The sequence below is a fragment of the Beta vulgaris genome, chromosome 9, assembly GCF_026745355.1.
Source record: "Beta vulgaris subsp. vulgaris cultivar EL10 chromosome 9, EL10.2, whole genome shotgun sequence".
Classification (NCBI taxonomy): domain Eukaryota; kingdom Viridiplantae; phylum Streptophyta; class Magnoliopsida; order Caryophyllales; family Amaranthaceae; genus Beta; species Beta vulgaris.
The window spans coordinates 1,498,961-1,567,202 of NC_079210.1; the positions used below are offsets into that span (position 1 = coordinate 1,498,961).

The following is a 68,242-nucleotide window of genomic DNA, read 5'->3' on the forward strand; positions in this document are numbered from 1 at the left end:
CAATCAAATCGCGTCAAAACGGTTTATAATGCAATTTTCGCGGTCCAATCCAATCATTATTTTTAATTACTAAATATTATTATATTATTAAATCTAATTATTAAAATAGTAATATTAATTTACTTCTTAGATATTATTGTTATTATATAATCATCATCAAGTATTAATATTGTTGTATAATATGAGCACTATAAGAGGGGGGGGGTGAATTATAGTGAGAGAATAAGCACTACTTTTTGCGGAATTAAAAGTAAACTTGGGAACAAACAATGGGAACACGAGAGATTTTACGAGGAAAAACTTCCTAGGCCTAGTAGGAAGAAACAACCTCGACCACAAGGGATTTTAAACAACTTTCCACTATAATAGGCCAAAACAACTCTGATTACAACCTATTACTTTTCTCTCGATTCTCAACTTAAGTCACTCAACTCAAGTTCCCAACGACAGTTCCCAACAACTGACGTTTTCTCTCAAACTTCACTCGAAGTTCCTTTCTCTTTCTCTTTCTCTTTCTCTTGCTTCACTCAAAGCTTTCTCACACTTACAAGAGTTCACTCAAACCCTTTTTCTCAAAAATACACTTTGTAAAACAATGGAAGAGTAATAAACTCGATTAATGTAAGTATGAATTCTCTAAAGGAAAGGCACTGACACTTTAGATAACTTAAGACAAATTAACTAAGTCAGACACACTTTGTTGACTAATAAAGTCAGACACAATTTTTCTCAATGAATTAGGCGCCTATTTATAGACCTTTAAGACAAGACATGATTTCCACTAACTTAGACCATTATCACATGTTCTCCATGATTTCAATTAATTAATTAAATTAAATTATTTATTCCAGTCATGTACATCATCCACTAATCCATTACTTCATTCATAGAAGCAGTAACAAAGTACGTGGTTTTGCAAACTTGGAGAATAATTAATCTTATTTAATTTAATTAAATACTTGGAGGATAATTAACTTAGCCCACTAAATCCACTAACTCTATAAACATGTAGCAGTAAATCATTTAGGCGTGTAAGCTAGAATTTAGGAAATAAATAAATAAAAATCTTTAGCTAGTTTTTAGGAAAAAATTTTTTCAAAATCTTTTATAAAAACCGGAAAACATTTTTTATTTCAAAAAATCCGAAACATTTTGAAAACCGGAAAATATATTTTCGAAAATTAAATCTTTTAAATAAAATATAAAAGATAAAATATATATTTAAAAAGATAAGATTTGAAAATCAGTTATTTTAAAATCAGAAAATCTATTTAAAATCTTTTCCTAACAAACTTAAACTAACTTCCTAAAATTATGGATCTTAGTCAAATTATCCCTAAAAACTCTAACAACTATATTGGGCACACAATTACTTAGGCGCACAATATTAGTCACTTAGAAGTTCCTAAATTAGTTTTAAAGTCTTGTTCCCTAATTATTAAGTCTTGTTCCTAAGCCTTGTTCCTATAGTGCCAGGTCTGTTCCTTTCATGGGAACAGAACCAAGTTCCTTTGAGAATTCACCACGAACTTAATAAAGCTATTACTCAACCTTAACAAGAAGATTAATAAATACCCTAATGTATTCTAATCTTCATTCCATGCTTGATTCTTCATTTCTCGAACATCTTTACTTCGATCTTGATTAATTCTCCGCTTTAATCTTCAATCAAGTATTCTCTTAGCTCGAGCATGAATTACCTTGCAACAACATAAATAAAATATACTATGTCTTTTGTGGTTAGGTCATCTTCAAAACTCAAGGGTCAACAATTTCCCCCTTTTTGAAGATGGCAACAAAAGGCATATACTAAAATATATACATATAAGTCATATAAAAATAATTTTAACAAAGTATGTAACCAAGTTAAATTAAATATTTAGATCTTTATTTATTTTGTAAAGTCGAAATATGAGAACATAATTCATGACAAAAAAAATTTACTCTGATTTGCCTTATCTTTCCCCCTTTGGCATCTTCAAAAACATAGTCCACGATTTCAAAAAGATGAATATTATTCACTAAACACATCACACCACCAAACTTGTAAGAAATAAGTTGGTTAGTATAAGCAAATAAAGCATTCAACTCTCAAAAACCGCAATCCAAGAATATTAGCCATTCATTTAGACGCACACATGCAAAAAGATCAAACTTAGAATTAAGCAAACCAATAAGTTCCATTGTAGCATGATTAAAGGAGAAGGATAGAAAAGACAAATATTAAACAAAGTTCATGTTCCCACACAAAATAAAACAAGCTAAATGAGAAAAGTTTATGATTTAGGAGAGGGAGGTTGTTCTACTTCTTCCACCACATCATGAAGCTTTGCCATCACTTCTTGATGATTTTCGGCCAATGTATCATTTCCCTTGAGCACAATGTCTTCCAACTTCAACAATCTGAGTTCATAGCTTGAATGAGGAAGAAAGTTCACCAAGCCGAGCCATAATTCTTGTTGTCCATCCAAGGCTTTGTCAACTTTGCTCATAACCCCTTTTACCAACCCATTTAAATCCTTAGCTTCCGTAGCAAACTCCATCATTGCTTCCGAATGACCCATAACCAAGGAAAACAAAGAATCCAACCTTCTAGCATGAGCTAGAGTATATGTAGAACCAATGGTAGGATTTTGAGAAGACGAGGGAGCTTGAGAAGGCTTGGGGTTTGCGGTTTGTTCCTTAGGTTTGGGAACAGCAGGTTGTTCCTCTAGAATGGGAACACCAACTGTTTCCTTAGCTTTAGGAACAGAACAGGAGGGTTTTGAGGTAGAGGGAGGGATAGAATCATCTTGTGGTGCTAGGGTAGAGGGTGAGGCAGATTTTTGTGGAGATGGAGGAAAAGGAGGATTGGTTTCCATGGGAACAGGAGTCGGTTCCCTAGAAGGAGGTAGGTTAGATTCATAATCTTCCCTATCAATCACCTTTACTTCATCTTCCTCACAACTTTCTTCGGCATCAAGATGGAAAATTAAGCACTTTCATATTTTGAACCCTTTGACTAGCTCTAGTGCTCTTCATAACCGGTTTCACCACCTCATCAACCACCTTCTTCCCTTTCTTCTTTATTTCTTCTTTTTCTTTTTCAATTTTCTTTTCTTTTTGATTTTTCTTTTTCTTTTTCATTTTTCTTCTCTTCAACTTCTTTTTCTTCTTCTTCTTCTTCTTCCACTTCATCATCCACATCATCATCATCCTCATCATCATCAAGATTAGCACGTCCCTTAATAACTTCTCCATTCACAACACAAACATTTAAGTTATTCAAGGCACGCACATTCAACATATTTCCCGTGAACCCAATGGACTGAGTTCCCGAAATTTTTACTTTAAACTTAAGTAGGATTTCGGTTACTAAGGCTCCATAGCCAACAACAAATCCATTTTCAATGCAATGACTCAAATGTTGAATCATTAAAAAGGAAAGTTTATGTGTTTGTGAGAAGCTAAGACAATGAATGTAAATTAAATCCAACATGCTAACTTGAGCACGTTTGGAAAGACGAGGCAATAAAGCTTTCTTGAGGATGTGAAACAAAATTTTGTGATAGGGGAAAGAAGATTGTGATCAAGAAAGTTTTTCCTTTTGACCACCATACTTAACAATCAATTGATCAAAGGAAATGTCCGAAAATGGATATGAACCACGTTGTTTCTTGAAATAAACATCTGTTCCTCTCACGGGAACACCAAGCAGTTTACCCAAATTTTGCATTAAAATCAATTTGAGTTCCTTTCACCAAGGTGGAACAATTTCCTTCTTCATCCATGGAAAAGTTTTCACAAAATTCGTCCATCAATTTGGAATCAAACTATTTCCATAACATTTCACAAAAAGATTTTCCCAACCTTGAAACTTAATCATATTAAATAATTGACGAAAGTTTACTCTTTTGCACCAAGAAACATCAATAAAAAGTCCATGCACATACCTAGTTGCCGTGGAATTTTTTCGAACAACCCGAGTTGTTCCTCTCTCGGGAACATCTGATTCCCCCTCACTAGTTGCATGAGCTTCTTCAACCTCCATTTCAACCGATTCTTCTTGTTTCTTCCTTTTCCTTAGAATTCTTGATGAAGAATTTGGAGAAATATCCATGGGTGTTGGTGATTCAATTTTAGAGGATGAAGGAGAGGGTTTTTCGGCTTTGTGGAGAGAGAGTGATGAATGTTTTTGGTAGTCATGTTTGTGGAGTAATTTTCGGTTTTATGAGAAGGAAGGAAAAAAATTTGTTTTGTTTAAGGAAAGAATAAATAAAACCGTGTATTTACACGTGTTTAAGAAAAAAAATCTTAAAAAAATATCTTCAACTAACTTGAGAGATATAAGGAAAAATCAGATTTTTTAGGAAATAAAATCTGAACAGAATATTTTTGGTTTTTCGAATTTTGAAAAGAAAAAAATCTAACTCTAATACGCTGGAATTGGGAACAGCGTTTGGGAACAGTGAATGGAACAATGAAATTTTGCTACTTTGGAACTCCATTAATTCTTTTAATCCTTTGTTATCACTTAAGGCATAGAATTGTCCTATGAACAATAAGGGGAATATTATTGGACATTGGTGAGCAGTTTTCAGACATTTTTACTTATACATATGAAATAATCATATAAGAATTGTGATGTATTTAAGCAAATAAAAACATCAAAATGCACATTAAGACATAATGCCAAAGAATTAACACAAAGGGGAATAATGTAGCAATCATTTCAATTTAATTAAGCCAAGTTCAAGTCTCAATTTCTCAAACCTATCTCTATTTAAGGGTTTTGTCAAGATATCTGCAATTTGACGTTCAGTCTCACAGAATTCCATTTTAATAAGACCCTTTTCAACATTATCTTTCAGAAAGTGATGCCTAATATGGATGTGTTTGACTCTTGAATGGTGTACGGGATCTTTAGAAATACTAATAGCACTAGTATTATCACAATAGATGGGAACACATTCAAAGTAGATTCCATAGTCACGTAGTTGTTGTTTTATCCATAGCATTTGGGAACAACATGCTGCTGCTGCAACATATTCAGCCTCTGCTGTAGATAAAGCAACTGTGTTTTGCTTCTTGGTGCTCCAAGAAACTAAACTATGACTAAGGAACTGAACCATACCTGATGTACTCTTTCTATTGACCAGATCTCCTGCATAGTCAGCATCCGCAAATCCTTTCAATTCAAAGGTATCACTCCTCGAATAGAATAGGCTTAAATCATCTGTTCCCTTGAGGTATCTTAGGATTCTCTTCACAGCTGTGAGATGAGATTCCTTTGGATTGGCTTGAAACCTTGCACATAATCCTACACTGAAAGCAATATCAGGACGACTTGCAGTTAGATATAGTAATGAGCCAATCATACCTCGATATTTGGTTTGATCCACACTTGTTCCTATAGAATCTTCATCCAATCTGGTTAGATTCCCATAGGTGTATGATTAACTTTGGATGCTTCCAAACCATACTTTTTCAATAGTTCCTTTATGTACTTTTGTTGATGGATGTAGATTCCTTCTTCTGTTTGCTTGATTTGCAACCCCAAGAAGAAGTTGAGCTCACCCATCATACTCATTTCAAATTCTTTACTCATGAGATTAGCAAAGTCCTTGCACAAAGATTCATTAGTGGCACCAAATATAATATCATCAACATATATTTGAACAACTAATAAATGTTTTCCTTTTGATTTTAAAAACAAGGTTCGATCCAATTTTCCTCTTTTAAACTCATTTTCAAGAAGGAACTTAGAAAGTCTTTCATACCATGCTCTTGGAGCTTGCTTTAACCCATAAAGAGCTTTGTCAAGCTTAAAGACATGATTAGGAAATTCTTTATTTTCAAAACCTGGAGGTTGTTCTACAAATACCTCCTCATTAAGATAACCATTTAGAAAAGCACATTTTACATCCATTTGATACAATTTGAAACCCATGAAGGCAGCAAAAGCTATGAAGATTCTAATTGCTTCCAATCTTGCAACTGGAGCAAAAGTTTCTTCATAATCAATGCCTTCCTGTTGATTGTATCCTTTCACAACTAACCTGGCCTTGTTTCTTATGATAGTTCCGAACTCATCTAATTTGTTTCGAAACACCCACTTTAAACCAATAACCTTGTTATGTTTAGGCTTAGGTTCAAGGTGCCAAACTTTGTTTCTTTCAAATTGATGAAGTTCATCCTGCATTGCTACGATCCAATCAGCATCAGTGAGAGCTTCTTCATGATTCCTAGGTTCCAACATAGAAAGAAAAGCATGAAAAGCACAAAAGTTTTTCAATTGAGATCTCGTTTGAGTTCCCTTATTTATGTCACTGATTATTAGTTCCACAGGATGGGAACGATGAGTTTTCCAAGGCTTTGGTTGGAAATCCTGGATGGAAACTTGGTTTCCTTGATCATCTTCATTTCCTGTACTTGGGAACCAGGTTCAACAATAGTGGATTCATTCACTAGTGCATCATCACTTAGTTCCTCTTCTTCCTCATTGGGAACAGGAACAGGATGTTGTTCCCTTGGCTTTGTTCCCATGACTTCGTCTTCCAAAGTCTCATCAATAAGACTTAGGTCTTTTGTCAATCCTATTTCGAAGTCATCTTCAACCTGTGTGCTTGCATCAAACTTTATCTGTTTCATCAAAAATAACATGCACACTTTCTTCTACACACATAGACCTTTTATTATACACTCTATAAGCCTTGCTACTAGAAGAATATCCTAAGAATACAGCTTCTTCACTCTTCTAGCAAAATTTTCCAATATTTTGTTTCCCATTATTATGAACAAAACATTTACATCCAAATGTTCTGAAATATGTAATATTGGGCTTTTTACCAAAATACAGCTCATAGGGCGTTTTATTTAATAAAGGTCTTACCATGGCTCGATTTATAATGTGACAAGCAGTATTCACAGCTTCTGCCCAAAAGTTTTTAGGAAGTCCACTAGCTATCAACATAGTCCTAGCCATCTCTTCTAGTGTTCTATTCTTCCTTTCAACAACACCATTTTGTTGAGGTGTTCTAGGGGCTGAGAAATTGTGATCTAATCCATTGTCTCTGCTAAAGTCATCGAACTTATAATTTTCAAACTCTTTACCATGGTCGGATCTAAGGTGAAGTAACTTATGACCACTCAAATTTTGTACTTTCTTTGCAAAGACAAGGAACTCATCATAAGTCTCGTCCTTGCTAGAAAGAAAAATAACCCAAGTAAATCTAGAGAAGTCATCTACAATTACTAACACATATTTCTTTCCACTCCTCTTGTATCCTCATAGGTCCACATAAATCCATATGTATTAACTCTAAAGGTCTTGTGGTATCACCACATTCTTGGACTTGAAAGAGGACCTAACATGCTTGCCTTTTGCGCATGCATCACACACATGATCTAAATGAAACTTAGTAGAGGGTAAACCTAAAACTAGTTCTTTAGAACGCAGTTTGTCAAGCAAGGAAAAGCTAGCATGACCTAGACGCTTGTGCCATAAGAATGAATCATCATCAATAACACTAAGGCATGTGAATTTGTTTTTGGGAACAAGGTTGAGATCCACAACATATGTGTTCCCTTTCCTTGTTCCTTCCAAAATGATATCCTTTGTGCTATTGTTGACTATCAAACATTTTTCACTATTAAACTTCACACAGTTCCCTCTATCACAGAATTGGGAAATACTTAACAAGTTATGCTTTAATCCATCAACTAGAAACACATTTTCTATGGAATGTGACGATGACTTACCAACTTTGCCCATGGCAACTATGTTACCTTTCTTGTTGTCACCAAAAGTCACACTTCCACCATTGTAGGCTGAGAGTGAGAGAAATCTTGATTTATCTCCAGTCATATGCTTAGAACAACCACTGTCTAGGTACCATGTGTTGTTCCCCCTCACTCCAACCTGCAAGAAAACTAATTGTTAGAGTTAGGAACCCAATCTTTCTTGGGTTCCTTTCCTTCAGGAACAATAGATTTCTTTTTCCAAATTACTTTACTTGTTTCCAAGTTCTCATTGATGCGACCAAGTCTTTTAGGACAAGAGTTCCTAAAATGACCAGTGTTCCCACAAAACATACAAACTTTATCACTTGGTAAATCAACTCTCTTTTTAGGTTTTTCAAATTCTTTTTGTGATTAAAACCAAGACCTTCAGTTCGTTTTGTTTGAGGGTTCTTAATCCAGTTTGGAATAGGTAGCATTTTCTTTTCATTTCTCATTTGGTAGGTTCCCCTTCAAGTTCCTTATTTTCAATTTCCAAAAATGAAACATGATTTTTCAATTCGTTTATTTCAGATTTGAAACTTTGCAAGGGAACTGACTTAATGTCAAATGAACTTACTTCAGGAACAAACTCTTTTAGTTGTGACAACTCAAGCTCAACAAGTAGTTCTCATTTTTAAGATTTTCGAAATCCTCTTTTAATTTAAGATTTTTGTCAAACAATTCGAAAAATCTTTTCTCAATATCAACACGAACACTTTTAAGCCAAGAGGTATGTTCCTTTGCTACACTTTTTGACATTGTTTTAGTTTAATGGTTTCATCTTTGCAATCATTTACAGCGTCAACAATAAACTCAAATAATTTTTCTTTACTTAAAGAATTAAGACGAGTTTTGATGGTGTCTAGACTTGCCTCAAGAGATTCAATCTCTTCATCAGATTCGGAATTGTCAAGAGCCATAAGACAGAAGTTTGCAGTCTCCTCATTTGGTTGAGGATCATCTTCTTCCTCAGAGTCAGAGTCTCCCCATGCAGCAACCATAGCTTTCTTCATGTCAGATCGAGTATAGGAGTTTTTGTATTCTTTGTTCCTATCTCTGCTCTGTTCCCTTCCTTTGCCTTTTTCTTGTTCCCATTGGGGACAATCCTTGATGAAGTGCTCAGAACTGCCACACTTATGACAAACAAGTTTGTTAGAATATTTCTTATTCTTACCTTTGTAATCACCTTTCTTCATGTTCCTAAACATTCTTTTGAATTTTCGGACCATGAGAGCAGATTCTTCTTCATCTGTTTCTGAGCCTTCACTTTCATCAGCTTTTAAGGCAATCGACTTTTGCTTGGACATATCTCCATTTCATTGTCCAATTGCAACTCATGAGTCATGAGGGAACCAGCAAGTTGTTCCAAATTGAACTTAGTAAAGTCCTTAGTTTCCTGCAAGGCAGTTACCTTAGCCATCCAACGATCCCTAGGAAGGCTCCTTAGGACCTTTCGTACCTGTTCCTCAGATGTAATCACTTTACCAAGAGATGTTAGCTCATTAATTATATTAGTAAAGCGTGTAAACATGTCTTGGATAGACTCTTTTGATTTCATTTGAAAAAGTTCATATTGGTTCATCAAAAGATCTATTTTTGATCTCTTAACTTCACTCGTACCTTCATGAGTGACTTCAAGAAGATCCCAAATTTGTTTTGCGGTTTTACATCCCATGACACGATTGTGTTCATGAGGACCAAGACCACAATGAAGCAATTTTATAGCAAGAGCATTAATTTCCATCTTTTCGAAATCAGCTTTATCAAAATCAGATATAGATTTAGGAATTACCTCATTTTGTCATTAGTGGTAGTGACTTCAAAATCACCTACCTCTATGACTCTCCATACCTGGTAATTGTCGGCTTTGATAAAGATCTCCATTCTGTTCTTCCAGTAAGTGTAAAACTTACCATTGAACATTGGTGGCCTCTGCGTAGAGTACCCTTCTTCCAGTTTCTCTCTAGTATTCATATTTTTCAAGATCTTGAACTCAACAGGGTTTCCTGAATATTAGAGTTCCCGCTCTGATACCAATTGTTGTATAATATGAGCACTATAAGAGGGGGGTGAATTATAGTGAGAGAATAAGCACTACTTTTTGCGGAATTAAAAGTAAACTTGGGAACAAACAATGGGAACACGAGAGATTTTACGAGGAAAAACTTCCTAGGCCTAGTAGGAAGAAACAACCTCGACCACAAGGGATTTTAAACAACTTTCCACTATAATAGGCCAAAACAACTCTGATTACAACCTATTACTTTTCTCTCGATTCTCAACTTAAGTCACTCAACTCAAGTTCCCAACGACAGTTCCCAACAACTGACGTTTTCTCTCAAACTTCACTCGAAGTTCCTTTCTCTTTCTCTTTCTCTTTCTCTTGCTTCACTCAAAGCTTTCTCACACTTACAAGAGTTCACTAAACCCTTTTCTCAACAATACACTTTGTAAAACAATGGAAGAGTAATAAAAACTCGATTAATGTAAGTATGAATTCTCTTAAGGAAAGACACGACACTTTGAATAACTTAAAGACAAATTAACTAAGTCAGACACACACTTTTGGTGTGACTAATAAAAGTCAGACACAATTTTTCTCAAGTAATTAGGCGCCTATTTATAGACCTTTAAGACAAGACATGATTTCCACTAACTTAGACATTAATCACATGTCTCCATGATTCCAATTAATTAATTAAATTAAATTATTTATTCCAAGTCATGTACATCACCACTACATTACTTCATTCCATAGATTCAGTAACAAAGTACGTGGTTTTGCAAACTTGGAGAATAATTAATCTTATTAATTTAATTAAATACTTGAGGATAATAACTTAGGCCACTAAATCCACTAACATCCATAAACATGTACAGTAAATCATTTAGGCGTGTAAGTTAGAATTTAGGAAATATAATAAATAAAATCCTTTAGCATAGTTTTTAGGAAAAAATCTTTTTCAAAAATCTTTATAAAAACCGGAAACATTTTTTGTATTTCAAAAAAATACGAAACATTTTGAAAAACCGAAAAAAATATTTTCGAAAACTAAATCTTTTAAATAAAATGTAAAAGATAAAATATATATTTCAAAAAGATAAAGATTTGAAAATCAGTTATTTTAAAATCAGAAATCTATTTAAAATCTTTTCCTAACAAACTTAAATTAACTTCCTAAAATTATGGATCTTAGTCAAATTATCCCTAAAAACTCTAGCAACAATATTGGGCACACAATTACCTTAGGCGCACAATATTAGTCACTTAGTAGTTCCTAAATAGTTTTAAAGTCTTGTTCTTAATTATTAAGTCTTGTTCCTAAGCCTTGTTCCTATAGTGGCAGGTCTGTTCCTTTCATGGGAACAGAACCAAGTTCCCTTTGAGAATTCACCAGAACTTAATAAAGCTATTACTACAACCTTAACAAGAAGATTAATAAATACCTAAGTATTCTAATCTTCATTCCATGATTGATTCTTCATTTCTCGAACATCTTTACTTCAATCTTGATTAATTCTCCGCTTTAATCTTCAATCAAGTATTCTCTTAGCTCGAGCATAATTACCTTGCAACACATAAATAATATACTATGTCTTTTGTGGTTAGGTCATCTCAAACTAAGGGTCAACAAATATATAATACAAATAATATAAAATAATTATTATTAATTATTATTAATTATTATTAATATTATTATTATTATTAATTTATGATTATTAGTACTATTTATTTATAACTATCATTTAAAAATATCCAAAATACTATTATGATTATTATTCATTATTATTACTTATCATCATAATTATCATTTAATATTCATATTATTATTGTTTAAATATTATTTATATATTTATTACATTCAATTTAATTCAATTCAATTCAATTCAATCCAGTTCAGTTCAGTTCGAGTTGGGTTAATTTCAAGTTCACCTGATTTCTATTTCGGGCCACTTACCCATAACCCAAACCCGACTTGATTCTAATTTCAGGTCGAAAATCAGAATTTGAACCTGGCCTTTTCGGTTTCAGGTGACCCGAAACCAACCCAAAAGAATATGACTTTAAATTTAATCATTGCAATAACTCAACACATTGAGTGAATCTTTAATTCAAATGCCAACTTAATAAAATTTAGAAGATTCGAGAAACGGGCTTGGTCTAATACATACTAGCCTTCTATGCACGTGATGATGCGTGTGTGATTGTTTGGGTTTGTTCTTAATAAACTTCACCTACATATAATTTTAGAAGTGTGATTTATAATTATTATTGTACAAACTAATGTAAAGTGATTAGATATTGTAATGAACATTTACATATAACTTATAAGGTCTTATAGTCAATTTAAATTTGTAATTTCTTTTAATGAAATAACTATTTTTCTAATTGTATGTGTCAAGTTACTTTGTTAATGCTTATTTAGTTTGATTTATCATTAGAGTTTTGACTCCATCTTTAAATTAGGAAAGGATAGATTATAGGAGATTTGAATATACAATTATATATTTAGCAAAGGACAAAAAAGGATTTTTAAAGGGGGACACCATAGCTCCCCCCTTGGCTTATATAATAGAGATTAGATAAACATAAAATAGGCTATAAAAATTAAAAAAGTCAGATTAATTTCAGGTTGACCCGACTTGAATTTGACCCCACTTCTAAATCAGATTATTCGGGTTGTTTTGAGGTTCAAAAATTCAACAAAGTCCTAACCCATTATATTTTCTGGTCGGGTTGGGCTAACCCATTTTTTATTTCAGGTTGAAAATTTTAACCGAAACCCAAAATTTTTAGGTTCAGTTCAAGTCGGGTTATCGTATTGGGTCAACTTTAATTTTCACAGTCCTAATAATGAAAAGATTATATTATGAAATATAAATTTACAATTTATAATCTTTCAATTTTAAATGTAGTCATTCCAATAATTTTGGAATAAAAAGAACTATTTATGAAATAAAAAAATGGATGTACATTATGCACGGGTCCAGATAATCTTAATGTAAATTATTTCTCAAATAGTCAAGATGTAAATTATTTCCCAAGTCAATAGTAACAAATTTTAAAAACCATCTAATCTTTTATTTCTCATTATATCTTTCTTAAATTATTTCAATAGTTAATTAGTTGTGTATGATCACTTCATGATTCTAATGTAAATATCACAAAATATTAAAATTCTAAATTGAAGTATTTTGGGTTTTCATTTTTCCTTAGATATATGTTATTAATATTAATTATCAGCACATATTTTGCTAACCTGCAAATGAAAACCATGCTATCCAATGGGGATAGACAATTTTTTAATATGTAACAGTATTGTTATAAACAATTAAATTCAATGTAAGAAAATGTACATGAGCTTAAAGCAAGTTTGAGACAAGTATATGGATAATAATAACAATAATACTGGTTATTATAGATAATTTAAATTTCATTAAAGTGCATCGCACGGGTTGTAAGCCAATTTTAGACTATTCTCAATACAATATCATAAAATTTTAGATAACAAGCCCAATTTTAGACTATTCTCAATACATGGTAAATTATAATGTCACTACTTTATGTAGGGCTTGCAAAAGCTAACTCAATATGACATACGACCTGAACCTAACCCAAAATAAGCAAGTTAGGGTTGGAATTTCGACCAATTTATTAACCCATTGATCAAACAGGTTAGGTTGAGGTTGACATTTTCGACTCGAAATTGACATGCTTTGACTTTATTAACTTACATATATATAGAAAATTGTCGAAAAATATATAGATAAATCTAAAATTTGGTTAAAAAAGAAAATATTGCTAAAATAGGTCATAATTATTACGATTTTTTCACCATATATCCTGACAAATTTTATTTTCCACCATATACCCTTTCAACTTTCCAAATTCACTATATACCCTCCACTTTTCAAAAAATACACCCACTTACCCTTTTGACTGATGGTGTTAGCCGTTAGTCATTATGCCATAATCCTCTCCTAACCCCTAATTAACTAACCTAAATCAAATCCTTACGTCAGTGCATTTTGCACGAAGGTGGTGGGGAGGGGGACTACATGGGTGGGGGTGGGGGGTTTAGGGTTAAGGTATTATTAGGGTTAGGGTTAGGGTTAGGATTAGGGGTAGATTTAGGTTAGTTAGGATTAGGGATAGATTTAGGTTAGTTAATTAGGGTTAGAGGGGAAACTAGGGATTAATGACTAACGAAGATTAACATCGTTAGTCATTAAGGGTAAATGGATGTATTTTTTTCAAAAGTGAGGGGTATATGGTGAATTTGAAAAGTTAAAAGGGTATATGGTGCAAAAAAATTTGTCAGGTGTATATGGTGCAAAATAATTTGTCAGGTATATATGGTGCAAATTTTTTTTTGTCAGGGGTATATGGTGAAAAAACTGTAATTATTATAAGAAATCTTAAACATGCATACTTTCAACAGTGAACTTTCTCATATATATTTTTAAGAAAATAATTAATTTTTTATATGATAATAATTATGATTAAATGGGTAATTTGTTTATTAAATAGGTCGAGTCAGGGTTGAGTATTTTAACCTGTTTATTAAATTTTTAGTAAACCTGAATGCGGATCCGACTCAACCTGAACTGATTGCCAGCCTAACTTGATTTCCTACTCTACTTTTATGTTTATACTATTACATATTTATAAATATAGACACCATGATTTCAAGGGACGCATTATATAATTTTAAATTTCTAAAATAGAAAAATTCCCGTGCAATTTGCACGGGTCTAAAAGTTATATTATCGTATCAAAAGTTATCAACAAAAAGGGTTCGAAAAACATTAATAGTTGATAAAGAACATGGAAACTCAAATGTTACCACAAATGTACAATACAAAGACGTAGTTCAAAATTTTTTAAAATACTCTTATTATTAGTGTTATTTAATAATTCATTTGTGATGTTCATCTACTTCGTTGAGATGCAGGGTTTTTTTTCGCGTTTCCTCTTAAACAAATGCGACATGCAGACTTGTAGTCTTTTACCATATATAACAGAATATATACACATATCATATTTGATATACAAAATTCTATCAAAAAATAAACTTCCCGTGCATTTTTGCACGGGTGGAAAACTAGTTTTAATATAAAATAATAGTTTCTCTTTCTTTGTATGACCCACAATATTATTTCTCCTAAAACTCTGTGAAAAAAAGGAATAAACTAATAAAAACCGGAGGAAGTAAATAGCAAAATGACAAATCAAAATTATAAATTAGACGGTAGGTAATTTGTTTTCTTATTGTTTGTTAAAAAAAACGACTGAAAACGAGAGAATTAATGAAGGCTTCATTTCATGAATTTTGAGAAGAATTACTATTTATGTTCAATATTTTACTACTCCTTATGTTATATTGGTTGACTCTAACGAGTTGAGTTTTCATTTAGATAAATTGAGAGAAGCAAAATTTAGATTCTCTAGATTGTTTTTTATGCATATGTTGTACTCATCTATTAACAATGTTGATTTGCCTTATGAGGGTCCTTGGCTCCTTGCTATACTTGGCGAAAAGAAGAAAAATGGCCCTAACAATATTATGGAAAGGCTGGACAAAGGTACAACTAGTATTGAGTGGTTAAATTTGTTTTCTGCAACACAGCTTCAGCACCAAAATTTTCTCATCATCTCCAGTTTCTTTGGATTTCAAGATTCTAAGTTTTTTGAAGCCCCCCTTTTAAGTTTGATAAATTGTGATCATCAAAAAAAGATTTTGTGGTTCTTGTAGAGAAAACATGATGTACAAGATTTGAAGAGTCTAATATGTTTTGTTTGACAAAAAAGTGTAAATTATTAAAAGAGATAACTAAAGCTGGGCTACAACTAGATTTGGCAATATTTTCCGCCAACTTAGAGAGGTGGAAGAAAAAATCAAAAGTGTTCAAGAAAAATTACTCATATTAAATGAGTGTCCTAAACTTATAGATATTCACAATAGATTATTGTCCAAACAGGCAAAATTGCTGGAATTTCAAGATGTTTATTGAAAATCAAAGGCCAAATCAAAGCATTTAAAATTAAGTGATGCCAACACTAGCTATTATCATGCTTGTGATACTATTAGAATAAACCGTAATCTCACTACTTCAATTAATGATCCCTTTAATAGACAAATTACGCATAAGTTAATTGAAGAGTGTATTTTGCAAGCCTTTAGAGATCATTAAAAATAAAATTCATCTTGTAAATTCGACCTAAATCAGGATTTTGAGCTTCTCGCCTCTATAATTTCGGATGAAGAAAATCATGATCTATGTAGTGAAGTGGAAATGGAAGAAGTTAAACAAGCAATTTTTGATATGGCTTCAGATAAATGCTTGGGACCTGACGGTTTTTCGCCTTTTTTCTTCGAAAAGTATTGGACTCTTGTAGGAAACTCTGTTTATCGAGCAGTTAAAGCATTTTTTATTTAGAAGAATTTCTAAAAGAAATTAATCATACTTTTATTACATTGATACCTAAGATTGAGTCTCCCTCTAATCCAAACCATTTTAGACCTATTATCTTATGCTCTACTATTTACAAAGTCATATCTAAAATAATGACAAATAGACTACGAGTAGTTTTAGGAAAAATTATTCATCCACTTCAGGATATATTTGTTCCTAAAAGATTGATTCAAAATAACATATTATTAGCACATGAAAAATAAAAAGGGCCAAAAGGGATGGATTGCTATCAAATTGGATATGGAAAAAGCATATGATAGATTAGAATGGAACTTCATTTTTGTTAAATTTGAAAAGTTGGGGTTTAGTAGCTAGTAAGTGGATTAGTTGGCTAAGTCAATGTATTACTACAGTCTCTTTTTCAGTTTTAGTAATGGGATCCCCAGGGATAAATTTTACCCATCCAAAGGTATTTGTCAAGGTGATTCTTTATCTCCGTACATTTTTATTTTATGTGCGGAACTTCTTGCAAGATAGCTCCAGTCAGCTAGTAGGATATGATCTTAATTGGTTGGGGTGAGTTTGGGTCATTCGCATGTTAAAATTCCTTTTTTTTAACATTTGCTGATGAAACGATGATATTTGCTAAAACTAGTTGCAAAAGTTGTCATGTTATTAAAAATATTTTAAATAAATATTGTTCAATGTCAGGACAATTAGTTAACTATAATAAATCAGCTTTTTAATGTTCTCGAAACACTAACCCTTCCTTAGTGGAGGAGTTTGCGACCATCCTTCAAATGGAAGATATGTTATCTCTTGGGAAGTATTTAGGTTGTCCGATTATAAGTGGTAAAGTTACTAATGATACATTCGTGGATATTCAAGAAAAAACATCATCTCAAATTTGAAATAAAAAGCTAACTCTTTATCTCAAGCGGGTTGTACAATTTTAATTCAAGCTAATCTAGCAACTAAGTCAAATTACCAGATGCAAAGCTTCACTCTTCCTACTAGAATGCGTACTACTTTAGATAAATGTTATAGGAACTTCTTTTGGAATAAAGATCCGGAATCTATGTCCCCTAATCTCATAGGTTGGGATAAAGTTTGTCTTCCAAACAAATTGGGTGGTCTGGGGTTTCGTATAACTATTATTAATAATTAAGCATTGCAAATTAAACTTTTATGGAAATTTTTTGAAGTCGCCAGTATATTTGTGGATTAAAATTGTCAGGAAAAAAAATACTTAAAATCAGATAACTTATTCTCTTATGTAACTAAAACAAATGTATCTTGGTAATGACGTAAATTTATGAATCTGAGACCGGATTCTAGGAATGGCCTTAGATGGAATGTTGGTATAGGTGAAAAGATTTCATTCTGGTTTGATAAATGGGTGTTTAAATACCCTTTCACTAAACTGTATTCCCCTGATACCTTAGGTACTGAAAACTTTACAGTCAGTCTTTTTATTACGGTTGATAGAACTTGGGATGAAAATCCGTTGTCGAAATAATTGGTTTCACAGGAAATTGAAAATAACACTGTGAATACTTTTATCCCTATAAATACAATTCTAGCCTATGTTGTCCAGGGTTTATCTTTTTATGGTGAATATTCAGTAAAATCGGGTGTTGAGCTCCTTCAAGGCTCAGATGTGAGGTTGTGTAAAAGTATGGATTTTTCTTGGATCTGGAAATTAAAAGTTCCTCCTAAGATTAGATATTTTCTATGGAAATTCTGTCAAGATGATCGTCCGACTAAGAAACATTTAGAAATGAGTCATGTGTTTCTGCCCCAAGAATGTATCTTCTGTAATCATGATTCATATGATGCTGAACATCTTTTCTACTCATCTCTTATGGTTAATGATGTGAATTTTCGTTTGATAGAGGCTAATTTAGTACTATTCTTCCCATTTGGATATATAATTTTACTTCTTTTAAGAATTATTTCTTGGAGCTCTAATAGTATTGCACCCTATATCAAATAGAGATATTTGCAATAATATGGTGGTTTATTTGATATGTTAGAAACAATATTATCTTTCGTTAAGAGTCTTGTTCCCCTTCTAAAATCGGGGAAATGATAAAAGGTTAATTATATTAGAAATATTATCAAAAGTGAATATTTCTTTTTCAGTACTGCTACTCCCTTAAGCAATTCCAATAGTGCTAAAAGAAAGACTAGGCTTACGGCTATCTGATCTCCTCTTCAGGATGTGATAACTAAGTTGAATTTTGATGGTTTTGAACTAAGTAATGGTCAAACTTCTTATGAACTTGTTATTAGAAATAGTAAAGGAGAGATTCTCCTCTATGGAGCTAGTGCGATTAACCCTTCTAATTCCATTTTAGTTGTAGAATCTTGGGGTCTTAGGAAAGGGAACCGAGGTGCCCTTTCCCTAGCCATTAAAAAGATTTGGATGGAAGGCGATAACCTTGTTTTTTTTTATCAATTCTATTAAAAGCCTGTGGAAAATTCCTTGGATTATTGATGTTCTTATTGTGGATGCAGCTGAAGACTTGAAGAAATTTGAGATGGTCCAGGGAGACCATATTGTTAGAGAAGCGAATCGGGCGGCTGACTGGATGGCTCATCGAGGACATGCATCTTACTTCTAATTTGTCCTGCTGGTTTGATTCTACTGACGTTTCTTTTTATGTAATCATCCGAAAGGATGCTTTAGGGTGTCTCCTTTCTTGGGATTCCCCCTCTAGTTTTTCTCTTCTTTAAAAAAAATAAATAGAGGCTTCATTTCACATGGATATGAAGAGAGACCGAGAGAATCAAAGCGAACATGTAATCTCCCATAGTTTTATGAATTTTATAAATGCATTTTGATGTATATTTATATATATTTTAATGTTTAAAAGATTTAATTCTTAAAAAGGTTGACTATTTGAATGTGAAAAGAATTATTTGATGATTTTAAGTAATCAAATATTTTATTTAGTCATACTTTGAAAATTATTTGAATAACTTAAACATCTTTGAGTTTAGTATCAAGAATTTTAAAAATGGGTTAGAGGAACCAAATTATGCTCAAGTACCCAATCATTAATATTATTAAAGCCCAAACACAATTCCCTAAGCCCCAAAAGAATTAATTATATAAACTCTAAAATCCCAAAATTTTCCCATCACTTCCTTTTCCCTCTCTTTTTCGGCTTTCACCCCTCTTCTCTCTCTTTCTCGTTTCTTCTCTCTTCACTCGTGTGTTCGGCTGACCGCCGCCAACAGACAGACCAGGCAGCAGCTGCCGCGACCCTTCCTCTCCTTGTGCTGCCGATTTCTCCTTCCTCTCTTTGGTTATTTTTCCTCCTCTATTTTTATTAATGTTAAGTTTATATTTTTTTAGTATTGATTTAATATTTTCATGATTAAAGTTTATAGTTTTATGATTTAAATATAAATTTCAAATTATGTAATTTATATAGTGAGGTAATTAAATTTCAGATTTATTTATTATGGCTAAATTAAGATTTTAAGTATTAAAGCATGGATTTTTTTAGGGTGTTATGAGTTGGAAAATCATTGAGTACTCTGATGATTATGATTAAGCATGCTTTAAAGGGTTTTAAACACATTATTAGTTGATGAAATTTCTATTAGTATATTTATGATGGAGTTTTAATCGTACTTTATTTTAATAAAATGGATTGCACAACAGGTACCTTCGAGGTTTTACGAAATTCATGAGACGCCCCTACAGTTTCAAAAAGCCACCGTGTACCCTTTAAATGTGCATATAATGTACCAAACACCCTCAATAACTTACTGGTGTTAACTATATTAACGCACATGATCCAAAATTAGTTGATCCCCATCCTAGCTAATTCCCCAAATATTTCATATTGTGCCCAATAAAGTCTTTTAAAATAAACCAGAATTTTTTTCTAATAGGTACTTAGGTCATTATTTAAACTACTTTAAATGCATGAAAACAAGGATTTATATCACTATAAAAGGACATATTTGGCATAATGTGGGTTAATAGGCAAATTAGGTTAGGTTCAAGTGATTTCAGGTCATTTAAGTTAACAGAATCAACATCAATCAATTTTTGAAGGTGTGGCACATTATATGAAAACTTAAGGGGTATCAGATGAATTTTTGAAAACGCAATGGTATTTCATGAATTTCGTAAAACTTCAAGAATACTTGGTGAAAAATCTGTTAATAAAAAGTAAAAGTTGTTCTGTATGCGAAATTAATATTAAGTCTCTAGAAAACTTGACCGGTTCTCTTGATTTGGGTGTCCATTATAGTTTCTAAACTTTTATGAATAGGTCTTATGTTATTACAAAGTAGTTCACCTACTGTCCTACTCTTTGCAGGACTAATCACTAAAGTCCTTGCATTTGTGATTGAGTCAATTGACAAATAACTTATAGAATACTTATGTAAAGATCGTCCAATAACTTACTTTCAGAAGATGAAATTTCATATTATCACTTGATTGGTTGCCTTTATGACCTCGTAGAAATTAGGTATAATGTCTTTTTAAAGTTCTAGCTAATCTAAGCCACTTCATAACTTAGTTGCGTCACTTTACTTTATTATGGTCGTCATATAATCTAATCCGTGTGACGAAATAGAATATTCTTCCTCGCATTAATTGATCCAAGAGTATATTACTTTAACTCTATTAATTTATACTAGTCCCTAAACAAGTATGATACTAGCAGATTAAGAATAAGAAAATACTTGTAGAATTGTGAGAATAAGAAAGTGGAAAGAGAGTATATCCTTTCATCCTGTGCAGTGGTGTCAGGAACACATCTGATTGTTAGTTCAATTTGATATTGATTTGACTTGAACCTGGTTCGACCTGTGAGAATCATTCTCTAGACCTGATGGAAACCTGACATGGGATTACCCAGGCCTGATCGACACCCGACAATATTATATTCTGACATGACCACATAAACCTGCATTCAAACCCGAACCTGATCGTAACCTAACAATATATTAACTCAAAATCCAACCAGACCCTGCAAATATATGGTTCAACCCGATTTATTTATGATAGACTCGAACTCAACTATAATTCAGTTGAACCAAATAAAATAATATCTACCTTATTTGATCCAGTAATTTCTCAAACCAACCTATTTAGATTTTAGACGACTAAATTCCAAAAAATTATTATAAGTTGGTATATAATTCTTATATGCTGTATCATTCCTTTATAACTATTTATAAGTTGATACTACTTAAAAATATATTTCTCAATAACATGATTATTTTAATATGTTGCAATCGATACATATAAAAATCTATATAATAATTAAAATATTAAGAAAAAGTAAAATTCTTTCACTCTTGATATATTAATATTTGACATCGCAACACAATTCTAACTCAATCATTCCAACTCAATTACAACCCATAAATAAGGGACCTAAATCCAAATAATTATTATTATTATTACCAAATAAATCCAATTTGATTAATAACCAATTATAAAATCAATTACACAAATTCAAAAATTACCAAAAAAAAAAAGCACACACATTACATATAAATAACAAAAAACAATTAGCGAAATTACAAAAAAATATCCTCCTTGATCGAGATGGAAGCAACTGGGCTCCACAAACCCAACGACACCACCACCATGTCTGCCAACCCAGATAGTCGCACCACCACCACCGCCTACCATACCTAACAACCATCGCTATAAAAAAAATCGACAAACCCTAATTACCAAAAAAAACTAAGAAAATTTTGAAAAAATCGACAATTCTAATTACCAAAAAAAACTAAGAAAATTTCGAAAAAAATGACAGAATTGCGGTGATTTCGAAATAAATGACAAAATTCCGGTGATTCCGACGAAGCAAAATAAAATTTCAGAATACAGATATGAAAATTAAAACGTAGATCTGGGGATTTCTCTAACTCTGTATTGAATGAAGACACCAAATCCTTGAAGGTTTCACTCTGTACGTCTCATCTCAACCGGAGGTTAGCATTGACCGATCGAATTTCTCACCTCCGTCCACCCCTTCGAAATGAAGGATAACGCGCTTGTTGGCGATTCACAACACGTTATTCCCAACGAAGTTCGCGACATCGCCAACGATGTTGTTGCTTGAGAAATCTAGGGTTTCCTGGGTGAGAGTAACATGAGTGGATGTAGTGGTGGAGCGATGCAGAGGAGGGGAGAGAGAAATAGAACATCGATAAAGGGATGCGTGTAGGATGGTGGTGGCTGAATTCCGGCAAGTAGGATGGAGGAAGGGAGCAACGAGAGAAGAGAGGAAAAGAGTGAGAGTTTTGGGTAGGAAAGATGGGTTTGGAGCAGAGAGAAGGAAGAATGTGATAGATTAAGGACGAGCTAACGGTTCACTTTGTTTTGTGGCTTCTATCCGACGACTAATATTTATGATCCATGTGCCTTGTGTACTTTTCTTGTGTGCCTTTGATTGTGATAATCTAACTGGTTTAGATATTGTTTATTAGATGGTTTTCGATTTTGCCTTAAAAAGCAAATAATCTTACCAAACTATTATCCAAAGCAACCAAATCTTATGTTCCAAATCCTAAACCCATACACTATCATCCCATTTTTAAAAAATAATTATAATTAATTATAGTGTTAATTAAATTTTTCACAAATTATATCATAAATAATACTATACTAGTATTAAACTATAATATAACATAAAGACAATTAATTTAAATAATCTTATAACTTATAAAGATAAGAGAAACTGACTAAGTGTTAAGTTACCATATGGTTGTTAACAAGTACTATCGAATACTCCCTCCGTTTCCTAAAAATCTTCCCACTTACTGTTCCTACAGATACCAAGGAAAATCAAGTTGTGTGGGGCATGGTGTGAGTAAAGTAGGAGAGAGAAAGGGGTTAAGATAAATAAACAAATAAAAAGGGGTTAAAGTAGGAGAGAGAAATGGAGTAAAATTGAATTAATAATGTAATGGTGGACCATATGATAGTGACATGGGAGGGTAAATAGGAAAATTTGTTTTGCCAAATAAGGAATAAAGCAAAAGTGAGAAGATCTTTTGGAAACACCCTTAAACGGAAAGAGGGAAGATCTTTAGGAAACGGAGGGAGTAACTAGTAAGTAATTGTTAACTTATGTACTTATGGTTGTTACTTATTAACATTTAACTTATTAATTTTACTTTTTAATAAGTTATGATTGGCTTGTATAGGGAGAATGATTTGGGGTTATAATTTATTATTATTATTATTATTATTATTATTATTATTATTATTATTATTGTGCAACATATGAACTCTCGTTATAATCACTTAGGCCTCATTTGAACCGTCGTTGTAAACTTAGGAATGTATAGTTGTCATTTGCTATAATATTATAATATATATATCAAGAGTCGCTAACTCGCTATACTAATTCATAATCAATGAGTATTAGATTGGTTTTACAATTGATTTCATACAAATTTTCTACTAAAATGATTAAACATATTGATAAAATGTTTGTTTATACTTTATCATATAGAGTCACAACATAATACATATATACCGTATTATGTTTGTTATGTTATGTTATGTTATTGCTATATATAATTAACATTGTTGCTACTATTACTATTAGTATTATATTGTTATTGTTATCGTTACTATTCCTGATCTTTTATTTGTGTTACTATTACTATTGTTGGCATTGTTACTGTTATTATTTGTATTATTATTATTATTATTATCATCATCACTTTATATTTATTATTATCATTATTATCATTATTATCATTATTATTATTATTATTATCATCATTATTATTATTATTATTATTATTATTATTATTATTATTATTATTATCATCATCATCATCATCATCATCATCATCATCATCATCATCATCATCATCATCATCATCATAGCTATATATATATATATATATAATAATAATAATAATAATAATAATAATAATAATAATAATAATGATAATGATGATGATAATAATGATAATAATAATAATAATAATAATAATAATAATAACTCGTTATATATATATATATATATATATTATATATATATATATATATATATATATATATATATTTACAAACTTATATATCAATCATAACACTTATAATAATAAATCATTTATATAAACCTTTGATGATCGTATAACTCGTTATTATTGTCGTTAGTTATAATATATAATATTAGAACATATGAAGAGTCGTTCTACCCATTCACTCATTTTAGTGGTTCTAAGCAGATACAAAATACATAACAAAATTAAATTGACCCGACTCGGAGTTAACTGAAGCTGAATTGACAGTCAATAGCAAATGTTTTCGATGATTCATAATGATCGAACAAAGGTAATTAGTGATTCAACCCGAGTACACTAGACTCTACCCAAGCGTATATGAAATCCAAATACGACCTGTACAAACCCGGTTAAAATATGTCCATGGGAGATCATACCCGGGATGGATCGACTTGTAAATGTAACGCTCCGACAATCCTATGATTCAAATGTGATCGACCCAAATGAACAAAACCTAACCAATCATGACCTGGGGTACTGATTGTCAGAATCCTAAGATGCCCGGGTATGACCTGATTCGCCTTGGTTATATCCAAAACTTGTTTGAGAACCTGTTTTGACACCACTAATCTTGTGTTCAATTTTCATAAGAGGGATAATGGGGTTTTGGGGGTAGGTTGTAATTAGGTATCATGTGAGATGGTGTTTATGCAATTTATCTTATCTAAATTTTTCAAAAATTATGTGTACTATTGTTATTCCAATAACAATGATTATTAATTAGTAGTATTAAGTTACTTATTATTGTACACAAGGTTGTAGAGGAAATCTAATATATACTCCCTCCGTTTTTTTAATTGCACCATTATTACTTTTTTTGGCACTACTTATCAACCAATTTTGTTATGTTATTTTCCATCATCATATAAGAAAAAAATTTAGTCAAGTGGGGGTCTTGTTAGATTCATCTCAATACAAGGATTCCAAATATTGAATTTTATAATTTTTATTTATACACAATTAGAGATGTTGGCGTTCAAAAAACCGTATCAACTAACGTGAAAAATGAAATGCTGTAACTCTTTTTAAAACAAGAGAAAGTATAAATTAAAGGAGCTTTTTTGGGAGTATTGAAAGCGCCACATAGAATTGTCGTGTCACAAAATATATTTAATATTATAATTTTAGAATACTAAAAGTGCACAATTAAAGTTTTGGATAATTAAATGATATAATTTGGATTCAAATAAAGTACAATGAATTATTATTGTGAAAGTATTGGGTCAGACCGTCTGACCCAATATTCTCGTCGGCTGAGCCCAGTACTATAATATACAGCAACGACGGCGGTCGAAGGATTCTCCACCATTCCCACATAAAACCCACCACCACCACCACAACCACCACCACCACATTACAAAGCCTCATTCATCTCCACCGCCACCACCTCAGTTCTCAGATTTTGGCCATTGACTGTATATTTCCCAGTAGAGATGTCGAAGAAGGAATTATCAAAGATGTTATGGACTGATGCCGCCATTAAAGCTATTGAGAGTAAAGCTGGTTCAAGAAAGTATAAGAATTTATGGCCAAAAGCTGTTTTGGAAGCCTTAGATGATGCTATACACCACCTTAAATGGGACTCTGCTCTTAAGGTAATTTGGAAATTCTTTCTTTATCTGTCTGAAGTCGAACGGCCAATTTCCCAGTAGAGATGTATATCTCGCAGAAAAAGATTCCCAAATGGAGTACTAAATGGATTTGCCTTCAGATGCTTAGTTTTGCTTGCCTCATTATCACCATTGCCGCTGCTGCTGGATCAGTTGCCTTATTATACGGAATGAAGAAGAAGGAGAAAGTGAGAGAAAGCAGAGGTTAGTTTTCTTTTCAGTTGGACTTTGTTTTCTTTCAGTTGGACTTTGTTTTCTTTCAGTTGGACTTTGTTTTCTTTCAGTTGGACTTTCTTTTCTTTCAGTTGGACTTTGTTTTCTTTCAGTTAGACTTTGTGTTCTTTCAGTTGGACTTTCTTTTCTTTCAGTTGGACTTTCTTTTCTTTCAGTTAGACTTTCTTTTCTTTCAGTTGGACTTTCTTTTCTTTAGTTGGACCAACTGAAAGAAATATGGGCCAACTGAAAGAAATAATGGACTAACTGAAACAAAATGAAGACTACCTGAAGAAAAATGTAGACTACCTGAAAAAGAATAAAGACCAACTGAAACCCAAGTAAGTCTAACTGAAGCACAAAAACCCACTGAAAAACAAAGAAGACTAACTGAAAACAAAATGAAGACTACCTGAAAAAAATTGGAACCACCTGAAAAAAAATGAAGACTACCTGAAAAAAAATTGGAACCACCTGAAAGTCGTCCGACCAAGATTCGGACGAGTCCGACACAATACGTTCTCATTATTATTTTATTATAAATTGGTCATAAATTATCTTACATAATTAGAAAAGTTATAATGTATAAACTGGTGGATTCAGCTCGAAATGTACTCTAAATAAGACCTATATTTATATACTAATATTATGATTACATATCGGTGTTTAAATCAGATTTACTCTTTGGCGAGCAGCTGATAACCCGACTAAAGAAACAGGATAAAATACGGATACAAAACATGGTCCTTTTAGTATCACGATTGATGAAAAATTAGAAAACGAGAGAATAGAATTGAAGTGTTAAAGTCATCCAATCGTAAATTTCTGAGTGTTGTGGAATAGAGTTTATGGTTCCCCCAAATCTTTGATTTGCATGAGATTTTTGGGGTGAATTGGCGAAAGAGAGACAGGATAAAGAGGATTGAGAGATAAATTTAGCAAGAACAAAGTGAAACATGTCTAATTGGTATGAGAGTTTTTTTTAGCAGGTTAACCCTTAAGAGGTAAAAAAAACCTTATTTTGGAGTAGGATAAAACTTTAGGAAGAAAAACGAAAAGATGAATCTAGAAGGAAAAACAATTAGGCCTATCCTCGCCTCAACCGACAGCTGATGGGTTTCCTATCTCTTCTAAACTTCACACGACTTAGTAGTATTACTTTATAATTCTAGAGAATTTATGTTATTCCCTAAGAGAGAAAATTTAATATTTACTACATATAAAATAACAGTTTTTTCGAAAATTTTAAATAAAAATAGTTTGATTATCAATGGACCCTTTCTTCACTTTTAAGATCATTACCTAAGATTAATCAACTTATACGACTTCTATATATAACTAACTATTGGCTCAAATTATGCAAGTCAAGTAGAGCCTAACTGCCTAAGTTAACTCCTAGAAAGTGTTAATAGTTAAAGATGATTTGTGGGTAATCTTGGGAGACCATATATAGATAATATGAAATCATGTAGCTATATTCAACCTATACGAAAAATGAAATTTTGGTTATAGTAAATCTTATGCAATTTCCTTACTACTTTTGTAGTATAATACTCCAAAAATTATGAGACATCACAAATAGATCGCATGCATTGAGCAAGAAAAATAAAGTAAAAATAAAAAATTATATATAATTTGAAAAACAATTATATTAAGGAAGTGACAATGACTATCAAAGGTTAAAAAAAATTTTGGTAAGAAAAGACAAACTAGGTCTGATCCCTAACATATGACCAGTCTACATCATCCTTTTGGATGATGGTAAAAAACACATAATTGGAAGAGGAAAACCAATACAAAAACGAAGGAGTATCATGACCTGTATGAGCCATAAAACCAGCCGCTTGATTACCTTCCTGGTAGCAGTGATAATAGATTAGACCATTGAGAAGATATAATATTCCAAAATTCACAATCTTGACACTCGACGTTCTACGTGAGGTTACTGTGTGGTTCTTGGTGATAATTTGATTCCGTGGTCCTTTAAATGTCAGCCTATCTTATCTCGTTCTAGTGCTGAAGCTGAGTATAGAGGAGTTGCTAATATTGTGTCTAACTCTTGTTGGATCCGAAATTTGCTTTTGGAGTTACATATTGTCCTATTCCCAAAGATATCCTGGTCTATTGTGATAATGTGAGTGCGATCTATTTATCAGGAACCCAGTTCAGCATCAACGCACTAAATACATTGAATTAGATATTCATTTCATCCAAGAAAAGGTTGCTAGAGACGAAGTTAGTGTTCTACATGTTCTGTCCCGATACCAAATTGCTGATATTTTTACCGGAGGTCTTCCTTGCGTTTTATAGGATGATTTCTGGGACAATCTCAATATTCGTCCTCCTCCCGCTTCGACTGAAGAGTGTGTTGGAATATATGTATATATATTATGTTTGTAATTATTGTATTTAATTATTATTATCATACCCTTCTAAACTCAACACTATATATTGATTTCTAAATAATAAAATTGGCACCGATCATAATCTTTCAAAAAGAAAAGTATGGAAAACAAACAATAATGACTAGGCGTTTTCATCGTTAAGTTAGAAATTTATTTGCGCATTATCCTTGGTATAACAATATTGTCATAAACTCGAATGTCACTTAGGCGAATTATTAATCAACGAAAATGCATGTGGCGATGAGTGTACGCACAACACAAGTGTCCTCTAGGGAGATTTGAGTCTTAGAAGTTGCTTTTCATGCCATATATAGGGGCATGGTTAAGTTCGAGGACGCTTTTATGTCCTACGCTTCGTCTGTGTTGACCAAGTATCGAGTCATATCTTCCTTGGAGATTAGGAGGATGGTTCTTAGTTCTTACCTAGGCGTACTGATGGAGTGATGGTCCATCTCAATGGTTCGATGTCCTTCACTTCAGATGGGGGATCGTTTGTACACGGAGACCATTATTTATGATTTGGAATTTGCAAGCAAGTATGCTAATGACTATTATTTTCTTAATACCAATGGAGTTTGTATCTAGGAAATGAAGTTATTTTCCCATGAATTCTATACTATCTAGGATTTTTCTAGCTTGGGAAACAAGTTGTATTTTCCTAGTAGGATTTTGTTATCTTCAGTTGGCTACTAATAAAGGTCATGGAATGTGAATGATACATATGTGGAAGGGAAAACTAAGATGTAAGTGTTAGGGTAAAACAAGGGTTTGGGTAATACACGAAGTTAAAAGAAAGATCTTGGAAGTTTTATAAGTAACCATGTCATATATATATGTCATTGAAAGTCTTGGTTCGGTGGTTATTCTTCTGATTCTCGGGTTTTCACATTAAATCTTCTTGTATATAATTCCATCATTATATTATTGTTTTTTGCGTGTATCTCCGCGTTATTATTGTTTGTCAATACTAAATACATAATTGAGTATGCCACTAATTCCAAGTAATCGTGAAAAGTAAGAAAGGGTTAGCTCCATTGATAGATTTTTCGACAGAAACCATCATCCATCTAGTGGTATTTGTTTTAGAGAAAAAGAACGTTCATATTTAGTAGTTACGTAGAAAATCTTTTTTAATACATAGTAATTTGAAAAAATATCGACTCTAAAAGGTGATAATTTTCAAAAGATTTTTTCTATCGATGCATAAAATGATCTTAATGTCAATTATAGGAGTATGTTGCTATTATACGGACTGATAGAGAGTAGTTTAGTTCTTTCTTAGTAGTAGCAAATGAAGCCTGGACTTGGTAATCAACCACTTTTAAAGAAAAAATTGTCGTCTTGCTTCCTAACCATTCCATTATGAAAAAACAAATGGAAGTTAGTAATTTTATGACCATGACAATATTCTGAAAATGTGATCTATTCAACTATAAAAGGAACCATATTAAGGCATTGTAAGATCATCACAAATTTCGCCAACCTTAACGAAGTTTGATCAAATATCATACTTTTCGTTAAGCAAAATGTCACCTATGAATAACAACCTCGTTTTCATTGGTCTTGTAGCCCTTATTTCCTATGTTGCATATGCTACTGACCCTAATCAACTTCAAGATTTCTGTGTTGGGATAAACGACCCTAATGCTGCAGGTAATATTCTATCTTTATCCACTAGGGTATTATCATTCCTAAGTCTTGTGCGGGGGCAGTTCAGAGGATTTCTTCTTACCAATTTTTTTTTTAAAAAATTTGGCACGCACCATAATCATCATTAAAAATTCTAACATATCCCTGTGGAATATAAATATCAAATATTTTTATAATAGAAAATTTTATCATTGATACATAATTCTTTCAAGTCCAATTTGGGAGATATCTCTTCAAAATAATTTGAACTTTTACATTTTTTACACAGAATAAACGAAAATAAATTGATGATGACAACAAAAATAAGAATATGAATTATATGATAAACTACCCAAAAAGGTAAGAATTGTTAAATGTAATCAATTGATGGGATTATATCTAGCAAATCGACCAAATATTAGATTATTAAAATCAATTATTCTTTATGTTATTAAACTCCATTATTTATCTCTTGTTTTAAAGAAAACTCGCTATCTTTATTTGGTATATTACACGTCATCAATGATGACATGGTCATACTCAATTTGCTCATATCCTACCATCTTAATAAGAAGAATATAGGCATCCATTTTACTTAACTCCATGGTCTTTAATACTCCCTTCATCTTGAAAAAAAAAAGTTTTAACATTTTTATTTAATGTTTGTTCCTAATTAATTTAAACACTTATATTTTTGGCATGATCCCATTATTACAATTATTTATACTACTTTGGCCTATACTCTACCTCTATCAATAAGGTTACCCGACTTTCTCTGTTCTCTAATAAAAAAATACCCCAGTCTCCTATCATATCTATTTTTTTAATAAATTAATATCTGATAATCACGCTATAATAGTTTATCACCATAGACTACATGTCCCAACAAGTATTCAGTTTTTCACGGGATGGAGGGAGTAATAATGTAATATACAACCTTTATCTCACTCTTGTTTTCTTCTCCTCGGGGTACAGTTTTTGTAAATGGATTCTTCTGCAAGAATCCAATGCAAGCAAAGCCAGAAGATTTCTTTCTTGGAGGGGTATTCACAAATCCTGGAGACACCAACGCCAACAGACTTCGGGCCAACGTTACTCTAGTAAGTGCAGTACAACTACCAGGGCTCAACACTCTCGGGATATCTCTAGCTAGAATCGACTTCGCACCATATGGCGGACTCAATGCACCCCACACACACCCGCGCGCCTCCGAGATCTTGACCGTGATCGAAGGAACTCTTTACGTCGGATTTGTCACCTCTAACCAAGCAGATGGTGGAAACCAGTTCTTTGCTAAAGTGCTTAACAAGGGTGATGTTTTCGTGTTCCCACAAGGTCTAATTCATTTCCAAATTAATATTGGTAAATACCCCGCCATTGCGTTTGCTGGATTAAGCAGCCAGAATCCAGGTACTGTCACCATTGCTAATGCTGTGTTCGGGGCTGATCCACCTATTTCTGTTGATGTTCTCAGCAAGGCATTTCAATTGGATGCCAACATTGTTAAGCATCTTCAGGCTCTTTTTGCATGATCCCATAATTGTTGGATGTATGCCAACTTTCTCTAGGCAAAGATGTTATCGTTATGAACGTGTGTGTGCAATAATAATTAATAATCCAAAATTTTCCTCTTGGATGTAAGATAGCTTTGAGTGATGATGCTTGTCGCTTGATGCTATATATAAATGTAGTAGTGTTTGATTGTTGGTTTGGTAAGATAAATGGAAGCTTATATATTGAGAGTTAATTCTTCTTTTGTGTGCTATCCTTTTTTTCTTATTTCTATTTTGATTTACATGGTGGGCATAGCACAACCTTCACCTGCCATTAATATATATAATTATGTGCATTAATTTATAAAAATTGGTAAGAAGAATTATTCCTCTGTGCTGCTCACGTACAGGGGATCCACCCAAAGGCGCATTACAAGCCACACACCCATTGAACCCTAGATCTTGCTAGGAAAAATGGGAAAGCTCGCCACTTGAGCCAACTCCAATTCCTAATTATTATGTGTATTAATGTTAGTAACGATTATAAATCAAATTGTTGCGTAGTGAGAAACACAGACAACAAGGGATGACTTCCAATTACAGGGTGGCATGTCTTCGCGTTACTGCTGGACAATTGTATTTCTGTTATAGATAGTCGAGACAGAGATTTCGAACCTACACAATGTTTTAAAAAAAGTTGGTCGAGTAAAACCCCTCTATACCTCAGTTATATATAGGATGACAAGTAGAGATGGCCAACAGTACGAGCCTATTCATCCCAACTCATCTTTTGGGCCGTGTGGGCTAAGCCTGCAAAAATTCCGATCCGGTCCAGCCCAGCTCAAATCGTGAAATTGGTGGGTGTGTCGTGGGCCAGAATTTTTAAGCATAGTTCACGAAAGCTCGCTACGAAAACCGCCCAGCTCTGTCCATGAAAATGGTCCACTCCAGCCCATGAATTGGACCAACCCAACCCAAGTAATTATTCAACCAAATTGTGTATATTTTAATCAAATTGCATATACTTCCTCCGTTTCATAATAAGTGAAACACTTCTCTCTTTTATGTGAGAGCTTTTTTAAAGAAGTGTTTCACTTATTATGGAACGAAGGAAGTATTATAATTCAATCAAATTGTATCTATCTTAATCAAATTGCATATATTATAATTCAATCAAATTCAAAAATAATAAAACTATTCATTAATATTAATAATTGTATATGATTTAATCATTATTAAAGGTTTTATGTAAGAATAATAAATGATTATATAACTTTGAAACAAACAAATTCTCATGCTGGCCCGCTAGGCCCACGAACCGCTCACCGAATCGTGAAAACCGGTAACATACCAATGTGGGCTAAGATTTTTCAGCTCGTGGACCATCCCACTCAAACCGTGAATTTTAGGGTCCGGTCATGGACCGTTAAATCTCAGCCTGACCCACTAGGATTCACAGACCAGCCCGCCCAACTCGAACCAATGGCCATCTCTAATGACAAGGTATGGTGAATGTAAGACAAGAAATTTTTGAATACCATGAACACTAAAAAAATATCCTATTTATAGGCAATGCATGAATAATAAGTCGTTTTATGCTTGTCATCTTGTTCGTAACCTTGTCGATGATCTCGATTTGGCGACTATTAGAGCCGCGACAGCCTGCCATGTTTTCACCTTTTACGTTCAGTGGGCCCTCCTGGTCAGGTGAAATCATCCATATTGCGATTGCGATCACCTCTAGTCACTTGTGAGTTCTTTGCTCCTGAGTTGCATGGCACCAATAGAGATAAATGTCGGTAGTGGATATGCCAACATGGTTGGCCATTGTGGTTGTGAAGATTATAAAGTTGAAAGTATCTTCTTAGTAGAAGTTTGTTACAAGAAACAAGTTGTTACTCGTAACAAACTTGTATTTTTCTGTTAGCTAGTTAGTCATCTACTGTTACTATAAAAGGAGAAACCCTTTCCCTCTCTTCTGTAATAACTAGTACTCTTCTTTCTCTCTATCAAAGCAAGTTTAGTTGTCTCTCTCTTTGATTCATTTAAATTATCTACAATATTAACATGGTATCAGAGCAAATCTGATCAAGATTTTCACAAGATTTCTTTGAAATTCTTGTTTTCTTCCGCTGAAATTCATTAGTTCTTCGCTTTGATTTCTAAAATTCTGCAACAATGGTGGAAACTATACCAAATTCTGGTTCTGGAGAACGATCTACTGGAGAATCTCATGTCAACAATATACATAATGTAAGTATTGCTTACAATGATCCATCTTATATCACTAAATCTGATCAAACCGTCAACAAATTAGTTGCGACAAATCTGAATAGAAGTAATTTTGTTAGCTGGAAGTGTAATTTGAGAAGAGCATTAATAGCGAAAAACAAATTAGGTTTCATTGAAGGAACTATTATAATACCTGATGAAACTGATAAAGATTTTAATCGTTGGATGCGATGTGATTATTTGGTAATTTGTTGGCTGATTAATTCAATGAATTGAATGAAGATATTGCTGAGAATTTCAATTTTGCTGAGAGTTCTGCTCAGCTATGGCATGAAATTTGCGAATGTTTTGGTCAATCTAATGGATCTTTGATATACTCCCTCCGTTTTTTTTAGATGTAACATTGGACTTTTCACGTTTGTCGAGACACAACTTTGACCGATAATATCTCCAATTTTATAAAAGTAAAAATTATAAAAAATATATATTTGGAAAGTGTATACCATGACGAATCAAACAAGATCCCACATGACTATATTTTTTCTTATGTATAAATAACAATTAGTGGTCAAAGTGTATTGGATGAATAGTGCCCAAAGTCAATATGTTACATCTAAAAAAAACGGAGGGAGTATCAATTAAGACGTGAATTGGATAATTTGAGGAAAGAAAATCAGTCGATAATGGTGTATTATGAAAAATTAAAGAGATTTTGGGACGAATTATAGAATTTGAGGAGTCGACCTTCTTGTACTTGTGGAATTCTAAGTAAATGTAGCTTTACTTTTCTGAAACGTTTGGCTGATTTTAAAGCTAAAAAAAGTTAATGCAATTCTTACTAGGCCGTAATAGTGGCTTTAATAATGCTATTAGTAGCATACTTGCAATGGATCCATTGCCACCTTTAAGCAGAACATTCTATTTAGTACAACAAATGGAGAAACAAAAAGAAGTCAGTAACGTGAACAGTGAACCTGGTGTTCATGAAGTGAGTGCATTTGTTGCACAGAAATATTAATCTTCTTCTTGAGCCAATCCTAATTTGAAATATAAATTAATAGAGTTAAAGTAATATATATACTCTTGGATCAATTGATGCTGAGAAGAAGATTCTATTCCATCATACGGATTAGATTATGACGACCATATTTAAGTAAAGTAAAGCAACTAGAAGTTATAAAGTGGCTTAGATTAGCTAGAAATAAAAAAAAGACATTATAACTAATTTCTACGAGGTCATAAAGGCAACCAATCAAGTGATAATATGAAATTCATCTTTCGAAAGTAAGTTATAGGATGATCTTTAGATAGTATTCTAAAGTTATTTGTCCAATGACTCAATCACACATGCAAGGAATTTAGTGATTACTACTAGGAGTAGGCTAACTACTATGTAAGACCATATCATCACTCATAAGACCTATTTATAGTTCCTTTTATAATAATTATAACATATTTCGTCAACACTTTTTTTTAAGAAACTCTTGTAAAAAGGAGAGAAATAAAGATAAATAAAAGTAGATCTCATATGATAAGAGAGAAATAAAGAGATCCATATTATTAAAGAAGAAAATATTACAATTAATATAAAATTTCTAAATTTGAAATAAAGAAAATCTATACAAATATATTAAAAGACGTGTGTGACAATATATACACGCCACGTGACACCCTGTTACTCTACTAGAATTGTCCAATGTTTACATAAGTTATGTCGACTAACAAAAGTAAAATTAGCTTGCAACAAGATTTGAACCCATGATCTCTTGCTATTATACATGACATAATTACCATCTCAATAATCAACTTTTAATCATGCTTTAAGTGTCCACATTATTATATTTGTACCTTTTAAATGTTGAGTTTTTCTTAATATATTTTAATGGAAATGGAAAAAAAAGTACATCAAGTTCGGAAAACATACAATACCAACCTGGAGGAACATCCAAGCCTAAATACTAGTGTTATAATGAAAAAAATAGAGGAAGTAAACGTTTAGAAACTAATGGACACCAAATCAAAAGAAGGGTCATTTTTCTAATGAGTTAATACTAAAATCGCATAATAAAACATAACAGCTTTTATTTTTTATTAAATAAAGTACAAAGAATCTAAAGCAACGAAAGAATATGCCATAGTTGACCCCACTTTGCATGAATAGCCTATTGTAGTAACTATATCTACGACGTGCATTTAAAATAAGATTTTCCAATTAGTAATCTATACAACTATATTAAAAAGCGTTTTAAAACAAGTCTACACGCTACGTAACACTATTTCTTTAGTTCATTATTATTTCTTTTATGTCATCAACTTACATTAAAAAAAATTAGAAACATGCTCCATATAAAACTCGACCACGTGACCTGTTAATACAACAAAGTTCTAACCAATGAATTATGCAACATTAGATGTTATTTTTTTGACATGAAAATATTAATAATATGGAGTATCGCCCCGGCCTAATAACTAGTTATACTTTTATAAGTAGTTTCCCAATTTTACAATGTATAAAATAAGATGAAGTTCCTTATCTCAGTAGAGTGAATTTAGAGATCCCTCTAACAAGGAGTGAGGCTCGATCTTAAGACCTACGAGATCGAAGGTGAAGTCAACACCACTACACAACTATCTTTTGCTCATTTGCATAGTGTTTATTGTTCACATCTTATACTTTAATTGTCTTTTCTATTTGACAATTTCATCACAAAATTTACGCGCTTAAAAGTTCAGAAAGCACATGATTTAGCTACCCATCTTTGCATCACTCGTTGTCCGTTCTTTACTATTTAGTTTTTATACTTTTCTCGATGATAAAAAAACGAGGAGCTCATACGCCGGTGAGAGTGGTGATTCGTGCTGGTGCTCAAAATCATTTGGTGAGAGTGGTGGTCGTCATGGTTTATCCCTTATATTCCCCTTTTTATTAATCGACCACAAGTAATAATATAAACCTAAGTAAAACTATTAAAATAGTATAGACCATTATTGGGTAGTCACTTGTTAATTTATAGTTGAGACTTTTAATAAATGAATGACCATAATTGGAACTATTGTATACCATTTTTACTGATTTTGCATCAACACTATGTCATTAATTTTTCCTTAAAAATTAAACTGTCATCTAGTGGTATTTGTTTTACAAAGAAGAACGTTCGTATTTAGTGGTTACGTAAGAAATCTTTTCATTATAAAACAATTATTTGAAAAAATAACGACTCTAGCTAGAAGGTGATTATTTTCAAAATAATTTTTTATTGATGCATAAAATGAATGTCAATCATAGGAATATGTTGCTATTATACTGACTGGGACAGAGTAGTTCTTATTAGTAGCAAATGAAGTCTGGACTTGGTTGTAAAAACGAAAACTGGTAACAACTAAAATAAACATATCTGACAACCGTGGCGTGAGAAGATCACTGCCCTAAAGTTGAATTTGCCCTACAACAACACACAGACTCACAACAATCAACCTCCAGGGATACTCAATTTCTGCGTTTTTGGTGTTGAAAGAAAAAGCAGATTGAGAACAATCTTGAATACTGCCCAGAATAATAGAGGAGAAATAAATACAAAGAGATTGTGTGTTTCGGGGACATGCAAGACGCATTCTCCTTCTGAAGCTTTGTTGTAGTCCTGGAACATTTCCTTGTTGGCGTCGATCTGACGGGTTGCAGCAGTGTTCATAATCCATTCTGAAACATTGCTTACCAGATTGACCTTGGACACCACTACAACAATGGTGTCATCTTCAGCAAGGTTGGCAAGAGCTTTGCTGTCTTTTACTTTGTTTGGAGCGTCCTTTCTTTGACTGCAATCTTTGGCAGCATGCCCATACTTACCACAAACAAAGCTACTTCCCTTAAACTTACATTTTCCTTTGAAGTTGTTATAGTTCTGCCTTGTATTATGCAACTAATTTGGAACCTTACCTTTTGGTCCTTTACTTGCAGCAACTTTATTTTCCACAAGATTAGCAGAAGAGGAAGAATGATCAACTGATTTCCCTTTGATTTGGATATTGTTCTGCTCCTCAATCTTAGTGTGGGGAACTAATTCTTGAAGGGTATGTTTCAAGGAGTGAACAAAGGTTTCCCAGGAAGAAGGTAATTTCTTGAGTAAACAGTTGGCTTGGAAAAGATCAGGAATAGCCATACCCTCAGCCACAATATCAACACATAAATGTTCATATTCATGAACTTGATCAAGCACATGTTTAGCATCAGACATCACTAGTAGAATAAATATTTATTGTTGCGGTCATTAAGTGGTCTGTTGTGGCGGTTTTGGTTGCGCAGCAATTAAGGATGCAACAATAGGTAAATAATATATTGCTGCAGTTTTTAACTGCAACAATATTGGAAGATATTGCTGTGATTTTTGGGTAAAACCGCAACAATATATGTATTTATATCAGAATAAAAAAGGATATTGTTGCGGTTCCTAGGAAAAACGAAGCAATATGCTGTATTTAATAAAGAAAAATACGCATATTGTTGCGGTTGTTGCCTAAAACCGCAACAATATTTACTGGTACAACTAAAAAAAATTTGTTTTTTTTTTTTGTATTTTGCAATCAAATTTGAAATATTAAAACCAGGCAATTAATCCATCCACTGTCCTCCAAATTCACAGACGAACGAAAGACGAAATGACATCTTATAATCAACAACAAAGTCAAAAAATTTCGGTTTCTAGAAAATATTATCAAAACATGAAATGAATTGATAACTTATCATCCAAAAAAACAAATAAAAGACGAAAAGAAAGAATATGAAATAACAAAAAATTTCTAGATCTGGTGAAATTACCAGAAAAATTAAACAAAACAGAAATAAACAGGAATTACAAAAAAAACAGATCTGGCGAAAAAAAAATTACACGAAAAAAATTCAGATCTAGAAAACGAAAAAAAACAAAAAAAAAAGGAAACAACAAACTCGTCGAGGCCGACGAGGCAACGAACACTTTGGCCAAGAAGGAAAGTCGGAGGCGGCGAATTGGCTCAAGTAAGCAAAGGAGCCGACGAGGTGCATGTGGACCGCGTGGTGGTGGCCTCAAGTAGATTACCAGATTTCGTGACAGAAAAAAATCCAAATTAGAATAACAGTGCTTAAAATACAGAATTCCAAATCGCAAAATCCAAAATCTCAACCAAAAAATGAAGAATTGGATGCTATTTGGGATTACACAACTCTCAACCATGCCGATGTGCAGCAGCCGAGACCGAGAAAATGGGAAAGTGTAACACCCCTCAGGGGACCACGAGCCCGCTAGTAGATATTGTCCTCTCTAGGCCCTAGCCCGCAAGGTTTTTCTTTGGAGTGGGAACGACCCACCCAAAAGGCCTCTACTAGGTTAAGGTATCCACCTCTATATAAAGAAGGTTTTGTTCTCCTCAACTTCCGATGTGGGATGGCTTTTACTCCCTTTCCCCACCCCCCTTAAAGGGTGTCTGCGTCCTCGAAGGCACGACAGGACATCAAATCGGGCCCTGGCTCTGATACCACTTGTAATACCCCTCTGGGGACCACGAGCCCGCTAGTAGATATTGTCCTCTTTGGGCCCTAGCATGCAAGGTTTTTCTTTGGAGTGGGAACGGCCCACCCAAAAGGCCTCTACTAGGTTAAGGTATCCACCTCTATATAAAGAAGGCTTTGTTCTCCTCAACTTCCAATGTGGGATAGCATCCCAAATATCCTTAGCAATTTTCGACTTACTATAAATCATATAAAGGGCAAAATACATATAATGCAATAACATCCCACGACAGGTCTTATTGTAAGAATTGTTATTAGGAGCAGCAACAACAGACAATCAATAATATATCCCAATTTTCCCCAAGAAAAAATCCATCTTTTAGACCATATCTTATTTTTTTTTTTCATCAAACGGTTCTAACTTAGACATATCGGGGACAAATGGATTGGTAATAGGAACAACATTAAAAATACGCATATTATCATAAGGAATTTCACCAGCCATAGTTTCGAAAACAACAAAATCAAGTTTAGAATGTAGGAATGAAAACTGGTAACAATTAAAATAAACTTACCTGACAACCGTGGCATGAGAAGTCACTGCCCTAAAGTTGAATTAGCCCCGCAACAACACACAAACTCACAGCAATCAACCTCCAAGGATATACGATTTCTGCGTTTTCGATGTTGGCTGAAAAGCAGATTGAGAACGATCTTTAATATTGCTCAGAATAATAGAGGAGAAAGAAAAACGAAGAGATTGTGTGTTTTTATACTCGTATTTATAGGGAGAGGAAAACCAAACGAGATCAGAACGTGGTTGAAATCGTGGGAAAAACGGTCAATAAAATGGTAAGAATAATGGCAGCAGATCAGGAGAGAAATTAGGGAAAACCGAAATATTAAGAGAGAGATTAGAGTAAAAAACGGTAGCTTAAGACTGATAAAAACAATCATTCGATGCTGACAAATAATTGACCCAAAAAGGTAGTTAACTTAAGTTTATTCCACAAAGCCCAGGGCTCAAGCCAAATCGGATCAGTTAATGGTTACCTTATCCAATTTTTTTGGTTTATTCTACCATTTTGGTTGGTTTATGTCATATATACGTGTAAATTGCAATATGTTTGTTATGTCATTCTCAAGTTAAATAAGAGTTTTATTTTATTTTAGTTATTGAGATAACCAAATTAATTACAACCTAAGGGTATTTTCAAATTGGATAAATCTTCTAGGATGATGGACATTTCAAGGCAAGGAACCTAAAGAAAGCACAGCGTAGGAGGCCTGATTATACACGTTACAATTTTCACAATTCAAAGTTACACTTAATCAATTATATTTTGAGACGAATCTAACAAGATTTTACATGACTATTTTTTTTCTTACATAAAAATCACAAAATACGGTGAAAGAAGAGTTTGTGATTAGTACAAAAGTCAAACTGTGTCATCTATCTCTATTATATAAGCCAAGGGAGGAGGTGTGGTGTCCTCTTTTGAAGTGACTAGAATACCCTCTAATAATTTAAAACAATGTTTTTCTTTTTATAAAAAAATTGAAAAATGAAAAATCAATGAAACTTGCCATATGAGTAGGTCAAAAATAGAATATGAAATCGATTAGAATCATCAACCAAAAAAAGTTTGCAATATATCGTGATAACATAATATTTCATATCTACAAAGTTCAAACAATATAGTTTATTAACATTTGTAATTGTTAAAGAACTATACTAAAGTCGCGAAAAGAAATTATTATATCATCTGCCAAATTTTTAAGTGCCGGTATTGAACAATTAAAAATCATTCACCTTTAATTTAAAAAGATAATAACATCTACAAAAGAACCTCAATAATTTACCTCACTACCAAAATAATTTTACATAAAAAACATGTCAATTTGTATATACCTACCTAAAATTATCACGCACGCATCGCTTGCATATGCAACTAGTTTTGAAATGAATGAAGTATATTACTATGTATTATGAAGTAGACCACCTCTCCGCAATAATTAAAATTATATAACTGAAATTAGTTAAGCAAGATACATAACAGAAAATGTATCTGATATTATTGTTTTTTTGTTTGTTTAAATAATCAACTAAGATAGGCCGAAAAGAGAAAATATTGCAGATTTCAGTTACATCCTCCGTTCTTTTTCTATTGAAACAATGAGATTTTACCTTATTCACTCACCACCCTTTTACTATCTCTTGTGGTTTTTATGTAAGAAAAAATATAGTCATACGAGGTCTTATTAGATTCGTGTCATATATACTTTCAAAATATCAAATTTGTATATTTTTTACTAAAAATCAATTAGTAAATTTAAAGTTATTGCATTGGCAAGTGTAAATCTTAAGTCTGTAATAGAAAAAAGCGACGGAAGTACAAATGATTTCAAATAACATTAATTAGTGAGAGATCACAAATCGTCATTGGGCACACTGCCCACTAACAATGAGAATCTTTATAGTAAACCTGGGTGTACCATGCTCATGGTACACCCAACGCTATTTTTGCCAAATGATGGGCAAATGAGCAAATAAGCAAAATGAGCAAATGATCAAATGAGTAAATGAGTAAAATGAGCAGATGAGCAAGTATTTCTAGTCATTTAAGAAAATGAGCAAACTTGATGCAAATGAGCAGTTACGAAAATGAACTAATTACGGGTGAGAAAAAAAAACGAAGAAAGAGATGAAATGAATAGAAAAAAAAAGACTAGAGCAAGTGCATAAGAGTTGACTAAGCACTAATAATCATCCAATACAAATTATGTAAATGAGCACATAATCTTCAATCATTCTAAACGAGCACATAATCTTCATAAATGAGCATAGATGCTTGACTCATTTGAACATTAGAATTCAAAATTATTGGTGAATACATTTGCTCATTCCTACAATGATAATTCAAAATCAGCACCCATAATTTTGTTCATGTCCTGATCATGTAAAACAACCAAAAACATCTGGTTTATGCAATACGAATAACTGAGGGAAAATGAGCAAAACAACAACAACAAAACAAATGAGGAAAAACATAATCAGATCTGGGTCGTGGGTCTTCATCATCGTCGTGGATGGGTCATGGGTCTCTTTAGTCGCCTCATCATTATCATCTCGAGTACGTGTCATCATCATCTCATCGTTCATCTCGCGAATTTCAGATCTCCATTGTTGTGTTTGGAAGGTTTGGAAGGAGGAGAGAGAGAAGAATTGAATATCGGATTTTTCCGGCGAGAAAGAATTTAGAGAAATGAGTGAATTTCAGATCTCCGTTGTTGTGTTTGAGTTGAATCTGCCATTAATGATCTGCAAGGTTGTGTTGGTTCTCCATTTTTTTTTTTGTTTATAAGGTTTCAAATTGAAGGAAGAGCGAGAAAGAATAATTGGATTCAGATTTTTGCTTTTTGCTTTTTGTCATTTATTACCCCAAAATTACCAGCGTGCCCCTTAACTTGCAATTAATTACGAAAATTCCCCTGGGTATACCATGAGCATAGGAATGGCAACGGGTCGGACTTGGACCGGAATATGCATACATAATCCGACTCCGACCCTACAGAAAGTCGGATTTTAAATCTGAGTCCGACTCCGACATCCGACTTTGAAAATCCGAATCTGACTCAACTTAAAATCCGAACATCCGACTCTGAGATCCGACCCGACTTAAAATATGGACATCCGACTTAAAAGCCGAACATCCGACTCCGAACCTGATCCGACTTATTTTTCTTATCAATTTTTTATAATAGAATATTCTTCTATAATACAATAATCTAATCATTACAATTTATTCTAATCATCATATGGAAATCTTATATGGTACAGATAATCTAATTATTACTATTATTTTTAACAATCATTTTAACTATGGAAAAATCCTATATAATACAATTGGTTGAAAGTCGAAGTCAGATTATACATAAATAATACATTACATAAATAAGAAAAAAGGATTAATTGACTCAAAGTCGGAGTCGGAGTCGGATTCGGATGTCGGATTATTTTATGATATCCGACTCCGACCCTCCTCCGACTCGGGGTTGGATTTTTTAAACGGAGTCGGATTACTTTTTTGTCGGAGTCAACTTGGATTTTTTCTTTCGAATCGGAGCGGACTAGGGTCGGATTCGGACTGAATTGCCATCCTTACATGAGCATGGTACACCCGGGTGTACCATGAGTGGACTCACTAACAATCATTATAATTGCTAAAAATATGAAAGTTTTCGATCAAATTAAAATACAAAAACGCAACCTTCTGTAAAACAGTAAACATATGATCTCTTTCAAGTTAGTCAAAAATATAGCCCATTTTTTCTAGTCATCCCCCGTGATAGTTTCTCATGACTTTAAATTCTTAATGAATAGTGATGATGCTGTTAGCGTATAAACTTCTAGTTACTATAATCGGGAGTGAATAATAGTCCTTACTATTACCAATGTGCAGTGAACTCGACTTAGTAATCAACCACCCGTATAGAAAAATATTGTCTTGTTGCTTCCTGCCCATTTGATCATGAATAAACTAATGGAGGTTAGTAAATCTATGACCACTTCAAACCTCAAAGTTCATTATCTTAACTATAAAAGAAACATCTTTAGCCATGGTAAGATCATAACATTTTACAACTCCTATCTTATCACATATTTATCAAATTTCATACTCTTGTTCACGACAATATGTCACCTAATAACATCCTCGCTTTCATCGGCTTTTTAGCCATCACTTCCTATGTTGCTTATGCTACTGATCCTAATCAACTCCAAGATTTCTGTATCGGGGTAAATGACCCTAATGCTGCAGGTAATATAACATATATCTCACTAAACTCCCATTAATTTGCTTAACTCAATGCATTCATTCAATATATTTGACAAGCAACTCACTTGTTTTTACTCTTCTTTGTGGTTCCTTGTGTTACAGTATTTGTTAATGGATTGTTTTGTAAGAATCCCATGCAAGCAAAACCAGAAGATTTTTTCCTCGAAGGGGCTCTAAAAAATCCTGGAGTCACCCGCAACAGACTTGGCTCGAATGTTACCCAAGCGACCGCAACACAACTACCAGGGCTCAATACACTCGGCGTATCACTAGTTAGGATCGACTTTGCACCAAATGGAGGACTCAATCCACCCCACACACACCCTCGTGCAACCGAGCTCTTGACCGTGATTGAAGGAACCCTTTACGTCGGGTTTGTGACCTCTAACCAAGAGTGTGGAAACCAACTCTTTGCGAAGGTGCTCAACAAGGGAGATGTTTTTGTGTTTCCACAAGGTCTAGTTCACTTCCAAATTAATATTGGTAAAATTCCGGCTATTGTGATTGCTGGATTAAGCAGCCAGAACCCAGGTACTGTCACCATTGCTAATGCTGTGTTCAGGGCTAATCCACCTATTTCTGTTGAGGTTCTGAGCAAGGCATTCCAATTGGATGACAACATGGTCAAGCATCTGCAAGCTCTGTTTTTGATTAGCCCATAATTGTTTGTTTGGTGATATAATTTGGGATTGTTATCGCATTTATACTACTTTGTTTCATCTATGTACGGGTATACAATAAGCTTTTGGGTTAGACGCAGATGATACTATCTGCTTAATGTTAAATGTTGTATGTAACGTTTATGTGTGGCTTTGATCAAATAAAAGGACGCTTCTATATGGAGCTTCACATACTAGTAGTATGATAACTTTTCCATTAAAATTATTGATTCTTTTTCTTTGGGCACAAATAATGAGACTATTGATTGTTATACATAAATGTAAATTGTGTCTTGAGGGGTAGGCCTGGGCATGGGCCTGGCCAGGCCGAGCTCCTAAGTGGCTGGCCATGCGGGGTCGGACTTGAAATTTCCAGATATTTTTCAAACCTGGCGCGGGCCAGCGGGTTCGTGCCTCATGCGAGCCTGACTCGCGTTTCATGTTACTTTTTAGGAATTGGTTATTTTAGACAAAAAAAAAAAAAAAAGAGTAGTGGCATTCGGTCCACAAACGATATAGTCAGGCTCATGCTGTGCCGAGCTAATATAATTTTTTTGAATGTGGCAGACTGACAGCCTACATAGCGGACAACGGGTCAGGTCGGACTCGTTGCTTGTAAGTCATTTTCTACAGAAGATAAGAAAAGTTAAGATGTTATCAATGTATATACTTATATCGAAAAGCTAGTTGCCTTTTTAATTCCAATAAAAAAAATGAGATTTACATCTAAACAGAAAAAATATAACCAAAACTACAGTGAAATTACGTAAAATTTTGAGTGCAATGGGTTCATAATAATTTATTACGAATGAAATGTGTTAGGAAACAGGGTGTTGTAGTTTGATTAAAGCGAAACAGAAAATCAATGGAATAATAAGGTGAGAAAACAATAAAGATGAACAAACAAAGAACACAAGGATTTACGTGGTTCAGTCAAACTTGAGCTACGTCCCCATATGGCGGATTAGAGCTTCCTTCACTATAATGGAGAAAACCAGAGAGAATAATACAAGGAGTCCTGAATTCTAGAGGCTAAAAGTGTTTCATAAGTTTTGTCAATAATAATGAACACCAGGAAGTCCTTTTATAACATAAGTAACCACATACAAACCCTAAAAGATAACTCAAAAATGTGTGGCCGCCAAGCCGCCCGATCGGGTCGGGCGACATCGGCCTAGGGGTGATAATGATAAGCCTGACAAGCTCGCGAGATGCTCGGGCTCGGCTTGGTCAAAGCTCGGCTCGAGACTTAAACGAGCCGAAACGAGCTCGGCTCGTGAACAACTCGATTATTATTTTATACTAAAAAAATATTTTATGTTAAAAAATATTTTATATTAAAAAATACTTTATATTAAAAAATTATTTATATATTAAAAAAATTATTTATATATATTTAAAATTATATTAACTATTTCTTTTAAGATATTAACTAAGGTATATAATAGAAGAAAGATAAAAAAAAAAAGGTAAAAGCAATTAAAAAGAAAAAGAAAACAAATACTAAACGAGCTCACAAACCGAGCTCGAGCCGCAAATTCTAATCACGAGCTCGAGCCGAGCCAAGCCCATAAAAAGTTAAACGAGCTCCAGCCAACCCATTGTCATTCGGACTCGGCTCGCTCGATAAGCACCCCTACATCCGCCCGATCGGGGGATCGATTTATCCCACAAAGCTGACATCTCTGACCCGATCAGGCGACGACCTCCCGACCCAATCGGGCGGGCCTGCGAAGACAATATCTGACGAATTTTTCAAGGCACACAAAACTTAACAAAATGCAGGTTCAAAGACAATTATTCAAAATGAATCAATCACGTAGATCTTGGAATCAATGGGCTTCAATCTAATTGCAAGAAATTACGCCAATAATTTTTATATCATCATTGATGTTAATCTTCACATTCCCATTCTTCAATTTCTCTGCGCCCAACGTATGAGTCTAATGTGTGATAATGTTGTCACTTTGCAAGCGAATGAGAGTTTCTCATGATCGATCTTATTATTTTGCAACCCCTACTATGTTCATACTGACCTACATAGTTACTTAGTTGCACTGATTACTTTGCAATTTCACCAAGGATCTTTCAAGTTAGCCTTTATTTTTTACCGAGATTTAATCTACACATGATTCTCCTTGCACAAAAACATGCTAATAGATGTAATGGGATGCCTTCATTTCATCTCCGTATACACAACATAGTTAAAACAAAAAAAAGAAACTCATCAAACAAAGCTACCTTACGCTCGTAAGTAATCAATAATTAGTATACAAGATACCCTCTTCAAATTGCATGTATTCTATAGAGGGTGTCAATTGTATCCAGTTTTAGCTTCACTTTTCTGTAGCAACCTTACAGTTGCAACAAGACTCACTCTTACAAGTTGATGGAATAGATGTACAAAGTGCAAAACAATGGTTTTGTAGTCCTTGACGACTACTTAAGGTGATCGACGATCATTAGTCTTGTTTGTTGTTCCCTAGCTTGTTGTGGTTAGTCGTAGCTGTGAATCGAAACCTTGGCTTGAGGACCGCCTTGAATGTAAACGAAACTCAACTCAGCACCAGCCAACAACGCTTTGAGATGAGGTGGAACTTGATAGATTTTCTTTTGACTTGTTGGCATTAGACCATATATTGGTCCAGATAGGTTGTCAATCTTCAATTTGAGATCTCTAACAGTTTTCATGGATGTGTTTTTTATGAGTACTTTGTGACGGTAATAGGTCTTTCCTTTATCATCCCATGAAGCTGTTATGGAGTGCATGAATTTAATTGAAACTTCTGCACAAAAAAGTTAAACATAGTTTCATCAATCATCAGTTAGGAAGTATGTATCTGCATAAAGTTATTAGTCGAGTGTACGTAGCAAGAATACTCACTTGGAGAGGCGTATGGAGATGCTTTTGGAGCATATGGAGTACTACTTGGGGTGCGGTAAGGTGATCTTGTTTCATATGGAGTACTTGGCGCGCCATAAGGTGTTTTTGGTGTATATGGATTACTAGAGTATGTGTTTGTGCTCCTTAACTTGGAGAATAGGCCTATAAGAGGAGCGGTACCAGACAATGTAGGCTCAGTTTGCTCGTAGTTGGATCGATCATTATCATACTCATCGTTGTTGTCTGGACCTCCTACAAGACCTCCATGCACCACATTTGGGTTTGCACTCGAACGATGATACCATTCTTCAAACCCTTGGACACACCCAACCTGAGCGTTGTGAACTGAGATAGCAGCAATGGATGCTCCTCTATGGTGCACTTGTGTAGGGTAGTTCTTTCCAAATCCTACCAAGTAACTCATGGACTTGGGATTTTTACCTAGGATGTAATCAGCCTGTAGAAAATCAATTATAGCAAAGATTAGAGCTAAGTCAAAACTTAATTAGGCAAAACATGGCTTATAAATGATAACATAGTTGAGTTACACATGTTTTATAGTCATCTTTTAACTAGTCCTTTTTGTCAATTTTTTATGACCAATTATATATGTACAATCAAATTCGACAACATGTGAGATGCGTTAATTGGTGTAATTTGGATTATTCTTTAATCAAATCTTGTTTTCTAATTGTTACAAATACAATTTTGTTGTGAAAAATTGTAAGGGAAGAAAGAAAGAAACAGAATGGAGAGGAAACCTGAGACTGAGCAAAGTTAAGGAGGTCCTGTGGTTTCATTGTTCCTTCAGGGCAGTTAACCACAGCCTTTCCTTGTGAGAGATAATCGGAGTAGACGGCGAGGAGGAACGCTGCAGAGGATGCGTATTGCATGTTGTTCCATTGTCTCACGTACACTAAGCCACCTGATTAGTTCATAGACAACAAAGTATTATTGCCCTGCATAAGCTAGTTTTCTATTGTTGTAGTAGTTCATGAATGAGCTAGTTTTGTGTGAGTGTCTCACACTATCGTGATCTCTAGGAGTCTAGGACTTAAAATGTCATTTCGAGTAAAAAAAAAAGACGACTCTGGAAATAAAAAGTCACTTTTGTATCACAGTAAGTTATTGTAAGACTGTTGTACACAAGACTTTACATGCACTATATATGAACGCTAAAGATAAGTACCAGGAGTAAGTTGAACGTCATAGTCATTGTTCTTTTGTAGGATAGAGCAAGCAAAGTAATCTGCCTTAGCTTGATACTGCTTCAATGTGGATGTATATGCTCCACCTTTACCTTCCAATAATATCTGATATCACCCAAAAAATGTCGATCTTAATCAGTGCTAAATCATTTCAATCTAACGAAATCGACGAAAAATGTCAAGGCAATTGAAGGCTAAATGAAACTACACAAAGTTGAAATTGATAAGAGAGCACACATTGATTGTATATTTGTATATACCTTAGAAAGAAGAATTTGGACACCAGCATACTTGTTATCCCAAGAAAATTCCTTAACAGCCCAACCAGTTCCACCCATGTAAGCAGCATTTTGCACCACATACTTCAAGTAGTAGTCTTTGTTGGTTGCTCTATATAGCCAAGCTGCAGACCACAGTAACTCGTCCTAATTCCACCCAAGAAAACATTAATCGTTAAATTAGGGGAATCAAATAAAATATACTTCTTCCGCTCTTAAATAAGTGAATACTTCTCTCAAAGAGCTCTCGCATAAAAAAGCGAAATGTTTCAGAACGGAGGAAGTATGAAAATTTAAAAATTATACCGACTCAATTTGAAGACATGATAAATTGTTAGTGAATTTACTTGATAGCCAGAGGATGTATAGTATTTTGCAGCATTTGTGATGGAATCATCATAAAGTCCTCTAAAAGTATTGGCAAAGTAGAAAAGCTGCACAAACATTAATAAACGAATCTCATTAGTCAACATAAGGAAGTAGTAGCCTACAACAAAATTTTGACGTTGGTGTCTTGATATCTTTATTATCCGTAATATTCCTAATAATGAGCGTTACATTATTTCCTACGTAAAACTTCCAGCATTGCTATGATTAGTAAATAATAAGGCACATACTTCCTCCGTTTTTTTATAGATGCTACATTTCCCTTAAATAGAAATGTCATAATAGATGCTACATACCATAAATGGATATCTTTTCACCATAAAAATCTTAAAATACTATTAAAAAGTTAGTGGTCCCCCACCTTCTCTTTTAAAATACTCATACTTTTTCCTTAACAAATGGTTTTTTATTCAAAAAGTGGTGGTCCCCTACTTTCTCTCTCTACATTTCTTAAAAACCCCCCACTTTCTCTATGTAGCAAGAATAAAAACACGGAGAAAGTATATGAATATGATCACCTGCTCAGCATGTTGCAAAAGGAGTTGAGAGTAGGAGGAGTTGTATGGCCGGAAAGCCAACGAGGAGGCCGCCAAGGCAGCGGCGGTTTCTCCGGCTAAATCAGAGCCAGGGTTGGAAGAGTCCAACTTATAAGCAGTTCTTGATGTTGTCATATCCTCTGCTCGCTCCCAACAAAGATGGTCAGATTCTCCATCTCCCACCTTCACATTATAACATTACTTCAATTATTACAACATATGTTACCAAAGTTTTTTTTAAGATTAGTGATTACTCAATGGACAATCGCTGTCAATCGGTCCATAACTACATAAGAAAGACTTTAAAAGGACGATGATTTTCTCATACTTGTTCCACACCAAACGACACTAATTCTTGTATGGTTCTAAAAATTTTGCAAACTCTGCTTTTTTGTAAAAAGCAATAATTTTTTAAAAAAATTTGATTGACATATCGAACATTTTAGGATTTAAAAATAATCGATATCATGGGATCAAGGATTTAGATTCACATAGAAAATTATAGTGTAATAATTATATACTAGTTAATTTTTATCAAATTAGTGAATTTGACATCCAAAAACTTTTTTTTAAGAAAACAGCATCATACCAAAAATCTTTTGTACTTCATATAAACGGAAATTTGATTTGGTCCTATCTAAATCACAATGTAATGGATTCATGATGAGATAATTAAGATCAATTGTAATATGTTGAACTCTAACGTTTAATGAATGAAAGTCTTTGTTTACCACAAAAAAAAATTAAGATCAATAAGAAAAATCATAAATCGATGGGTAGTGAATTGATCTTTTCCTAATTTCTTATGCTTTGTTTCCTTTTTGTATCTTGTTAATACATCTACACTAATATGAAAAAGCATTCTTAACCAAGAAATGATGTCACGTGACGCTTTCCCTTAGATTATTTAACTCCGTGTAATATAATCCACGTACAATAAAAAAAATATTGTATAAGATTCAACCTTGTAATAACAAAAATATCTACTAAAGTCTAGACACTGAATCAAGTGATACTTGATGTTATTATTTCAAAGCAAAACTTAATAATTGAAATATCTAATTACCTGCAACGTAACACGTGCCTAAAAACTAGTTTATATTCAAAATTATTTATTACAAATGTGAAAATCAAAGTGTTCCCATTGTTTAAAAATTAAAACCATAAGGAGTAATATAAAAAAGAAAAGATAATGCGGTCAATAATTAATATAGTTACCTGTGCCCAAAGAACATTTGGATGGGTATGGGCCTTAAGGAAATAATCAGTTCCCCATCTAATAGCCCACAATGTGTGACCCAATTGGTTAGCAGCTATTATATCCTTGTTGAAATCAACTGCGGCCCATGACAACATTGTGACTGAGTAGGCCATTGGTAGCCCAAACTTCACATGATCTCCTGCATCGTAATATCCTCCTACCAAGTCCACCTACACATATAATTTCCACACAACAATCTATTAGTCTTCAAATCATCCAATCTATATGGTTTAATACTTCATACTTCTTCTGTGTCAAAATATAGTTCCGGACTTTCTTTTTTTTTATTACAGTCTTCAAGATGTACCTTTTACTTATAATATCTTTTATTTCGTATTAGTAAAAAATATAAAAAAGTTGATATTATGAATATACACATTGAGACGAATTTAACAAGATCTCATATAAGTATGTTTTAGTCTATACATTAACGAGAATATTTGGTCAAAGTTTGTAAAATTTGACTCCTAAAATAAAAACAGTAACTATATTTTGGGATGGATGGAGTATTACGTCAAATCATGGCACGCATTCATTGACGTAATACGCCACATCTACTGACATATGAGTATATGAGGTGAGCACATCGATACATGTACTATATAAGCATTAGTGTTTGGTTAGCTATAAAGAGACAACTAACGTTGACACCAAAAGCAAATAACTAAGGACCTTTTTCTTTAACATTAGTGACCAAAATCCGGATGCACCTAATCAGATAGAAAGTTCACCAATCAAAGCTATACCATTTTACTTTACAACAAAAAACAACATACAAAATACTCAAATATTAGTTACTTTCTCTCTAACAGGAAAAAAAAAAAAAAAAAAAAAACGCAACAATTGCGTATTATTTGTGAGGTCTAATTAATGTATTGATTTGTTGCGTTTTGTCTGTTACGGAAAGAAGTATTTTCGAGTTGACCTATAGGAATTCAAAGGCTTCAATTACCCTATTCTTAACAACATCATAGACCAAACTATAACACGTAAAATTAAGTAGGTTAGACCGTTAATTAATACTTACTCCTTGAGAATACCCATCACGCATGGAAGAATCAGCACGCCACTTGATTCTATTGTTATATGGTAGTTTACCAGCTCTTTGAGCCTCAAAAAACAGCAAACTTTTATCAAGAGCACCACCATAATCGAACGCCGAAACCATAGCTATGGCTTCCATTGCTAAGAGCACAACAAACGTTACAAGGAGAATTTGTTTACGTGAGCTTAAGATAGTTTCCATGATGATCTTCCTTTTTTTGTGTTTTTTTTGTTCTAGTTATCTATCTATATATTATACCTTTGATATATAGATACCTATTTTTAACTTAGAACATTGTTTTGAGATGTTATATTGGCTAAGTTATATATGCAAGAACAATTCAATAGGAAGAAGTTAGATGAAATTAAATTAACATGTAATGTCAAACAAATAGGAGACCTAATGGTGGTAGCCTTCACGTCGTGTAACAAGAAAAATGAAAGAGAGGGGTGAGAATTTGCTCCCCACGTCTTTTTAGTGTGCATTGTCTACATGCATGTAGCGAAAGCCGAAAGTGCATAATGTGGACTTTTGTTTTTGGTAAGTTATGGCCCTCAACTTTGTATTATTTTCTCAAGTAAGACTAGGATAAGAATAAGATTTAGTTGGTTGAAATTTGAATGTGATCAAAACTTTAATTTAATGTAATTAGTTCGTCGACTGTTTGTGTTAATTGTGTACCTAATATATGAACACCTCTATCACACAATTTGTTATTTTAATCAAGTTGGTAGAAGGGCTTATGATTGGAGAAACACGTACTGGTGATTTGGTGAAGCTCATAATTTTAGGGGGTTTTGTTTTGGGTGATGGTAGTTATTATGTTAGTTGTTGGCTAATACAAGGTCACAAGTACGGATGGGCATGGGTTCAGGACCCTACCCGGATCCTGTTGGACCCGACCCTAATCTAAGGGTATGGGTCCAACTTTCTCAGACTCTAATGGTTCGGGTCCGGGTATGGGTCCAATTGAATTTTTTACGTGTCCGGGTCTTAAAATTTTGGACCCAGACCCGACTCTTAGACCCTAAACTTATTTAATATATTCATTTTAACTTTTTAAAAAAAAAACAAACTAATTTTCTAAAAGACTAAAACCTAAACTAAAACACCAAAACACACATTCTGTACTCTTATGTAAATTGTGCTTGTTTCGTTTTTTTCATTTTGTTTCGTTTTTTTTTAGTTTATATGTTTGTAAATTGTGTTTGTTTCATTTTTTTAGTTTATAAATTTGTGTTTGTTTCGTTTTTTTTTTCAATTTATATGTTTGTGTTTGTTTTATGCGAATTCTTGTGTTTGTTTCATGCGATTTTTTGTGTTTGTTTCATGCGAATTTCAGATGATTATTAATATTAATAATGCTGAAAATTTGGCAAAATAAAGAATTTAGGCTTGGATTGACAGGCTAAAGTCGTATCACCTTATCAAAAGTAATCCTAAGTCCTCTAACAAATAGTAGTCAGGGAAGTAGGGTCGAATCCACAGAGAAACAGTGTTCTTTTCCTAATTGTCAGTCAAATCTAGAGTATAGGAACGAGTGTTTGTGTGTAATTATACTAAACTAAACTATAACTAATTCAAGAATTATCAATAATAAAAAGGTCTAGGGCATAGGTTCACCAATGATCAATAATTTCGGGATGAAACACTAAAATCAACAATTAATAATGCAGTTAAACAGATTGATTCGCTCTCTCAAGTCTAAATCAAGCATAGAACGATATTAACAGGCTCTCGCAATTTATTAACACCAATTCTACCTATTGAAACTAGCCTTAATATCAAGTTTATACCTCTCGGCGCATAACCTAATATTGCAACACTATAACAATCAAATCTGGCCAAATTGGATTGAATAGACATAAAAACATTCAATAGGAATCAACATGCATCAATAAAAATCAATACTTTAACTAAACATCCCTTCCTAATTGATCATGGATCCCCCTAAACCCTAGAAATAGACTACTCAATCATAATTGGGGAAAACATATTCACAAATAAATAAGCAAACATGAATTAATACTAAAGGATTGAATAGGAATAAGAAGAGAAGAGAAATAATACCAATTGTAGAACCAATCTTGCAAAAATCAAAGCTTCTATTGAAAATTCAATGTAAATGGAGAAAAAGCAAAACTAGGGTTCTTCAATAATTGAGAGAAAAAGAAAAATAATCTTTAATGAATTAATGCCGGAAAAACAAAATAAAAAATAAGATAGGAAATAATAATATTCCCTTGAGTCTTTATACCTTTCTATTTCCTAAAACAACTAGAAAAAAAGAAGTCTACATTAAAAGATAAAGCCTTATCCGACTAGGAAACCCGGAATAATCCGCGGCCGCGGATTTTCGGGCTGCAAAACAGCGTCAACTTGCAAAGACCATATCTCCCAAACTAGAAGTCGTATCGGGGCGTGTAATATATCGTTGGAAAGCTCTTCAAGTCTAGTTTCCAACCCCACTGGAATCACGGAATTCCGATCTCTGGATAATAAGTTATGATCAAAAGAGTGCACATGACTCAATTTCCATACTTCTTTAATACGTTTCCGCTATGTTTGAGTTGCAATCCGACTTGAAGATGCCCTTTGGACTTCTCATTGACTTAGCTCCTTCCTAGATGCTTCTCATGCTTAAGCTTATCCAATAATACTCCAATTGTGTTCTCAATACCTGAAAACTATCAAAAACACCGAAAACACACACAAGAGTAATATCTTCTCAACTTAAGTACTATGTGCAATTATGGACTAATAATGCAACTAAATGATCCTAAAATGCAACCTAAATGCATCATGAAATGCCTATATTAATATGACTCATCAAACTCCCCCAAGCTAAACTGTTGCTTGTCCTCAAGCAATCAAACAATAGACACGGGAAGAAAATGATAACCTACAATATGGGACTAAAACAGGGTCAAGCACACAATCCAAAACACGAGAGATATCAATCCTACATGAACCAAGCATCGAGTATCAATGAAACAAAGCCGCATAGCACGTCATGTGACCAATCAACTCAACAATCTTACCACAGACCCTTTCCCCCAAGCTGGACTTAACAACACTTGACAGACCTCACTATAGGTATGTGAATAATACTCTCTTGTGTTTAGGGCGAAAATCAATGAACTCAACGATCTCAACCTATATATATCAACTCAGAAGAAGCAATACTCTTTAACTTTGACCTTTTGACTCACTTTCAACACGAAAAATGTAACACACAAAGATCAAGAGGACTTTCAAGGGTTGTAATGAGGCTAGGGTTAAGGGTATGGATCATATTTTGGGAAATGTGGTGGAAAAGCCAAGAAGGGGAGCAAATATCAATGTAAAACGGCCTAACAAGGCATTCATCACAACTTCATATAACACCATCATTACCACAATATCTTTCATGCATAGAACCCATATATAATCTTTTCACTTTTCTTTCAAAATATGTTCACTTTCTTTTGTTCTTTCATTTCTTTTTCTTCACTCTTTTTCATATTGCCAAAATCTCTTTGCACCACATTCAAATTTGATGATAAAGCTCATTAATAACACTTTTCTTCATCATAACCATGCATTAACTACATCCATGTAATACAGTATGACCAAAACTAACACTTGCTCCCCCAAGCTAGGCTTGAGATAATAATCAAATGAGGTTCGGGGTTGTAATATGGGTGTAAGTAGCAAGCAAGGGTCAAGAAAGCTCAGCGGGGCTAGAGACGGGAAATATGTGAACAAAAAGAACTCTGGAGCTAAAATCGTGAAATGAACGCCTCAATCATATCAAATAGTGTACACAATCAAGTATCAAGGACGTACCAGGTCAAAATCAAGATCAATACATCAACTGAGGAACTAATCACTCATGAAAGAACATAACGACACAGATTCGTCAGTTTATTAGGCACAGAAGCTCACATGGGTCAATTTTGTCTGCACAGTAAAGAAAACCAGCCAGAGAGATCAAATAGTCTTACCACATCCAATCAATCATATCACAATTATGCTATGAAGAATCATGAAACCACTGTACAACAAAGCTGTAGAGCTGTAGTAGAGATATCCACAAAATTCTCGAAGGTGTGCCAACAATAGCCCCATAGATGAAAACTATAATGAAATGAGCTATCTAAAATGCAACTATGATGCAACTAAGAAAACAGTACATTTTTTTTGGTTACACGTAAACTCCCACTCCTAATAAGCAGTACAAACCGTGCAACATCCTATGAAAGCAATGAAATCTACACTAAAAAGCCATAAAAGATAGAATATTCCTCCCCCAAGCTAAAATTTGCAGTGTCCTCACTGCATAAACTAGTTTAGAAAAAGAATCAGAACCAACCCCGACAATCATCCAACACCAAAGTCTCCCACAAACACCGCAATCCACCACAAAAACCACACACAAATCCTGACAATCCGATGAACTAACAATTCAGTCAATGTGTAAGATTCTCAGCGAGATGGGAACAAAATAATCCAAGCAGAAATGCGAGAGGAACATTAACAACAATTATAAGTGAGAAAAGATGCTTACTACCCAATGAATTGGGGAGAAGAGTCAAAATACTCAAAAATTATGTCATACTGCTTCACAAACGCGAACTTAGACTAATTTGATGCCTGCTCGAGAGAATCTACCACGTGAAGTACACGATTAATTGATGTAGGAGACTTGATTGAGAAAATCCAAATATGTGTCCAAGATTCCCAATTGAAATTGCAAAGCACATCCAAGAAGAAACCCCAATTCAATGAGAAAAGTTAGGGTTTGAAAATTATGTGAGTGGAAGAAGGGGGAAGGTGGCTTTGTGGGGGGTGGCCGGGGTGGCTCGTCGCCGCGGCGGAAACCGGTCGGTCGCCCGGTTAGGAGGCCGTCGATGAGAGACGGGTCGGGTGGTGTAGTGGCGTGAAGGTAGTGGGGTTGAGTGTGGTGAGAGGGGTGTTGAAGGGTTTTAGGGTCGCGGCTGGTCGGGTGGTCGGCGACGGTCGCCGGTGCGCGGATGCTGGTGAGAGAGGTCGAGAGGGTGGGGTGTTTGTTGGTTTTTTTTTTTGTTTGTTTTATGTTTTGGTTTGGGGTTGGGCGATGGTATTTGGACCCTCGAAATCCCGCGGGCGCGGGTTATACCCCGCGGGCTGGCAGAGTGTTTGTGATGTGGGGGGGATTGGTGCTGCGGGCGCGGGTTTTCGGATGGGGGCGCAGGCTGTACCCCGCGGGCGCGGGTTTTACCCCGCGGGCTGGCAGAACGTGGTGAGGGAGTGGTCGTGGCTGGCCGCGGGCGCGTGTTTTACCCCGCGGGCTGAGAAAAAGGGTGATAGTGGAGCCAAATTCCCGCGGGCGCATGTTGGAGCTTGTGCTTTCACCTATAGTCAAAAATTATACACCAAAACCACTAAACAACACTTGTTAGCATGGTTAGTCTAATAAAAAATGAAGCTTGAATTCAAGTGAATTCAAAAACTAAAAGAAACTACGAAAAGAAATAACTAAACTAAAAAAAAAGAAACGAATTCAAGTGAATTCAAAAACACACAAAATAAAAATAAATTGAATTCAAGTAAATTCAATATGCAAATGTTTTTGTTCTTTTCTTTTGTTTAGAGAAATGAAGAGTAAAAGAAAAAAAAAAAAAAAAAAAAAGAGTTAGAGATTCGGGTTGCCTCCCGAATAGCGCTGGTTTATGCAGGTCCCGCACGACCGTTTACCTCTACATTACACACAGATTGATCGAACCTCTTTACATGTTGGCATCCATCAAGGTCGAATTCTTCACTTTCGAGCATCTTCTCAATAGCAGCTACTCATTGCTCCATATACTGCCATCACCTGTGGAGACTCAAGACAAATACCGCCTCTAAGGGGTCTCTATAGAGAGCTTGGGGCATGTTATCATGGCAAATTACATCAACCACATCAATACTCCAACACTTTTCCTCTAGCATAGGACTTTTCAAAGCAGTGCTTAGATTAAAAGTGACCTCATCATCTCCAACAGATAGTGTAAGCTTACCATTTTTCACATCAATGACGGCACCTGCAGTGTGAAGGAATGGCCGACCCAAAATGATTGGAATTTGCCTATCTTCCTCCATATCAAGTACAACAAAGTCCACGGGAATAAAAAATTTACCTACTCTAACAGGTACATCCTCTAAAATACCTAGGGGGTATTTAACAGAACGGTCAGCCATTTGTAGAGTAATTTGGTAACTTTCAAACTTCCCAATTTCAATTTTGAGGAAACAGACAATGGCATAACACTCACACTAGCCCCCAAATCACTAAAGCTTTATCAATGAACAAACTACCAATGTGACAAGGTATAGAGAAACTACCAGGGTCTTTTAATTTTGGTGGAGATTTATTTTGTAAAATGGCACTACATTCTTCAGTAAAAGCAACTGTCTCCACCTCGTTAAAAGCCCTTTTCCTAGTCAAGATATCTTTCATAAATTTAGCATAAGCAGGCACTTGAGTAATTAATTCCGTGAAAGGAACTGTTACCTGAAGATTCTTGACGACTTCCAAAAACTTACCAAATTGCTTGTCCAGCTTACTCTTGAGGTGACGATTGGGGAAAGGAAGTTTGATAGGAGGAACCTCAATAGCAGGCTTTTTAGCTTCATTGGTCTCTTCATGTTCAGTGGCTTGCTGAGAGTTCTCCTTGTCATTTATAGCTTCAGCTGGGACCTGTTCCTCATCATTTTCACGCTCAAAGTATCATCAATAGGCATGGGTGGTCCATTGTAGTGAGAACCACTGCGGAGAGTGATGGCATTTGCCGAATCTGTAGGCTGAACGGGTTGTGCTGGAAGAGCACCTTGTTGGCGAGTGGAATTCGAAGTAGCCAATTGTGCCAACTGATTCTCCAACATCTTATTGTGAGCAAGAATGGACTCAATTTGTGCCTTATCAGCTTGTCGATCCTTTTGCATTTGTAGCATCATGTTTCTCATCTCAACCATCATTGGATCGGCAGGAGGTGCTTGTTGAGATGGATTGAAAGGTGGTCTAGAGAAACCAGGAGGGTGTTGGGGAGGTGGTTGGTAGTACTGCTGGTTCAATTGTTGTGCTTGTGGTTGTGGTGCAGGAGGATTCAGGACATTAGTACTCTTGTAAGACAAGTTAGGATGATTTCTCAATCCTGGATTGTATGTGTTGGAGTATGGGTTTGTTCGGCCGATATGCTTGAAAAGCATTAACTTGTTCGAGAGAACTCCGACACTCTTGTGCCCAATGTCCAACTATGCCAATTATCACACATAATCTCGGAGGTAGTACCCAAAGCAGCAACACTTGCAGGAGAGGAGAGCTGCATATTGTCAAGTTTTTGCTGATGGCATTCATCTGTGCAGCTAATAAGGATATAGAATCTATCTCATGCTTTCCACCCTTGTTAGCTAGTCCTCGAGGATTACCATATTGAGAGTTGTGGATAGCCATCTCCTCGATCAAATCATGAGCAGCATCAATTTCCAGTTTCATGAATCTCCATTTGCTGCAGAGTCAAGGATAAGTCTCGAGTTGTTCCCCAAACCATTGTAGAATCCTTGAACTAGGAACCATTTTTGTAGACCATGATGGGGACATTCTCTCTGAAGATCTTTAAATCTTTCCCATGCCTCATGTAAAGACTCATCAGTCCCTTGGGTGAAGTTTGTAATCTGACTACGCAACCTAGCAGTCTTCTCTGGAGGGTAGTACTTTCTGTAGAAAGCCAGAGCCAAGGTATTCCAATCAGTGATCCCAAGAGTGGCTCGATTAATCCCATTGTACCACATTTTTGCCTTGTCTCGAAGTGAAAATGGGAAAAGAATCTCCCGAATCTGATCTTGTGTCACTCCCTGCTGCTTAATGGTAGAGCAATATTGGCAGAAATCTTGATAATGAAGATTGGGGTCTTCATTAGGTCCACCACCAAATTGTTTTCTTTCGATCATGTTTAGCAATGCAGGTTTGATCTCGAAATTTACAGCTTCGATTTCAGGCATTTGATTGCTTCTGGGAAGTTCAGCCAAAGAGGGTTGGGAAAAGTCAGTAAGTCTCCGAGCCATCTCTGGTTCTGGTGAAGCGACAGAGACAATGCTGGTAGAATCAGAGTCAGAATCCAAAGGATTATCTTCCCTTGGATTATCTCGCAACTGTCTGGAAAAGTTCTTCTGTCTATGGAAGGATCTTTCGATTTCAGGATCAAATTGTAGGCAATCTGAACTCAAACTCCTGCGCATAGAAGAACTAAAGAACAAACAATTAAGAGATTTTGTCCCAAAGAACAAGTGTTCTCTGAGACGAGAGTATATAATCTAGACTCTAAAACAATTAAAGAAAATGGAACAAAACCGTTTCCCCGGCAACGGCGCCAAATTTTGACAGGCTAAAGTCGTATCACCTTATCAAAAGTAATCCTAAGTCCTCTAACAAATATAGTCAGGGAAGTAGGGTCGAATCCACAGAGAAACAGTGTTCTTTTCCTAATTGTCAGTCAAATCTAGAGTATAGGAACGAGTGTTTGTGTGTAATTATACTAAACTAAACTATAACTAATTCAAGAATTATCAATAATAAAAAGGTCTAGGGCATAGGTTCACCAATGATCAATAATTTGGGATGAAACACTAAAATCAACAATTAATAATGCAGTTAAACAGATTGATTCGCTCTCTCAAGTCTAAATCAAGCATAGAACGATATTAACAGGCTCTCGCAATTTATTAACACCAATTCTACCTATTGAAACTAGCCTTAATATCAAGTTTATACCTCTCGGCGCATAACCTAATATTGCAACACTATAACAATCAAATCTGGCCAAATTGGATTGAATAGACATAAAAACATTCAATAGGAATCAACATGCATCAATAAAAATCAATACTTTAACTAAACATCCCTTCCTAATTGATCATGGATCCCCTAAACCCTAGAAATAGACTACTCAATCATAATTGGGGAAAACATATTCACAAATAAATAAGCAAACATGAATTAATACTAAAGGATTGAATAGGAATAAGAAGAGAAGAGAAATAATACCAATTGTAGAACCAATCTTGCAAAAATCAAAGCTTCTATTGAAAATTCAATGTAAATGGAGAAAAAGCAAAACTAGGGTTCTTCAATAATTGAGAGAAAAAGAAAAATAATCTTTAATGAATTAATGCCGGAAAAACAAAATAAAAATAAGATAGGAAATAATAATATTCCCTTGAGTCTTTATACCTTTCTATTTCCTAAAACAACTAGAAAAAGAGTCTAATTCGTCAAAAGATAAAGCCTCATCCGACTAGGAAACCCGGAATAATCCGCGGCCGCGGATTTTCGGGCTGCAAAACAGCGTCAACTTGCAAAGACCATATCTCCCAAACTAGAAGTCGTATCGGGGCGTGTAATATACGTTGGAAAGCTCTTCAAGTCTAGTTTCCAACCCCACTGGAATCACGGAATTCCGATCTCTGGATAATAAGTTATGATCAAAAGAGTGCACATGACTCAATTTCCATACTTCTTTTAATACGTTTCCGCTATGTTTGAGTTGCAATCCGACTTGAAGATGCCCTTTGGACTTCTCAATTGACTTAGCTCCTTCCTAGATGCTTCTCATGCTTAAGCTTATCCAATAATCTCCAATTGTGTTCTCAATACCTGAAAACTATCAAAAAACACCGAAAACACACACAAGAGTAATATCTTCTCAACTTAAGTACTATGTGCAATTATGGACTAATAATGCAACTAAATGATCCTAAAATGCAACCTAAATGCATCATGAAATGCCTATATTAATATGACTCATCATGGATCCTCCAGACCCTAAGGGTCTGGGCCAGGGTCCAATTTTTTTAGAAACTTAGGGTTCGGGTCTGGGCCTGCAAAAAATAGGGTTCGGGTCTAGGGTCCGGCTGGACCCGACCCAGACCCAATCCTTTCCCATCCCTAGTCGCAAGATATATCAAAGATTCGTGGGTTCAATGGTATGACTTCATATCTCCCACATGAGAGATCAAGGTTCAAATTTTGCTGGAATCGAAATTTCAATATTATTGGGGGTTGGGGGAGGGTGGTTTGGAGCTTGTTGGCCTGTGTGTGAGTGGTCCTGTGTGTGAGTGGCCCTGTGCGAGGGCAGCAATTCATCTTTCCACATGTTCTTGAAAGGGGAACCAAAAAAAAAGTCTGCAAGATATAATGAAAGTTCGTTTGTTCAAAGTATTTTAGTAGGTAGTTTGGTGGTAATGTATCTCTTTTCTCTTGATAATGAATGTTTAATATATATATATATATATATATATATATATATATATATATATATATATATATATATATATATATATATAAATATATATTATAATTATGCGAAGGAAAAACCATGATAAAGAGAAGAACATGAGAGAGAGGTGGTAACTCAGTGTAGTACTATACTTGGACGCCGGATTACTTCCTCCTCATCAGCCAATCACCCGGACGTCGACGTTGCTCCTTACCGCCAGCGTGTTATTGTTCCTCTCTTCTCTTTTTGCTTTGGTTTGATTACTTTTCTTCCTCCTCAAGTTTTTATATAAAGTTTATGTTTTTAAGATTTATTTTTAGTTTAATTATGTTTAAAAGTTCTAGTTTGATGATTTATTTATGAATCTAAGTTTATATAATTTATGTATTGAAGAAATAAAAATTCAAATTTGCATATTAGGTTTGAATTGAACTTTAATTATCAAAGCATGAATTTTTATGGGACTGAAAGGTTGAAAATCATAATAGTATATTATATATTGTTTATGAAATTGATTATTCTTATGATTTTAAATATGGTTAAGCATGTTTAAAAAGAGTTTTAATATATTATATGTTGCTGAAATTTTGAAAAGAGTATTGTTAATGGAGATTTATGATTTTAAAACATGGGTTCTGAGAGTAGTATAGTAATACTATATTAGGAGGCTTTAATACTTAAGTTCTAATGATGGAAAGGTTTTTAAACACTTTTAATAAGGGTTTAAAGTATTATATTATTGTTGTAAATTCATAAAGGATTGATTGTGGATTTATATTGATTATATTAGGTGGAGATTTCTCGTTACGACTTTTAAGGTTGTAAAAGTGACCACTCGATTTGTCTACACAAGGTACGTACATACCTATGGGTTGATTGGATTAGTATCATGATTTTAAGGATGAGAATTATGTAATATCATGTATAGGGGACTAATTAAGTTTATATGTGTTTACTATTAAGTTGGATTTGCATGTTTTATGTCAGTGTGTGAAACATGTTGTTTATGAGATTTATATTATGTTTGTACGGAATATTGGTGCAAGCATATGGGATTTAGGAACTTTATTTTATTAATTCACATGGGAGAATTAATATATATATATATATATATATATATATATATTGATCAGCATTTCTATTTTTATTTTAAAGGTTCCTCAATATACTAGGTCATGGGAATACAAAGTCGCGCCCGTATTTTGTCTCCTAAAAGGAAGGCTGGTTTTTAGTCAACAAATCATTTCATTTATTATCCATTTAAAGTAATTAAATTATTGGTTGTGAAGTTAGTTCAGTAAGAGTTATCTACAAGTTTATTATAATATTATTTATTTCTATTGTTATGTAGTAGTATCATGTTAAGATTATTTCTTTATTTATTATGTACGTAGTACTCAGCTTTGCTGATTACATGCTTTTGTTTGTGTATGTTGATCATATCTATGCCTTATTGATCCTGTGATGATCCATTTTGGTGAGCAGTCTCTAGGGATCAATAGTGCATTCCATCTACAAGTTTGAAGATGATGCATTATTGTGTTCGAAATAGGAGAGCTTGTGTAGTCTAATTATCATACTTTGAGTTTATATTTTTTATAGTTGGTTTTGGTTTTAAGTTTGACTTTGACTTTGTTGGTTTGACTTTTGAACAAGTTTTATTTATAAAGTTATTTATTATGTTTTCCGTTGCAAAATTCTGAATAAGTCAATACATTATCACACGGGCGATAATGTTTTGATGATTCTCTAAGTTTTAGGTTCAAAAGGTATTTTAATTTGGAAAAAAGAGAGTTATCGGGGTGTTACAGAAGATTTGAGATGGTGTACGGTTGCTAGAGCTTCAGGAGCTTATCAGCCTAGTTACATCACTAGAGCATCAAGGCTAGCAAAGGATGGTCGGGGGTCCTCATCTAGACCTGTCAAGGGGAAATGTCTTGCTAGTAGCTCTACTCCTAAAGATGTTCATAGTCATAGAGTCAGTGTTAGATGATGATGAGGATGAAGATGACTTTGGAGCAGGGCCGTCCTGAAAATTTTGGGACCCCGGTTTTATCCTGAAAGGGCCCCTAAATTTATAGAAAATAAAGATGGAAGGTTAGAGTTCTAAAGATAGAAAGTTGAAAATCTAAAGATAAATCATTGACAAATTTATTAAGGGTGGGAAACAAGGGTGATTTCTTCAAAAATGATGTTGCAACGGAAGCGATTATCAAAGCAATAAACTCAAGAAAAACGAATAAAGAACACACAAGATTTAACGAGGTTCACTATCAATGTGATAGCTACGTCCTCAAGGCAGGGGAAAAGTTTGTTTCACTATGAACGAGACGATTACAAATACAATAGGCAAGATTCAATTGAAAAAGGATTTCAAATTGAATCTCAAAGACTCTCTCTAATCTTCTCTATTGTGTTTTCTCTAATCTCTCTCTCTAACTTTTGTGGTAAAAAGCCCTAAAATATGAAATAACATATTTATATGAAGTCTAAAATACAAGTCGTAAGTCGTAGAGAAAACCGGGCAAAAACGCGCTCCGCGATAAAACGCCCAGCTCGCGACTCGCGAGCTAGGTCGCGACTCGCGATGGGGTCGCGATGGGGTCGCGATCTGTGTCTCGACTCGCGACGAGCAATCTGCCTCGCTGCTCAAAATCACCCCGTCGCACCTCGCGAAGCTGGTCGCGACTCGCGACCAAGCTGTTCTTCTTCGCAGCAAGTCACATTTCACAAATCTCCACCTTGACTTGCATCTATCACACAACTCCACCTCGAAACAATCAACCAAGCATGTATCTCTCCAACAGTACTCGAGATACTCTTTTCCCCTCCTGCAATTGCATCTTTAAACCCGATGCCGGGCTTGCCCACTTTATCCTGGGGCCGGGATTGCCTCCACCTTGAGGCACAACCTCTCACAAAATCATATGTGACTATCAACATTCAACAAGTCCAAGCAATGTTTGAACTTGCGAACTGGAACTGGCTTGGTGAACATATCAGTTGGGTTGTCTGCAGTCCCAACTTTCTTCACCACTATCCTCTTCTCACTCCTCAGAAAATGATACCTTACATCAATATGTTTAGTTCTATCATGGTGCACCTGATCCTTGGCAAGACAAATAGCACTCAAGCTATCACAATACACAGTAGCACGATCATGGTGTAGACCCAGATCACTAACCAAACCACGTAACCATATACCCTCCTTTGCTGCAGCAGTCAAAGCCATGTACTCAGCCTCCGTAGTAGACAAAGTCACTGAAGACTGCAAAGTAGCCTTCCAACTAACCACAGAACCTCCTAGAGTGTATACATACCCAGTCATCGATCTTCTAGTGTCTATATCACCTGCATAGTCCGAATCAGAATATCCGGTCACCAAACACTCAGTATCATTCCCATAAATGAGACCCACATCTGCCGTTCCTTTCAAATAGCGGAAAATCCGCTTCACTGCCTGCCAGTGTTCCTTCCCTGGTTGAGTCATAAACCTGCTCACTACACTAACAGCATATGCTAAGTCTGGCCTAGTGCAAACCATAGCGTACATCAGACTACCAACGCACTAGCATACGGAACCTTAGACATATACTCTTTTTCCTCATCAGATTGAGGAGAAAGCACAACAGAAAGACGAGCATTGCAGCAGCAGGAGTATCAATAGATTTCGCAGTACTCATACCAAACCTGTCAAGTACCTTCAAGATATAACTTTTCTGAGAAAGGAAAAGTTTCTTCCGTCCATGATCCCTATAGATCTCCATGCCAAGAATCTTCTTTGCTGCTCCCAAATCTTTCATGTCAAACTCGGAACTCAGAAGCTTCTTCAACTTCAACACGTCTGACTTCTTCTTTGCTGCAATAAGCATGTCATCAACATATAATAAAAGTAAATATATGAACCGTCCTCCACCTTGCTATGATAAACACAACAATCATATGGACTCCTGTCAAAACCATGCTCAACCATGAAGCTGTCAAACCTCTTGTACCACTGTCTGGGTGACTGCTTAAGTCCATACAAGGACTTCTTCAGACTGCAAGCAAACTTCTCTTTTCCTGGAACAACGAACCCCTCTGGTTGACTCATCAGAATATCCTCCTCCAACTCCCCATGTAGGAAAGCTGTTTTCACATCTAACTGCTCAAGTTCCAGATCAAAATGTGCTACCATTGCTAATAACACTCTAATAGAAGTATGACGAACCACTGGCGAGAAAATCTCATTGTAGTCGACCCCTTCCCTCTGACTGAACCCTTTTGCAACTAGCCTGGCTTTATATCTGACACTTTCACCCTCTGAAGTTCCCTCTTTCCTCTTGAAAACCCACTTGCAACCAACCACCTTACGACCCTGTGGTATCCTCACGAGTTCCCATGTCTGGTTCTTGTGAAGAGACTCCATCTCCTCACTCATAGCAACTAACCACTTAGCTGATTCGTTACTAGAAACTGCTTCCCTGTAGGACATTGGCTCAGGTGACTCAATATCTTCAGCTACATGTAATGCATAACCAATCATCTCCTCTACATAGCAGTTTCGGCCAGGAACATTCCTGCCCTCTATCTCTTCAATCAGTCTCTGCGTCTTCTTCCTAGGTCGTTTCTGACCTTCAACAACAGTTTCCTCATGATTAGACTCAACATCAGCTGTTTCATCAACAACAGCTACATCCCTCTGACTAGTCCCTATAATGGGAGAACTCACTGGAGCATCATCATCATCCTTCCCCTGAGTTCGAACCTGTGGCTGTGGAGTAGGGTCTGGAGCAACTACTTGCTCAGATCCTTCATCTGTGCTCTCATCAGTATCACCTGCAGGTTTGTTAGCAGATACAAACATAGTGTTTTCATCAAAAGTAACATCTCTACTAAGTATAACACGCCCTTCTGATGGGGACCAAATCCTGTAACCCTTCACACCATCTCCATACCCCAAAAAACAACCCTTCTTAGCCCTTGGTTCAAGTTTACCCTCATTCACATGATAATAGACCATACAACCAAAAACACGCAAACCAGAATACTCAGCACTTCTCCCAGACCATACCTCATAAGGTACCTTGCAGTCAATACCTGTATGAGGACCACGGTTTATCAGTAACATGCCGTTTTCACGGCTTCACTCCAGTACTTCCTAGTCAACCCTGCATTAGAAAGCATGCATCGAACTCTCCCAGCAAAGTCTGGTTCATGCGCTCTGCAACACCATTCTGCTGTGGTGTTTTCCTGACAGTGCGATGTCTCACTATCCCTGCGTCCCTGCAAAGCTCATTGAACTCATCATTAACAAATTCTAAACCATTATCCGTACGTAGCCTCTTTACCTTCTTTCCTGTCTGATTTTCCACTAAGACTTTCCATTGCACAAAAGTCTTAAAAGCCTCTCCCTTATGCTTTAAACAATAAAGCCAACAGTACCTGGAGAAATCATCAATAAAAGTCACAAAATAACTGAATCCTCCTATACCTTCTACCCGAGCAGGCCCCCAGCAATCTGAGTGAATATAATCCAGCGTCGCCTTAGTTATGTGCAGCCCCTTCCCAAACTTAGTC

At 34.5% G+C, this 68,242-nt stretch overlaps 3 protein-coding genes and 1 non-coding gene across 4 annotated transcripts; 3 read left to right on the plus strand and 1 right to left on the minus strand.

Annotated features, from left to right (window-relative positions):
* Positions 1–29,927: 29,927 nt before the first annotated feature.
* On the plus strand, positions 29,928–31,854 carry LOC104902593 (germin-like protein subfamily 1 member 17). Its single transcript, XM_010690417.3, has 2 exons — positions 29,928–30,127; positions 31,079–31,854. The coding sequence occupies exons 1-2, from the start codon at positions 30,001–30,003 to the stop codon at positions 31,633–31,635; spliced, it is 684 nt and encodes a 227-aa protein (XP_010688719.2). The 5' UTR covers positions 29,928–30,000; the 3' UTR covers positions 31,636–31,854.
* Positions 31,855–43,932: 12,078 nt separating this feature from the next.
* Positions 43,933–45,001, plus strand: LOC104902594 (germin-like protein subfamily 1 member 17). The gene is made up of 2 exons (XM_010690418.4): positions 43,933–44,130; positions 44,251–45,001. Exons 1-2 carry the CDS (start codon positions 44,007–44,009, stop codon positions 44,808–44,810), a joined length of 684 nt encoding a protein of 227 aa, XP_010688720.3. The 5' UTR covers positions 43,933–44,006; the 3' UTR covers positions 44,811–45,001.
* A 1,852-nt stretch (positions 45,002–46,853) lies between these two features.
* LOC104902595 (endoglucanase 5) lies at positions 46,854–52,721 on the minus strand. Its single transcript, XM_010690419.3, has 9 exons — positions 52,389–52,721; positions 51,319–51,531; positions 50,083–50,283; positions 49,525–49,611; positions 49,160–49,324; positions 48,881–49,004; positions 48,453–48,616; positions 47,692–48,148; positions 46,854–47,593 (listed from the first exon to the last, which is right to left on the minus strand). The coding sequence occupies exons 1-9, from the start codon at positions 52,605–52,607 to the stop codon at positions 47,304–47,306; spliced, it is 1,920 nt and encodes a 639-aa protein (XP_010688721.2). The 5' UTR covers positions 52,608–52,721; the 3' UTR covers positions 46,854–47,303.
* A 7,270-nt stretch (positions 52,722–59,991) lies between these two features.
* LOC125493890 (small nucleolar RNA R71) lies at positions 59,992–60,098 on the plus strand. The gene has a single exon (XR_007270217.1). It is a non-coding gene; the product is annotated as a small nucleolar RNA R71 (small nucleolar RNA).
* The last annotated feature ends 8,144 nt before the right edge of the window (positions 60,099–68,242 follow it).

Coding starts and splice junctions, on each gene's coding strand:
- LOC104902594 (XM_010690418.4), top strand. CDS start 44,007: ATGTCACCTAATAACATCCTCGCTTTCATCGGCTTTTTAGCCATCACT. Junction 44,131..44,250: donor AAATGACCCTAATGCTGCAG/GTAATATAACAT, acceptor CTTGTGTTACAG/TATTTGTTAATGGATTGTTT.
- LOC104902593 (XM_010690417.3), top strand. CDS start 30,001: ATGTCACCTATGAATAACAACCTCGTTTTCATTGGTCTTGTAGCCCTT. Junction 30,128..31,078: donor AAACGACCCTAATGCTGCAG/GTAATATTCTAT, acceptor CTCGGGGTACAG/TTTTTGTAAATGGATTCTTC.
- LOC104902595 (XM_010690419.3), bottom strand. CDS start 52,607: ATGGAAACTATCTTAAGCTCACGTAAACAAATTCTCCTTGTAACGTTT. Junction 49,325..49,524: donor ATACATCCTCTGGCTATCAA/GTAAATTCACTA, acceptor GGGTGGAATTAG/GACGAGTTACTGTGGTCTGC. Junction 48,617..48,880: donor TGACGTTCAACTTACTCCTG/GTACTTATCTTT, acceptor TGAACTAATCAG/GTGGCTTAGTGTACGTGAGA.